A 72,089-nucleotide genomic window follows, 5' to 3' on the forward strand; every position below is an offset into this window, starting at 1 on the left:
CTATTCTATCTGTCTTGCTCAAAAGATTACTTTAAAAATGAAAAGTAAAATCACTTTGCAAATTAGCAAATAGCACAGGCTTGTAAGATATTTCTATTACTTTGACAGAGTCAGTGTTCAAGGCAAGCTTAAAGCCTGGTCTCAAGCAGCATTTAAGATGAAACAAGGAGACAAGAAAATTTCAAATGTCAATCTAAAAATGCAAAGTCCAAGGGCAACAAAGTGTGTGATAAGATAACTCCAACAGCATAGAGACCTACTATGTGAACTTGACCTCTCAGGGCTTTGTCTCTGTTTACCTAAAGAGGCCCTTTAGGTTCCTTTGAGGCAGGAATCCAAGCCAGATAAGAAGCCAAGTCAAGCTAGAGAGTGTGGAATTGGGGTTGACACCATGGAGAGCTCCCTTGAGCCTGGGAAACCACCAGACCTGAGTTACTAGAGACCTGGGTTCAAATTCTAACTCTGCCCCAAACACAGTGTTACCTTGAGCTGGCATCTGGGCCTCTCTGAGCCTCAGTGTCTCCTTCTGTACATTTAGTCCCATGGGCTCACTAAGATGAGACCTGCCCCACAATACAAATGAGATCCACAGCACCAATGAGAAGGTGGTGGCTGATTCCCTAAGATCCTCATGTCCCTCTTCCTCCAAGGCTCAGGAGTTGGGGCAAGTCATCCAAGTTCTTGCCCCACCAGGGGGAATTCTCTCACATTCTTGGTTCCCCTAACAGAGCAACTCGATATGATAAATGTTTGGATCCTAGACTCAAACAACTCAGAACGTGAATCCTGCCTCTGGTGCCTACTAGCTGTGTGCTAGAGCAAATAAATCTCTCTCTCTGAGCCTTAGTTTTCTCCTCTGTAATATGAGAATTAAGTAACACCTGCCTCACCGGCTCACATGAGATTTAAATGACAATATATATGCAAAATCTTCAATACATGCCTGCCCCTTAATAAGTACCCAACAAAAGCCAGTTTCTCAGTCATCCCTCCCTTTCTGAATTGTGGTCTCTCTTGCTTTAGGAAACACCTCCTCCTGGAATATATCTGCTTTGGTCACTTAGCACAAGAAACGCAGTGGGCAGGAGGCAAGATGCCATTCAGTTGTATGCTGTTTTTAAAGGGAAGTGGCTTGTATGTGCGCATAAAGCTGGTTGCTGATTAAGGCCTCTCTTGAAAAGTTCTTAGGTTGATCTCCCAAGCCTGGAACCCTGGCTGGTCAGGCAGTAGTACAGAGGCCATAAGAGGGAAGCTAGAACCCAGAGATAAGAACAATCCCCCTTCCTCCAGCCCCTATCCTACTCACCTTTCATTGTTGATCTGGGAGACAGGCAGGGACGGGAGACAGTGTGCTGCCTACAGGGTTTATAAGGATCTACTTTATTTCCAACTTTGCAACCAACTTGTGTAACTTTAGCCAACTCCTTTCCCCTTTCTAGACTTCAGTTTCCATCTCTGAAAAATCAGGGACTTGGAGCTAATGCCCTCAAGGGTTGCTAGGAGTCTACATGCCTCCTCCTTAGGCCTGTGCTGTGGCTGCAATGGAGACTCGGGACACCACTCCTCCTCTCTGTCCCCAGCCCAGCCCATTAGGCGCTTACCTGGACTCATTCTGAATTCTGGGCTGTAACCACCCCCACCCCAGGCATTCAGGCTGCCCCCAAAGCCCTCTTACAGGGCATTAGGAAGATGATTCAGGAGCCTCTGGGGCTGTGTCGCCCAGAGGGCAGGGTCTTGGAGACTTCCCAGAGGAGGAGTATAGCATTTCACCATGGGCTCCACCTGGACCATAGGAAGGTCATCATTTTGATTTCCAGCCTGATTCCTCCAAAGCCCCGGAGAACAAAGCTGTTTCATAGGCATTTGGGGGCGGGGGGAAGTCAGTACATAAGGAGGGAGAAATCCACCAGTCTGGAGCCCAGAGCATGGCTCCTCCACTCAGACTGCTCCCCAGAAGCTCCACCATCCTCCCTGCTGACATAAGAATGGAGAGGGATGGGGGAAACACTCTCAGGGACTCACAGTCCTGGCACCTTCTTTGTGAATAGGACATCCTTATAGAACTGAGTCTTTTTTATAATAAAGGCTTATGATCCTTCTAGAGAGGCTGCGTGGCACAGCGGTCAGGAGCACAGAGATTGGAACCAGGTTGCCGGGGCTACACCAACTCAGTCAAGCTACTCAACCTCTTTGTGTCTCTGTTTTCTCATCCATGACCTGGAAATAATATTGTTGATTTAATAACAAGCACTGTGCCAACCCCAATTTCTATGCGACTCCTGTCTGGTGGTGTACGGTATTATGTTGCTTAGAAAGGAGGCTCTTCATTACGATGCCCTGGGAGAAAGGCACAGGAGGCATTAACGTCCTATTTACACAAATGAGGAAACTTAGGCCCAGAGAACAAAAATGACCAGCCTAAGATCAGGCAGCAGGTCAGGGTCAGAGCCAGGACCAGAACGCAGGTGTCTTAGATCCAAGTTCTCTGCCCTTCCACAGATTACTGTCAAAAATCATACCTACATCTTCACTGAACAGGCACTTTTCCATAAACCATCTAATCTAATGCCAATGGTAAATACCTAGTTTAGGCATTATTATTCCTACTTTTCAAAATAAAAAACTGGGTCTAAGAGAGGAGTGTCATAGTACCTCGCTCGGGAGTAAGTTGGCTCCAGCCCTGCCCTCCCAAAAGGCAGCGAGATCTTGGGCTCTTTCCCCTTACAGGTTTAACTGGAGCTCTAAGCTCCAAGCATTTTTATTTCCATCCCCCAGATGTGTGTGGGACCTTGACCTCTGAGAGCCAGACTTTGACAGGAACCCCTCAGATCTTAAGTCCACCCCAGTCCCAGGTCGCGAAGGATCAACAAGCAGACTTCCCTGCTCAGAGCTTTTTACCAGCGAGTTCTCCCTCAAAGAGCCCTGGGTGATATGGCTCTGCTGCTCTGGCAAGAATTTTTCTTTTTCTAATGAAAAAAATTATTTTGACAAAGTATTCTTCTAAGTCATGGGTGTCAGCCTGACTCTGTAGAAAAGTGTTAGCATGGAATTGACATAAGACTGGGTGTTCTAATTATAGCAATACCCTCTCACTCTGTCCCCAGTGCCAGCCCCACCCACCCCACTCTCATTGTGGGGAGAGGACTGTGTGACCTGGAGCTCTCTCCCCAGGGATCCAGGCCAGCCTTTCACCCTCAGGATCAGTTGGGTCCTCTCTGGCCCCACATTGAATTTCCAAGGTCAAGATCCCAAGACCTCAATAGAGTATAACATTCATGAAAGTCAGAGATGGGCAACAACTCAGATATCATCATATCCAACCCACTCATATATAGATGGGAAAACCTAGGAACTTCCAAGTTATACTACATGCATCAGGCCTCTTTTGCCTTATTTTATGACCAATCCTGCAAAGAAGAGATGTGACAGTCACCCTGCCTGGGGAGGTGAGTGTGGAAAGACCCAGACAGATTATGGGGAAAAAAGGAGCTGGTGGGCACTAAACACCTATTACATGCCCAGCATCCGGTTCATCACTTTTGCAGATGACATCACTTGGGTATCCCCAGTTTATAGATGCAAAAACTGAGGATTAAAAGTGATTAAACGACTTACCCAGGGCCATACAGCCAGGATATGGACCCAGGTCTTCTAGACCCCAGATCTTGGGCTTTTCCCATTGAAGGGGGCAAGAGTGGGCTCCTCTGTTAAGCAGTGAAAAGTCCGAAGTCAAACCCACTTTGCTCCCTCCTCTTCCTGACTTGTTCCCTGGGCTCAAGCACTAAGTTGCCCTGTGTTGTCTAACTGAAGGCAAGAGGCCTCCTGGGCCCAACCTGCCCTCTGCTGTCTTAGAGGTCTCACCTTTCCCAGAGGCAACAAGTACACTTTCTGCCATTTGGGGTTTCTTATGATCTACTCATGTAAAACGACCCAATCAATATCTTTACTTTCAAGATGTCAAGTCAACCCGAGGTATACCCCAAAGTGTTTCAAGACACATGGGCCAGGCACTAGAGGGAGATGAAATTATTAGGTGAGACCCTAAAAGCAAACATCTTCAAACTGGGGGTGTAGGTGGCACTGGCGGGCTTGATCCTCCTGCCCCAGCTTGTAAAGAACTTGCCACTTGTCCTAGCCATTGTGGTGATGGAGCGTTGAGAAACACTGCAGGGGGAGAAGAGTTTTTTGACTTACAGAAGCCTGAATCTAAACTTTAACTTTTGGGGGGTGGTGGGGAGGCAATTAGGTTTATTTATTTACTTATATGTTTTAAACGGGGGTCGTGGGGATTGAACCCAGGACCACGTGCATGCCAAACATGCACTCTACCACTGAGCTATACCCTCCCCACTAAATTTTGGATTCTTAAGAAATTCCTCCACATTAGCTGTGGAACACCCCTGGCCGGACTCCAAGATGCCGGCAGCAGCTTGGTGTCAATCAAGTTTATACAGATGCCATGAGCTGAATCAGTCTCTTACACTTCATTGCTTCGGGATTCCAAATCCTCAGTTAGCAAAGGTGGGGGAGCAGCAGGTGGTCATTGCACCTTCAATTATGCTTCCTGTTGTGTGGGACCACCTCCCCTCAAGCTAAAATATCCCCCACCAGGCCACGCAGAGTGCTTGAAATTCTGTACAGGTAAATGGCTACTGTTAGGGCTGGGCTGAATTATGCCCCACTACTCTTACGTTGATGTCCTAATCACCCAGTAACTCAGAGTGTGGCTGTGCTTAGAGACAGGGTCTTTAAATGGGTAATTCAGTTAAAATAAAATCATTAGGGTGGACCCTAATCCCATATGACTGGTGTCCTTATAAAAGGAAGTTTGGTCACACACAGAAGGAAGGCCAAGTGGGGACACAGCAAGAAGGCGGCCATCTGCAAGCCAAGGAGAGAGGCGTCAGAAGGAACCCACCGTGACCTTGGACTTCTAGCCTCCAGAAAATAAATTTCTGCTGTTGAAGCCACCCAATCCCAGTCTGTGGTATTCGTTAAGACAGCCCCAGCAAATAAATACAGCTGCCAATTCATTTTCTTCTCTCCGACACACCTAGCTGTCTCCTTCCTCCTTCCCCATCCCTCCTCCCCCTGGGTTATTTACTGGCATTAAATAGTGCATTATGGGATGAAGAGGTTGGAGGTTGCCTTTTGATATTTTTAGAGCTGAGTTTGGGAAGACTGAGGACAGAAAAGCCTTTTTTTCCCCCTCCAAACAGCCCAATTGTCTGATGCCAAAGGCATTTTGAATTTACAAGAAGTCAAATTGATAAGCAACGTCCACCCTAGTCGGTAAGCCGGGTTGCTGGGACCCAGCCTGCATTTTCCATAGAAACACTATTCGTAAAGACTGGGTCCCAGGCTGGCCCACAAAAGCCTGTTCCGCCAACTGCAGAACTCTGATACTCTGTCTCTGTCCGCCCTGGGGAATATAGGGTGCAGTACTGCCTCAAAACCAATCTTTGAACCTTACAGGAGAACAGTGCTGTCCACCAGGAAGTGAGGGAGGGAGGCAGAGCTCGCTGGATGGCAAAGCCTGGAAGAAAGCTGATTGGTGGAGGCCAATGATGCCAATGGAGCCCGAGGTGGCCATTCTGAAGGGGACTGCTGGGATTTCTCGAGGGCTTTTGAGGCTAAGCACTCTTGTTCTTTATTATGTCTAATTTCACTCTAGAACGCAGCCCCCCTTTGTATCCTTACAAGACAGCTCAGCTGATCGGCCGTGATTGGGGCCATTCGTTGGGGAAGAGAGAGCAGGAGGGGGGGGGTGTGATTGTGGACGAGATCGCAGCAGGAAAAGGGCTGGGATGGGGGTGGAATTATTGGGAGAGAGGGACTGGTTGATGGGTCAGAGCTTGGCTTGTGAGCTCAGTCTTTCTTCTGCATCCTAGCCAGGGCCCTGAGCACAGGGCAGAGCTCCAGAGTCACGTGTTCTGGCTTGAATCCTGGTTCTAGCATTCATTAGCTGTGTGACTTTGAGAGAGTGGCATAACCTCTCTGTGCCTCAGTCACCTCCTCTGTAAAATGGAATTGTAATTGTAGCCAGCTCACTAGGTTCTCATGAAGATTCAATATTCATGCAAAGTTCTTAGAAAATTCCTGGTCTCAAGCACTCAATAAGGGTTAGTTGTGATAATGGCTGTTAGGACTCATGTCCCAATTTTAGCATCAGTTTTGGAACAAGAGGGATGAGTAGAAAGGCAGAGGGGAGGGGAATGGAAAAGATAGACTGGGCCAGGAGAGATGCCTCTGTGTCTGGCGGAAAGGGCCCCCGAGCACCTGTGCCTCTTGCTACCATATAGTGTACCCCGTCGCCCCTGACCCCACAACTGGCCTCCTCTCCCACTTGACCTGCTGGTGGCCACTCAGTAAGGAGCCCTCAATGCCATAGCTTTTTCTAAAGGAAGACAGGGCCAGGGATGTCTCTGTGCAGCTGAAATGCTGAAATCACTTGCTGGGAGCCTGGAGGGGCAGCAGCGGGGGAGGGCAGGGGGGCGGGGCCTGGAGGAAGATAATTGTGAATTCTCCAAGAGAGGCGGCTCAGAGCCAGAGCTGGTGTTTTCATTCCAATTAATTATCCTTTTAGAGCAGTTCGGGCTGCTGGAGAGCAAGGAGAGATTCATTTATATTAAAATCAGCCTCAACACATCTCGCCAAGATTCTAGCCCACATGTGGTTGCAGTGGGTGTAAACTGGGGAAGATGCAGGGGACAAGGCTGGGGGGCTTGCTGCCCAGAATCCCCAAACAGGAAGACCCTCAAGGATGCGCAGAACCCTGTCCACTTCTAACTGTGAAGTCCTCCCTGCAAATGTTGATGAATTAAGTGCTGCTGACAGAGACCTGGGCCCCAGCTTAACAGGCTTGGCAAACATGATTTCTTCATGGAAAAGCTACTCAGAGAGGCTGGTGGCTTGTTCCCACTTTGCCACCTCACAGAGCTCGGGTCCAACCTTAGCCTGCCTTCTGCCCCCTGCCCCCAAACCCCCTGATCCCCCCGCCAAAATCACACTAGATTTCACATGCACTTTCTGAGTCTCTTTCCAGCCCAGCCCAGTGCTTGATGATCAGGGAAGACTTCCAGGAGGAAGTGACAAGCCAAATCTTAGAGTTTGGGTTAGAGAAGACCAGTGAGGAGGTCCCTGCAATAATCCAGGTGATTCTTCATCAATGGAGGTGGGGAGAAGTGGTCAGATGCGAGGTCTGTGTAGAGCCACAAAGATTTCCTGATGGATTTAGACGTGGACTACGGAACAAAGAGCAGAGTCAAGGGGACGCCCAGGTTTCTGCCTTCAGCAACTGGAAGAGGAGACTTGCCATCACCTGAGATGGGGACCACTATGGGAAAAACAGGTTTGGAGTGGGGGGATAACTGGGAGTTTATCTGGGGACATGTCAGGTTTCAGATGCCCCATTAGGGGTCCCTGGAACCCTCACCTCCAAGCTCAGGTGCCAGGTCAGCCACTCATTTCTGCTCATTTCCTGAGCTCTTCAGAGTGTTGGATGTCAAGAGAGCCAGGGATCACACAGCAGAATCAAATTCTCTGACTCCTAGTCTAATGTTCCTCCTCTTCTTCCCCACCTGGCTTCTCCAAAGAGCCAGATGTGAGGTGGGAGCCAGAGGTGGTCTTCAGTGCCCTTTCCTTCTGGACACCATACTCTCATTCTCTCTCCATCATCCCTTCCCAAATCTGCACTCATGACTAATCTATTGGCAAATGTGCTGTCACATAATTCATACTAAAGTGAAAATGGCTGAAAAGAAGGGAACAGCCTCAAGAGGCCACAAAGTAATAGGGGGCAATCAATAATGACGGTAATAATAATAATAAAACAATAACAATAGTACCTAATCTTAATATATCACTTACTATGTGCCAGGTACTATAAAAAAGCACTATGTATGTATTATGTTACTTAATTCTGCTCGTAACTCTTTGAGGAAATTGTTGTTGTTTTTTTTTTTACAAATGAGGAAACTGAGGCAAATACCCAGGGTTACACAGCTAGGGTATGACAGAGTCAAGATTGAAACACAAGAGGGGATGGTATAGCTCAAGTGGTAGAGTGCATGCTTAGCATGCATGAGGCCCTGGGTTCAATCCCCAGTACCTCCAGTGAAAAAAAAAATTGAGTAAATAAACCTAATTACCTCCACCCCCCCAAAAAAATTTTTAAAAATAAAGAACAAACTCAATCAGGCTTAAAAAAATAAAAAGGATTGGAACACAAATAGTCTGGCTCTGGAGCTCACAGTCTGAGCCACCGACATCTAGCGCCTGTCTATACAATCTTGTCAGTTCCCACAAATGTGTCAGGGTGTCAGTTTATCCCCGCTGTACAAGAGAGAACACAGATCAGAGAGGAAAGGCCTTCTGCCCAAGGTCACACACCTGGTGCTAGTGGGGCCCAGATAAGACTGCCAGAGAAAATACAGGATGCCCAGTTAAATTTTAATTTCAGATAAAGAATTTCTTTAGTATGTCTCATTCAATGTTGGAGATCTATTTATACTTTTAAAGTATTTGTTCTTTATCTCAAAGGCAAATTGAACTGGACATTCTATATGTGTATTTGCTGCATCCGTCCACCATAGCCCCAGGAGAGGATCTGCCCCAGCCAGGACCAGCTTTCCCGGGCTCCCGGATAAGCCTCCCTCCCCAAACCTCAGAGTCAAGAAGGATGAAGGACCTGAGGTGTCCTCTGGCTGCTCTCAGCCATGGCATCCCATCTCCCAGCAAGCCACAGAGCGTCCTGGTGCGACAGCCACCGCCAGGAAATCCCAGGGATTATTCAACCCTCTCTCCCAGAGCCTTTGGGTGAGGCGCGGGACCCTGCTGAGCTGGCAGCGATGAAGCCCTAACACCAGGCTTAGGAACCTCCAGCCCGCAGCCTCCCAGCGAGCGCGCCCATTTATCACAGGCATAGAGAAATCGAAACTCGTTTCTCAAGCCCATGCACTGGCTGGATCGATCGCCTGATTTGGGCGAAGTTGCACTGTGCGTTGGGCATTTTGTCAGCCGGGCGCCCATGCTGAGACAGACTCTGCGCATGCGCTGAAACAGAACCTTCCCAAATTCCCACCTCAGGGTAAAATACAGCCAAGTTCTCAGCTGTTGCCCTCAAGGCTGTAAAATCCCAGCCCCTGGGGCAATAACCAGCTGTTTTTTAGAGCACCTACTATATGCACGGCCTGTGCCAAGCTGTGGGCCGTAGAGACAAAACTAATAACTGCTATTTTAACCAAAAGAATCATTGCTACCGTGTTTAGAGTGGGCACTTTCTACCTCCCTGGCAAAGATAAGAACTTCCCATGCATTAGCTCATTTGGCCAAACTGTGAGGTAAAGAATGTTATCCCAATTATATAGGTGAGAAAACTGAGGCAAAGACAGTGTTAATGACATATTTAAGGTCACGCAGCTTGAAATTGCTGTCCAGGGACTGAAACCAAGGCCCCTGACTCCAGGTTCAGGATCTCTCCCTCCCCCCTTGGCCTATATTACAAAACTCTATCTGAGATACAGGCTCCGAGTCTCCAGCTGTGCTATCCAATCAGCACCAGGGGGTCATTAGGTCCAGCCCCTGCTTCTAGCATGAAACGCTGCAGCTAAAGGAGCTGGGCAGACGGAGGGAAGTTAGAAGTCTCCACCTCATGGGAAGGTCTCGGGGAGGGCAAAACTTGATTTCTACTTTGGGAGGGAAGGGGGTTCTGCTGAGTGATCCTACTGCCTCTACCTGAGGCAGTCCAGTGCTGTATATAATAAGTGCCCTGGAGAGACCTGGGTTCTCTTCTCAGATTCGCTGTTGCCTCGCCTCCCTCTGTAACCCCAGGAAAGACTGATCCCTTCTCCGAGCCTCAGTTTCCCCTGTGTAACAGATCTTGGACTTGCTCCATCAACCCTGGCTTTCAGGTGTAGCCCCTTCACAGCTGTGGTCAGCCCTCCATCCTAACCTCAGGGTTCCCCCATCTCGGGCTTCTCCAGAGCAGACGGGGAGCCTGGTGTAATTAAAAAGATAAGAGTAAGGCCCAGGGCTGCCTGAAGCAAACTCTCTCCTTGGGGGTCATTTCTAAGACTCAGTCATGTCTGAAACCTCTACCTACCCCCGGGTGCAGCCCACATCAATAACCAGCATCCGAAATGGATTAGCTGGGCTACGTGGTAGGTTTCTCAGAGGAGCTCCCAGTCTCTTAAAGGATCTCCAAATGTACTTCTCCCCTGACTTAAGAGAAGTCAGAGATCTCTGCAGGCCTTGTCAGAACCTGCAGAGTGCACCTGCATGACCAGCTGTGTGAGCACCTGCGGGGGTGTTCCATGTGTCCCTGGGCATGTGCACCTGGGTGCATGTGTCCATGGTGTGCACACAGGCAGGGGACTATATGCCATGGATGAATTTGAAAATAGCCCATCCATCTTGTCTCTACTCCCCTCCACTCAAGTCAGTCAGTGACCCTGGACTACCCCAGAGATACATCTAGGAACCTGACTCTCCATTCTGATGGCTTGAGGACTTCTTGAACCCATGCACATACAAGCACAGACACATCCATCCACACACACATTTTCCTTCACTCCCTGTGCTGTTTGTTTAAATAATGCCTGTCATCCTGTATGGATTATATGCTTCTGGAGAGCAAAGCCCCAGCCAATCCATCTCCAAACTCTCCACCCCTGAGTCCTGCCAGCACTTAGCACAGGCATCTGAACAAGGGGCATGCTCAATTCTGTTAAATGTTCTTAAATTTTGCATATGCATTAGGGGCATGGTTATGCCTATTCTCCCTGTGTGTGCTGTTCTGTTCCCACATATTCACGGGTTCAAACGCATATCAACTCGAGTGACTGGAACACACCTGTGTGCCCCTGTCTCTGTGTACCTTCTTTGAGTGCTGGTATCCATGGGTATGTATAGGAGCCTAATGTATGCTTGGGGACGGAGGCTGGTGCTTCCCCACACACGTGCCCACAGGTGGGTGTGCGTGTGAGTTGTGCTAACATAAATGCACATGGCAACATGTGTGTATGCCTTACACAGAGCGGATTGGCATCCTCCCCTGACCTGGTTAGGGAGAAAGAGAGCCCTGTCTCCTTGCCCCACTTAACGCCTGGACCAGCTCACCTGTTGGGGAGAGAGGATACTAGGCACCATGTAACCTCACAGTCCCCCCCAACCAGCCTGGACTTTGCCCCATCTGAGAACCACGGGTCACCTGAGGGGACTTCTCCATGCCTCTTTGGCTGAGGGGCAGGCCTGAGAGATAAACAAGCCTCATGGTGACCTCCTGGGCTCTTGAGGAAAATGCAGGCAAGGACAGAGCCATTACCCTCTCCTTTGTACTCTGACATCACCATGGCACCCAGGTGGCATCAGGAGAGGTCGTTGGCAAAGATGTCATTCCTCTAGCAAGCTTGATCATGTAGAGGAAGGGCAGGGAGCAGACAGGGGACAGGCCAGAGTCCCCCCAGGCCAGCTGGACCTAGCCTGTCTCCAGACCCTGGCTTAGGACAGACCTGGGTGGCAGCAAAAAAAGAAGACAGGATATGAGAAGCCTGGCCTCTAACTTTGGCCATGGCCATGACCCTGCCTTGCTTTACAGCCTCAGTAGAGCCCCTGCCCACTCTGAGCTGAGTGAGGCAAAAGGCAGAGATGACTTAGAAGGCTGACTTTCAAGACATCCCCCTGGATGACTCACCCTACTCCAGGATTTTGTCCACAAGGGGTGGGGTGAGGCTGAGTCCAGGCTCTGATGGACACAAACACCCAGGAGGAACAAGAAACTAGGTCAGAGGGTTCTTGCAGGAGACTCAGGCATCTTTCCCAGGGCCTGGCCCAAACGCAAAGGGTGGCCAGGCCTTTGCTCCTGCCAATGTCCCCTCTCCACCTACTGCTGCATCTGACAATTTTCCCGATTAAAAACATCCACACTTCATAGTCAGTGGAGAACATAGAATATAAACTCTTAGCATCAGTAAGATCTTGATTTTGTGTCTGATTCCAGCCCCAACCACACCCTACCCCTCTTCTCACAGCACCATACCCAGAAAGTCTGCCCCAAGTCAGTTTTCCCGCTAAATGTCAGATCCAAGAGAGTAGGGACACGGCCGTCTTGTTCTCACACTGTTCCCAGAGCCCAGAACGAGGGTCTGGCTGACAGGAGGCATCCAATCAACAGCGCTGAGCCAATAAATGAAACACACTGACCTGCCAACAGTGGTTATTCAGGGTAGGGAAATTTGAGATCATTTTTATTTACTTCTTTAAAGTCATTTTCATGTTTTCTAAAATGAACATGCATTGATTTCATAACCAGAAGCTTCCTTCCCCACCCCACCCCCACCCCCAAATGCTCCTGAAAACAGAAAATGTAAAACTTCTCTTGTCTCAAGGCCCTGCTCCCCAGACTTGGCAAGAGGCTGTCCTTCCCTGGGCTTCCTCGGCACCTGGCTAGGTGAGAAACCCAGGTCACCCAGTAAGTTAGGGATCCAGCACCAGCTCTCCCGACACCAGCCCAGAGCACCCACCATGGCTCCACCATCATCTCTGTTCTCAGCTGCTTCCATTTTCTTTTGCCTTCAATGTTCCAGTCTCCTGGCACCATGCCTAGCCCAGGGTAAGCACTTTGTAAGGTGCTTGTTTATTTTAGATTTTTTTATTAAGCCCGTCTCACAAGCCAGGCTAAGCCACCTACTGATATTATTACACCTAGTCCTCACAACAACGCTCTCGGCTCAGACTTGAGTTTGTACCCATTTTACAGATGAGGAACTGGAGGCCCAGACAACCAAGTCTGAGTTAGTGGAGAACACTGAATATATATATGCTGTATGACTTTACCCAAAGTCATACAGCAAGGAAGCCACAGAGATAGGATTTGACCCTTGGTCTGTCTGGCTCCTAACCTGTTGCTCCTAAAGTTTAAAATTCTGATGAACCGTCTATGAAGAGAAGTTGGGCATATCTGGGACAAGGCTCTGTGCCCAGGAAGGGGACTGGCAAGAGGGAAGTCTGAGCCTTTCCCCACCCATGGCTTTACCAGTTTGGGAAGTGAAGGAAAGAAGGAATGGGAGTGGCACACATGAAAGGGAGCAAGGTAAAGGAGGTTCTGATGTGAGCAGGCACGTCTTAGGCTTTTGCAAATCACCTCCAGCCCCAGGTTCCTTGTTCTCACCTGGGAGGTGTGTGGGGCAGGAATCTTTACCCACTTTGGCAGATGGAGAAACTGAGGCTCAGCCATTAGGTACATTCATGTGAAGATGGAGACTTCCTCCCAGACCAAGAGGAGATATTGCTTATGAGTCATTGACTGAGATCCTGGCTTTCTCAGGGAAGGTCCAGGAGAACTCAGGGGCCCATCCCAGGCTAGGGGTTGCAGAGAGCAGAGGCTTGGAGTCTTCCTGGCTTGTCCATTTTGGGAGGCTCCATGGTGCCCAGGGATGGCTGGAACACAGCCCTTGGTCCACAGGGACAAGAGGGAGCCTTGGATCCAGTCTACATCCCCCATGCTCATCACAGCAAGGCTACAGCAAGAATAGTGCCTTGGCCTAAATGTCACCTCCTCAGGGAGGCCAGCCATGCTCTTCCTACCTAAACTGCACCCCTGTTGTGAATTCCCCTAGCTCGCTGTGCTTCTTCGTGCACTTTTCACAGTTTGTAATAATATATTTATTTGTGTGGTGATTGGGTTAACAACTGTCTCTCCCACTGGACAGCAAATTCCAAGACCAGAGTCTCAATGTTTGCTCTACCAGACTTTCATCACCAGGCACACATATTTGTTGAATGAATCATGAATGGACGCATGGACAGGTGGCATCCACCGGGAGCCTTGGCAAACACCCGCAGGGGGCAGGGAGAGGCAAGAAAAGGGAAACGGGGGGCTGCCTGCTGTGAGAGAAAGTGATTCCAAAGGGTCCCCAGCAGAAAAGAGGTGACCGGTCAGCAGGAGCTCATGATAACACTGCACAGTTGAGAAGTGCTTTATGGTTTACAAACTGCTTTCATTGGCGTGATCTTATTTAGCCCTCAGCACAGCCTTATGATATCAACTTTATTATCTCCAAATTACAGATGACGGCATTAAAGGATCAGAGAAGAAAAGTGTAAGATCACACAGTTCATAAATCTTGGAGCTGGATTTATTTTTCTTTTTAAAAAAAATTTTTTGTTGTTTTTGGGTTTTTTGTGGGAGGAGGTTTATTTACTTACTTAATGGAGGTACGAGGGATTGAACCCAGGACCTTGTGCATGCCAGGCATGCATTCTACCACTGAGCTACACCCTCCCTCCTTGGAACTGGAATTTAATCCCAGTTCTATCTGGCTTCATATAACGATTGCTATCATTTAGCCAGCAGGGACTAGTTGAGTATTTACTACCACCTACATATATTATCTCTAATTCTCTCAACATCCCTTTGTTGTAGGCATCTATAATTTTCCATTCAAACCTGCAAAACAGAGGCTTAGAGATGCCATGTCACCTTCACAAAGCCACCAGAAGATAAGCAGCCCAGCTCCCCTCACCCAGCGCCTCTCCTCCCCGACCCAACCCCACTGCCCCATCAGCCACTAAGGCCCCATCCAGCCCAGACAGTCTGAGTGTCTGAGACCCACACGGAGGGGACAAAGCCCAGACTAGGAGGCAGCAGGGCTGCAGTTAAGAGAGAAGAGTCTGAAGTCAGACTGCCTGGGTTCACATGCCAGCTCCACCAAGTTCTAGCTGCATGGTCTACCTGTCTGTCTCCATTTCCTGCTCTGCTAAATGATGGTGATAATGGTACCACTTCTCCAGCTATTGTCAGGAAAGATTTTTGGATAAAGCAGGTAAATGTGATTAGTGTTAGCAGGAGTTCTGCGATGGCTTGGGGCCGAGGCCATGCTGAGGTCAGCCGCCCAGGGATTTGGGGACCAGACAGCGACAAGATTCTGCGTCAGTCCAGGAGCCCTCTGTCTCCGGGGAACTCTGATACTTGCCTGTCCTTGGCTGACTAGAGGGGAGGCGCCTGGGCAGTGTTGAGAGAGGAATCTTGACAGCTGAGACCCAGCGTGGGAAGGGGAGGGTCAGTGTGGACCTTCCTACTCACAGAGCTCAGTGTTGTTCAGAAGCCAGAAAAGACTGAGCCCCTCCCAGCCCCAGGGAGTGAATCACAATTGGTCTAAGCCAGACAGTGCTTTGTTGGGGGACCGGAGGGCATGTGGGGCAATTCTGGCCAGGAAACAAGAGAGGCATTCTTTTGGGGGTGGGGGTGGTCTGGGAAAGGTCTCCTTGCTCTTAAGAAGAAAGGAGCAATAGGAAGCAGGTCATTTTCTGCCTCTGGTTGCAGCCATGTGAGGCTGTGATGCTTGGAGCAGTTGCATCTACTTCATGACCATGAGGGAATGGCCCATTCTGAGGATGGCCGAGGAAGAAAAGGAAAAGAATTGTGGCCATAGGTGACTCATGGCCTTGGGTGCCCTCACCTTCACATCCAAGGAGCTTCAGCCAGGGCGCCCAGGGCATGGCACTAATCCTGTCCGTAGCAGGTTGGCCGGCTCTGAGTCTGCCTCCCCCATCAGTCTGAGAACATCTGAAAGGCAAGGAGGGTGGTTGCTCCCACTGAAGCCCCAGGGCTTGGCCCAGAGCGGTGCTCCAAGTTGGCAGTTTGGCCCCAGGTTAGGAGGCCACCTGTGAAGCAGATGACCCAAGTGAGCATCCCAGCTGGGCTGCCTGTCATCTGCAGGCTGATCTTCACAAGGGGCTGAAGCTCTCTGAGCAGGTTTCCTTGCAGGGTCAGGATTCACCCACCACTTTCTCCACAGGGGAGTCGAGGAGATGAAATGAGGTAGAGGAGGCATGGGCAGTGCTGAGACACTTCCAGGCTCCAGCATACAGTAGGTGCTCATCGAGGTGCCAGATCCACTTTGGTTAGACAGTTAACGAGCTTAAGGCAGATGTCTGGTGAATCACCCACTGCCAGGTTTGTACACACACACACACACACACACACACACACACAATCACACTGGTCCTCCTTAAGAGTCAGCCCCTTCTGAGGCCTGGCCATCCCCCCTCCCCAGTACTTCCCCTACCACCACCCCAGCCTGAAACTCAACTCTTACCAACTCCTGCTGCTTCCAGATCCCAAGGACTATGCTCACCCCACGATAACATCTGAAACAGTCTACAAAAGTTGCCCCCTGGGGAGTGGGGTTGGGGGACTTGAGCAGCCCCCTCCCCGGCTTCCTGGCTGTTGGGGAGAGTGCTCAGAACTCCCTGGCTTCCCTGGGTGTCTCTCGGCTGAAGCTCGGAACCCACCCCCCCCCATCACTGAAGGCTCTCCAGCTGCTGCAGCCCTCCTCTCTTCCCCCACCTCTCCTCTTCGCCTTTTCCTCTGTCCACCCTTGTTCCTATCTCCTCTTCCTCCCTCATTTCATTTAGCCCTTCAGAATCCACTCAGCCCACCTCTCACATTGCAGGTGAGGAAACTGCAGTGTGGGGAAAGGATTAACTATAGTACCTGCCTCAACCAATAGCTGTGCGACTCTGAGGGATGATGGACACAGAGAGTCCTGGTCTAGCACCTGGAGGCGGGGTTCTCAGCTCCTGTCCCTTTCCTTCCTGCCACCCTTCTCTCCTTCTTTGCTCCCCTCACTGCAGTCTGTTCCCCCTTCTCCCACCTCTCCACCCTTCGGAGCTCCAAGAAGCCCTTCTCCCGAATTCCCCCACTCCCTTCACTGTGGCAGGAGTGCCCTGGGCACAGCAGGAGAGTCCCTCCAGGGAACCTGGACTCCCCATCACCACAGCTCATGCCTGGTGGTGAGCAGGGGGCAGCCGGCAATAGACGATGTCGGTGCCGGGCAGGGAGGGCCAGGGCGCAGGCAGCAAGCAGAGGAGCACACAGCGGGAAGCTGACAGCCCGCCCCTCCCAGCCTCCAACCTCTGCTCCTGGCCCCTAGGCCTGTCACTTGGCCACAGTACCTCCCATATGAATAACAGCCCTTTAATTAGGATATTACAGGAAGTGGGGCCGGTGACGGCTTCTTGCTAGAAATGCCAGCAGCAATTCCGAAGCCGCATGAAGATGGATAGATCGTGTATTACACCCTGCACCACCTTCTCCCCCTACAGAGCGAGACTCCAAATGAGATTTCTTTCTCCCTAAAGAAAATAATTTGGTCTCACTTTTTTTTTCTTTCTTTCTTCTTTTTTTAACCCTCCCCTGATTGTCAGGACTGAAAACACTTACTGGGGCTGGTTCATTGTTTTCAGATTCAATTGAACCCAGGGATGCGGCTAGCTGGCGGGACTTTTCCCTAGCTTCACCCTCTGCCATGATGGTGATGTTGACAATTGCTAGCATTTCTCAAACATTCACAGGTATTAGCTCATTGAATCCTCACACAACCCTGCAAGTAGATATATTCGGACCCTCTCACGAAGATAAGGAAACTGAGGCCCTGAGAGGCTGGTAATATTCCAAAGGTCACACAGCGGATGATGGGAAGCCAGGATAAAATCCAGGGAGTTTGAGATTATTCATCTATTACTCAACATTATTGGGGTTCCCAGAAAGCAGTCAGTGCATTTTGAACAAAGACAAGGCCCTGGACCTCAGTTTCCTTGTCTTTAAAACGGGAATAATACCTGGCGATTATGCGCATTCCCAAGAGAGAAAGAAAAGGAAAATGCTCTGTAAAGTTCCCAAGCCAGGGGCATGGGGCCTGATGGGTAATCAGAGGGACCCTCAAATGTCCCTGCCTGTGTCTGGAGACTAAATCATGCTCTGCACATTGGTAAGCTGCGCTTTTTTTCCTCCAAGTGTTGGAGATGCAATTAGGACATGTGAATACAAATTTCTTTTTAAATGTGGCTGAATTCCTCGAAGCTTTAGTCACCAAATATTTTCTTCATCAATGAGTTTCAGGTTACGACTACTGTCCTAAGTCCAGGGAGGAAAGAAGGTCCTCTTAAGGGATGTGAGTGCCTATGACGGTTGTGAACCTCTGGCCTCACTGAGTCCCAGGCCTTCTATATGAGGTGGGGGGTGTGGCCTGGGGTGATTTTTTCCAACACTCCGCAGAATGGGTGGACTTGCTCCACAAGCAGCAGTCAATTAATTTAAGGAGGAAATACACCATTAAGCTGAGCCCTCCCAGAGCAATTGGGCGGGAGGCGGCAGGGGGAGGGGGCCCAAGAGCTCAGTTACATCTCCAGGTGCTAATTCAAGCTGTCCCTTTACATGCTGTTTTGTCCCCATCAGCTCCTTCCGAGAGGCTCCTGATGCAAAGGCCATCTCCTTCCTAACAGGAAGAGACAACGTGGAGGGAGTCAGGGAAGGTAGCACTAGCCAGGGGCTGGAAATTCTAGATTCTCACCACTGACTGGCCAGGAGACCTTGGCCAGCACTGCTCCTCTCCAGGCTTCAGTTTCCTCATCTGTAAATTGGAGTCTGTGGGGCTCATGATATCCCTCCTGGGATTCAGATTCTCAATGCAGCCTCCATCCCTGGGCTTGTCTCAGAAACTGTAAACAGACCCTCAGAGGGCTGGAAATGGAGATCTTGTTTCCCTCTGTGGAGTGAGGTTATCAAAGAGGCAAAGAGACCGGTAGTTATGGTGGAAGGAGCCCTGGTTCCAGTCCTGGCTCTGCCTTTGACTTGCTGTGTGACCTCAGGCAAATCTCTCACCCTCTCTGGCCCTCAGCCCTCTAGTTATAACATGAAAGACCTTTATGGTTTTTTCCTGCTCTAAAATTCTAAGATCCTGGGCTTCTGACTCCAACCTCTACTTAGCTAGAGTGGGAGGCTGGAGGCAGACATAGAAAACTGAGAGGAGAGGTCTAGAATCTCCTCCCCAAATCCCCTCCAGACTTCTGACCCAGCTCATCCAAAGATCAGTGTCGGCTAGTCCCAAACCAGGGCTGCTGGGTTTGGGGAACAGCAGCCTCATCTCAGGTCTCAAAACAGTGGCCCATCCCTGGGAGCCAGACAGCACACAAACTCATTATCCTTGTGGCTCTGAAGCAACAGTGACATGGGCTTTGAAATGAAAGAAACACAGCAGAGACCACCCCCATGCCTCACCTTGGCACCAGGATTTATCGCTTTCATTTTAATAGGTTAATTACTTAGACAGGTAGGTGTTCGAGAGGCTTCCTTCTCAGCACAGGGTGACCAGGCATCCCCCAGTAACCTCCTCGTGAGCACAGGAAGGTTGGGGGGGGGTGCCAAGCCAGCTTTAATTACCCAGGGTGGGCAGTAATTTCTCAGCTATGCTCCTCTCAGAGCAGAGGGCTTTGCTGCAGCTGTGAAAATACAGATCCTCGCTGGGCAGCCAGAGAGATTTATAGCACACAAACTGCACTCATCTCTCCTGCTCCATTAGCTCTTTCTACCTTGTTATTTACCAATGGGGTACATCTCCTAAGGACAAGGACTCCTGGAAGGCAGGGCAGTGCTGATGCCAGGCCCACTCCCATTCATTCATTCAACCAGCATTTACTGAACACCTACCATATGGCAGGCACTGTGCTAGGCACTAAGGATAGAGCAGCAAACAGAACAGATCAAAATCCCTGCCCTCCTGGAGCTTACATCCCAGCAGGGGAGACAGATGATAAACAAAAGAAACGAGTAGTTGTTGTATGAGGGTTTTTGTTGTTGTTGTTGTTATGGTTCTTTTTTTAATTACTTATTTATTTATTTATTTATTTTTAAATGGAGGTACTGCGGGGATTGAACCCAGGACCTCATGCATGCTAAGCACACACTCTGCCACTGAGCTATACCTCCCCTCCATATTGTATTAGTTTTCTATTGCTGTATAACAAATTACCACACATTTGGTGGCTGGAAGCAAGACGCACGAATGATCTGACAATTTCCCTGGGCTTGAGTGCTGGCCCAGGTTAGCTGGGTTCTCTGCTCAGAGTCTCATGTGGCTGAAAGTCAAGTTGGTAGCCGGGCTGCCTTCCCCTCCGGAGCCCAGGGTCCTCCTTCCAGTTCACATGGATGTTGAAGGAATTGAGTTCCTCACTGGCTGCCAGTGGGGGTTACTCTTAGCTCTTAGAGGTGGCTCTCAGGTCCTAGCCACGTGGTCTCTCCATCTTCAAAGCCAGCAATGGAGAACTTCTCGCACATGTAAAAGCTCAAGCTTTGAATCTCTCTCGCCAGGGGAAGCCCAGTCCCTTTGAAGGGTTCACCTAATCAGGTTAGGCTCCGGAGGATAATCTCCCCTTTTTAAAGTCATCTAATGATTTAGGACCTTAATTCCATCTGCAAAATCCCTTCACAGTGGCATCTAGATCCATGTTTGATTGAATAACCAGGACAAGGTGTGTGGACATCAGGGGGCTGGAGTCTGCGGGCATCTGGAACTCTGCCCAGCACAGTATGTTAGAAGGTGCAGGGTGGTATGAAGAGAAATTGAGCAGGAAAGGAAGGCACAGAGTGATCGGGGTGTAACTTTCAGTAAGTGGGAGAGAAAGCACCACTGAGATGCAGCACTGGAGCAAAGACTTTACAATGTGGGAGTTAGCCATATGGCTCCCTGGGGAGTGGGCACCAGGCTGAGGAACAGTAAGTGCACAGGCCCTGAGGCAGCTTATTGGACTGGGGAGAGTCACAGGGGTTGAGGTCAGTCAGTGTAGGGCCTTGTAGACCCTGGTGAGGACACAGGCTGTCCCCTAAGTGAAATGGAGGGTCATCCCAGGATTTTGAGCAGATGAGTGACATCATTTGACTTGCGTTTTTAAAGAAATCTCTTGGGCTGTGGGGTTGAGAGTACACTGCAGGGTAGAGCAGGGAGATCAGTTAGGAGGCCTTTGCAATTAGCCAAGGAAAGAGCTGCGGTGCCTCAGCCCTGGATGTGTTTTGAAGGTAAAGAAGAGCCACGGTCCCACCCGAAGGCTCCGTGAATGGCAACAATCCAGGCACCAACAAGAAGCATCTCTGGACAGCTGTACAAAAGTCAAGAGGTACTTTCTAGATTGTCTTTTCACAAGAGAAGACAGAAGGCCTCCGCTAGGGGAAATTGATCCAACCTTTCAACAATACCCCAGTGTCCTAATTAAATTCTCCTATTCGCAGACCCCAGAGTCAGCGACCCACTAGCAACCCTGTCAGCAGCCGGAGACTTAATAGGGGTGAGAGGTCCAGATTTCAGGCTTCTAACCCCTGCATGGCAGCCCCCGACACATTCACACTGCTGAGGAACGGCTGCCCCAAAACACAAGTTACAGTATGTCCCTCGCTTCTTCAAAATCATCTTCCATGGGATCATTATTTCTGCAAATCCTGGTCATGTGGCCTCAATTCTAAGATGTTGTCAGTTGTAAGAAACTTAATTGATCAAATTACCAGCTTTCAGGGACACTAAAGAAACTCTATGTTACATGTGCATATCAATCTCATAAATATGGAAATATTCATCTTACAATTGTAACAGTTGTAATTGTAACAACTGTAAGTGTTGTCAACACTTAACCTAAAATTCTGCCACTGCAGGACTTGTCAGAGCTTTGGAATGATCACTTGTACTGTACCTCCCCCAGAGGGTCTTAGAGAATCCATCTGCTTTCAGGCTTCTTTAACCTCTGATCCGCTTGGTCTTTTCCTTCAGCAGAGCATCTTGCAGGACTTTGAAAATTACTGGCTTATAGACTGAATAGCAAACATCTCAGGTACTCAAGGCCCTCGTGATCTGGCCCTAGCCAACTTGTTCAATCTAGCCTCTGCTCTAGGGGTCTTATGATTCTTTGACTACATGCTGCCTGTTCACACACTGAAATTCTGCTCCTGTTATAATCTGAGGCAGGATCGTCCAACCCAATCCTCAACTTTTCTTCACTCTGCCAGTCAAATAGTATTTGTTGAGCCTCTAGAATGTACCAGGAACTCTTCCAGGCATAAGAGATAGCATGATGAAAAAGACAGGCATGGCTTCTGGCCTGATGGAGTGAACAAACATTCACCTACACACACACACACACACACACACACACACACATACACACCTAACTGCTGGTTGGGTTAGCATTATGAAGAATGAAAGGAGATGCTATGAGAAAGTGTCATGGTGACTAACCACATTTAGAGCAGGCCTCTTTGAGCTGAGATCTGAAGGGTGAGTAGAAACCAATCAGGTGACAAGCTAGGACGGAGAGTTCCAGGAGGAGAAATAATGATCCCATGGAAGATGATTTTGAAGAAGCGAGGGACATACTGTAGCTTGTGTTTTGGGGCAGCCGTTCCTCAGAGATGCTGTCTAGGTTGTCTTTTCACATGGTGTATGGGGAGGCTCTGAGCTGGAAAAAAGCTGGCATGTTTGAAACACTGAGAATTCAGCGTGGCTGGATTGTAATGAATGAGACTGAGAAAGAAGCTGAATCCAAATCGTGCTGGGCTTCACGGGCTATGTTAAGGATTTGGGGATTTTATCCTTAGGGCAATGGACAGTGGCTAAAGGGTTTTACAGTGTGAAAAACATTGCAGTGGTGTGGGAGCAGGAGAGAGTGTGGGGGAAAACTACATTATTTTTTTGATTGCTAATGTCAGGAAATCCAACCCAAAACAGTTCAAGTAAAAATCGAATGTATTAATAAGTGTAGCTGAAAGCCCAAATATGGGGAAGAAATTCAGGTAAGGCTTGATCAAGGTTCAGACAATGTTGCCATGATCCAGTTTCTTTCCCTCTATCTCTTGTCCCTTCTTCCCCTAGGTGGCTCCATTTTCCCCAAGGATCATGCTGCATGGGGGCAAGATGGCTGGCAAAGCTCCAGTCCTATATCTGTTCTTGTCCAGGCACAGCCAGGAAAGAATTGAGTCTGCTTCCCTAAGAACACAATCAAGTCCTGGAATGCAGTCTCATTGGCTCTGATTGGTCTGACCTAAGTCTTGTGCCCATCCCTGGACCAATTGCCAGCCAGAGGAATGAAAGGAGCCGTTTTCCTGGCCTGGATCATATGCTCTAACCCTAGAGCCAGGGATGGAGCCAGCTTCCTTGGAATTATGTGCCTAGAAGGTGAAGAGGTACATCTCCCTGATGAGAACGAGGATATGTTATGGAAAATACAGTGAGAGGAGGCTGGGTGGCCCTACACGACAAATGTCTAGTAGCGAAGATACTGCAGCATCCAGGCAAGAAAGCAGTGGCAGTGGCAGTGGAGAGAATGGGACAGAACTGACATATATTTTGATGGTAGATCAATAGGACTTGGTGACGGGTGGGATGTGGGTGATGATTCTCTTGGGTTTCTGGCCTAAACACCCCAGGTGGCAGAGCCACTGAGTTAAGATGAGGAAGATGGAAGGTGAGGCAAGTTTGCAGCCCCAGAGGGACATCAGTTAAAACCTTTTCATCCTTCAAGGCCTTGCTCATATATCATGTCCTCTGTGATACCCTCCCAGATGCTCCCCTGGCAGAATCCATCCCTCTTTCCTCTAACCGCCACCACCTCGTGTGACTTTCTCTGTCCTCTGCTTTGCCCAACATTATCATTCATTGTTCCCCAGCTCACCTCCCCGCTCCAGACTGTGAGCTCTACAGGGACAGGATGGTGCACTATTCATCTCAGTACCCACCCCCTGCAGGCCTGGCACCTAGTAAATGTCCACCCTGTCTGGGCTAGCAGGTTTGGCTAACCCAACAGACAACTGCTGAACTAAATCAAAATAAACCCTCAAGGGGGGGGGGGGGGTATAGCTCAGTAACAGAGTACCTGCTTAGCATGCACTGCCGCTAAAAAAAAAAAAAAAAAAAAAAAGATTAAATAAGTAAATAAACTTAATTCCCGCCCCCTCCCCTCAAAAGAAACAAAAACAAACAAGAAAAGAAAGACATTCTGGAGGAAGAGGTTTAAAATAAAATCCTCAAAGGGAGGGGACCCCCAGCCAGAGACCCCCTGAGTTCCCAGATCTAGAAGAATTTCTCAGTAACACTCTCCCGATGACCTGTGTGGTCCAGCAGGTTAACCAGGCATCGGTTTTCCCCATCAGAAAGGGAGGCCACGCCTTCTCAGAGAGCGCCGTGTTGACATGTAAGGACCTAGCTGGCCTTCTGCAGTTCTGCTTTACTAGCTTCTCTGCTTTATCAGACTCCGCAGTTGTTTAAAGAATGACACCAAGGCCCGCAGTAAAATCTATATTGTATTTCCAAACTATAAAGCAGTGATAGAATTTGTTGGGCCTCCTAATGTCTCCAGGAGTGGAAATCATTCTAACCTTCCAATAAAAAGCCAATGCCCTAATTAAACTCTCCAAGGCTGAGGTCTCCCGGCCCAGCCTCCCTCCTCAGAGTAGCCACTTTCCCCGGTTGGGGCTGGAAGGTCTGAGATGAACCAGCATTAAGCCACGGACCCTGAGGATCCTGGAGAGGAGAAGGTTCCAAGAGGAACCTCCCCATCCTGGGTCCAGTTTGGTCTCCACGTGGAGCCTACAGGAGCGCTCTGGGGGCCCCTTTTGGCCTTCCTGTCTCCTGGCCCCACTCTTCCAGGAGGTTTTAACCTAAGGCTAATTCTGGTTTTTTATCTATTTATTTTTTCCACAACTGCTCATGCCCTCAAGTTTATGAAGAAGGGGCTGGTGTCGGAGACAGTGGGGAATTTCCTAAGGAATTCAGCCCAGAGTGGAAAAGACTCAGCCCTTCCTTCCCCTTCAAAGGAGCAAACATCAGAGTGAGATTCAAGTGAGGTTTTTCATAAACTGAAAATGTCAGAGTGAAAATAGAAGTGTTTCCAGTCTCACCTCCTGCCTCTGCTTCGTGGCGCCTGTGCTCAGGCCCGGATGGATGACTGTGGGAAGAAAAGGAGGCTGGGTCCTTCAGGGTGGCCCAGCAAGGAGGACTGGATGGGGCAAGGAGGGTGGGGAGGGGAGAGTGGTGTGGAGGCAGGGGCTTCTGGAAGGATGACTGTCAGCTCGACTCCAGAGAGGTCCCAAGTGGTTAGCCACAGGGCTAAGCTGTCCACCCTATCTGGGCTAACAGATTTGGATAACCCAGCACACAATGGCAACAGAGTATGATTGCGGGAAGAAGAGCTGCAGTGGGCAAAAATGTGGCTCAGGAGGAAGGAACATCAGAGGGCTTTTATTCAACATTAAGTATAAATTGAATCAATGGGAATGTGCAACCACTAAAAAGCCTATGTGTCCTTAGGTTGCATTAACAGGAGTATGAGTTTTAAAAGAGGGAAGGGGATTATGTCCTCCTGTTCCCATCAGAATAAACTCCGCAGAGGGGGTCCAGGTCTGACCCCTGCTGCTTTCCCTATCACAAAAGGAATACCAGTCTATCTATAACCCATCAGTCAGTCAAATACAGGCCCATGAAGATGCACGCACACACTGGTAGAGGATCTGATGAATGTTCGAACTGTCCATTCTCTAACTTAAACCCTAATCATTACCACTCTTTCCCAGCCTCTTCTTGGAGGCTTTCCTGTAGTTTGTGAGCTACTCAACCACATGCTGGGGGTGGGGGGAAAGCAGGGGACTGCAGGGAGGAGTTCTAAGTCCTGAGGGGCAGTAGGGGAGGAGAAAGGGAGGGGTAGATTTTATCTGTGTGGCTCTGCTCCTTTAAAAGTCAGCAGAGATTTCCTGACTGTCATCCTGCTAAAAAAGCATTCACTTCCTTTTCTGCCTTGAGCTCAGTGTTGTTCTAGCTTCGAGATGTACCAGCCCAGGAAGAAGATCCGATCCACCCCAGCCTGGAGCTCTTCAGATGAGAGTGACAGGTGGGCAAGGGGCACAAACCTTGTCAAGTGGAGACAGAAGGGCCTGAGTCTGCTCTGTACAGACACCGACAGAGGACAGGGAGCGAGGGGTGTGGTAACTGTCTGCGGGCAGCTGCTAGTCTGCGGGGATAATCCCTGTGGACTCAGGAGATGATACCAACTCCGCGAAGGAGAGACAAAAGGACAATTGTGGGTCAACAGAAGGAAGAGTTTTTATAAGAGTCCAAGCTATTCCAAGAAGAGGCTACCCAGGAAATAATCCCCACCACGAGAGGGGTTCAAGACACAGAATGAATGACCCCGGTGGGGTCAAAAGTGGGAAGTGAGGGACACGGAGAAGATGGCGGAGTAGAAGGACGCTCGCAGGTCACCCTCTCCCACAAATACACTAAGACCCACATCTACAGACCCACTCAGCCAACCAGAGCACCTGTGGAACTCCGACAGAACATCGCCCTCTTCAAAAGATAAAGACGCCAAAAATCTGGTAGGAGAAAAGGAAAAAAGAAAGAACAAAAGGCAAAGCAGCGCGGGACGGGTCCCGCGGGGAGGGAGCAGCAAAGGAGGACTGGCGCTCGCTCGCTGGGTCTCCCCTCTCCAACTGAGAGGCCAGCGGGACGGAGGGGGAGCCTCCGAGGCTCGGATCTGTACAGAGCAGCCCTTGACTGACAGAACTAAGTTAAACGGGCACAGAGCGTTCCCCCGACACCCAGCCTGAGACGCGGGCCGGCAGCCGCGGGCAGGGCCAGGCTGCCCAAGCCGGGCGGAGGACGGAAGTGGCTGCACGGAGGCAGCCCCGGGGGAACGCAAGGGGCTGCGCGCCGTGGCTGTGGGTGCACAGGGCAGAACAACCTGGGCCCTCCATAAAACAGCAAGGTTGATGTGCTCTCGGGGGAAGGGTGCACACCCCCATCTCTGAAAACCCGCGGAAAGTTTTCGGGGGAAGAGAGGCTGGGCTCAGGCACAGCCGCCATATCCTCCGCGCTGAGCACTCAGGCGGGGGCGGGGGCGAAACCCGCATCCGCACCTGAAGGGCTTAGCAGCCTCAAAGGCCAGACTGAGACTGGCCTGCAGCCCAGGGCAGATAGGATCCTTCCATCCTGGTCCCTCAGAGAACTTGCTCCACAAAGACAAACAAGGAGCTGGGTTTTGGCTTGGAGCAGGGTCAGGGCTGTCCCTCGGTTTTCCCGGAGCCCACCCGCGCGGAGCGCCGACCAGGGCGGAGCGCGCAGCAGCACAGAGAGCGGAACTACCAGCGGCGCAGGTAGAGGGAGAGCGCCCCACCCCCCCCACCCCCACCCCACCCCACCCCACCCCGCCTGTCGGGCAGGAACACAGCCCCTGACCGAGGTGCTGGGAGGGGGCACGTACCCGCCCTCCTACCTGGCCAGTCTGCAACATCTGACTGCGGCATCCGGAGGGGCAGCGACCCGCCCGCCCACAGCAGAGCAGCTGCACCTGACCCAGTGTTAGGAGGAGGCGCGATCTGCTTGCCGACAGGTGCTGGGAGCAGCACAGAAGAGGGCGCCAACGGAGGGCCTCTGAAAACAGCAAGCTGAGCTTCCAAAACAGGACGAAGACAGAAAGACTTCACATTAAAAGCACGCAGACTCCAGGAGAACACCGACAACCTCCCCCCCTTTTTTTTTTAAATCGGTTTTTACCTGTTCTATTTTCTATTACTCTCTTAATCTTTACTTCTTAATTCATTTCTATTTCTCTTGGGTTTTGATGTCCTGCTATTGATTAGACACAGGTTTCAAATACATCTATTCATCTCCCCCCCTTTTTTGTAAAGGTTTTAAAAGGACGTCTCAACCCGATTAATACTCTGCTTCAACTCACTCTTCTATTATTCATTATACACTGTTTTCAAACCCTCTTTCTCCCTTCTTTTAAAATTCTTTCTCTCTCTCTTATTTTTTTTTTCTTTTTTTCCTAAGTTCTATTCCTAAATAGGCATCAGATAGATAAAATCCTTAAGGACCAAAATAAACAACTGATACTCCATAAACCACAGTGCCAAAGAGGTATGAGCAAGATGAAGAAGCAGAAAAACCTTTCTCAATTAAAAGAACAAGAGAAATCCCCTGAAAGAAAGATCAATGAAATAGACATCGATAGCCTACTAGATCAAGATTTCAAAAAAGGAGTGATCGAATTGCTGAAGGAATTAAAAGAGATAGTGTTTAGAGATATAAAATATGTCAAAAATGAAATTGAAGCTATAAAGAAGAGCCAGGTAGAATGGGTAAACTCATTGACAGAGATGAGGAATGATCTAATAGCTGTGCAAAGCCGACTAGATAATGCAGACGAACGAATTAGTGATCTAGGAGACAGGGCAATAAAAAGCACCCATTCAGAAGAACTACAAGAGAAGCAAATAAAAAATAATGAAAATAGCATAAGGGACCTATGGGATAATATAAAGCATCCCAATCTTCGCATAATAGGGGTCCCAGAAGGAGAAGAAAGATCAAAGGGGATCGAAAAGGTTTTTGAAGCAATCTTGACTGAAAACTTCCCAAACTTAAAGAAGGAATCAGATATCCAAGTACAGGAGGCTCAGAGGGTCCCAAACAGGAAGAACCCAAATAGACCCACACCAAGACATATCATAATCAAGATGGCCAGAGTCAAGGATAAAGAAATGATTCTAAAGGCAGCAAGAGAAAAGCAAAGAGTAAGTTACAAGGGAACCCCCATAAGGCTCTCAGCTGATTTCTCTACACAAACACTACAGGCCAGAAGGGAGTGACAAGATACATTCAAAGCCCTGAATGAAAAAAAGATGCAGCCTAGGATCCTTTATCCAGCAAGGCTATCCTTGAGGATAGAAGGAGAAATAAAGAGTTTCACAGACAAAAAAAAAGCTGCAGGAGTTTAGCAACACTAAACCCATGCTAAAAGAAATATTGAAAGGGCTATTCTAAATAGAAAAGCAGCAGGATGCTACAGAAATGAGAAACACACAACTGGAAAGGTGATAACTCATGAATTACAAATAAAGTAAAAATGAAATTATAAAAGAAGACATACAAATCACTGAGAGTGGGAGAGGGAGGCAGGGAAATACAGAATATTTTTTTCTTTCTTTTTTAAAATTTTTTAACAGTAGGATGGGTTTGAGATCATGTTACTATCAGTTTAATAAAAACAGTTATAGTAATGGGTTGACAGATTTACAAAAAAGGGTAACCACAAGCCAAAAATTTACAAAGGAGTCACAAAAATTAAATAAAATCCATGATAATACAAAGGAAAATTACCAAACCACAAAAGGAAGAAGAAAGGAACAAAGAAGATATACCAATTCAACTGCAAAGATAAGTTCAAAATGGCAATAAACACACATCTATCATTAATTACTGTAAATGTTAATGGACTAAATGCTCCAGTCAAAAGACACAGAGTGGCAGACTGGATAATAAAGCAAGAACCTTCAATATGCTGCATACAAGAGACCCACTTTAGGGAGAAGGACACATATAGATTGAGAGTGAAAGGATGGAAAAGGATATTCCATGCAAATGGAAAAGCCAAAAAAGCAGGTGTTGCAGTACTGATTTCAGACAAAATAGACTTTAAAACAAAGGCCATAAAGAAAGATAAAGAAGGACATTTTATAATGATTAAAGGAGTGATACAAGATGAGGATATTACACTCGTTAATATATATGCACCCGATATAGGAGCACCTAAGTACATACAAGAATTACTAACAGAGATAAAGGGGGATATTGATGGGAATACAATCATAGTTGGAGATTTTAACACTGCATTAACATCACTAGACAGATCTTCCAGACAGAAAATAAACAAGGCAATAGAGAAATTAAATACTACAATAGAAAAACTAGATTTGGTGGATATTTTCAGAGCATTACACCCCCAAAAAATAGGATATACATTCTTTTCAAGTGCACATGGAACATTTTCCAGGATCGATCATGTACTTGGGCACAAAAGAAACCTCAACAATTTTAAGAAGATAGAAATCATCTCAAGCATCTTTACTGACCACAATGCCATGAAACTGGAAATCAACAACAGAGAAACAAAGGAGAAAAAAAGGAAAGCATGGAGATTAAACAATATGTTATTGAAAAAACAATGGATCAATGAGGAAATCAAAGCTGAAATTAAAAAATACCTTGAGACAAATGATAATGAAAGCACAACCACTCAAAACCTATGGGACACAGCAAAGGCAGTGCCAAGAGGGAAGTTTATAGCGATACAGGCCTTCCTCAAAAAAGAAGAACAATCTCAAATAAACAATTTAACCCACCACCTGAATGAATTAGAAAAAGAAGAACAAAAAGCCCCAAAAAGCAGCAGAAGGAAGGAAATAATAAAGATCAGAGAGGAATTAAATACAATAGAGATTAACAAGACCATAGAAAAAATCAACCAAACCAAAAGCTGGTTTTTTGAAAAAGTAAATAAAATCGACAAACCTCTGGCCAAACTCACAAAGAAGAAAAAAGAGAGAGCACAAATTAGCAAAATAAGAAAGGAAAATGGAGAAATTACAACAAACAAAATAGAAATACAGAATATCATACGAGAATATTATGAAAAACTATATGGAACCAAACTGGATAACCTAGAGGAGATGGACAAGTTTCTGGAAACATACTGTCCACCAAAACTGAATCAAGAAGAATCTGAACACTTGAACAATCCGATCACTAGAAAGGAAATAGAAATAGCAATTAAAAACCTCCCTACAAATAAAAGTCCAGGACCGGACGGCTTCACCAGGGAATTCTACCAAACATACAAAGAAGAACTCATACCAGTCCTTCTCAAACTCTTCCAGATGATTGAAAAGGAGAGAATACTCCCAAACTCATTCTATGAAGCCACCATCACCCTGATACCAAAACCAGGCAAAGACACTACAAAAAAAGAGAATTATAGGCCAGTATCACTGATGAACATAGACGCCAAAATCCTCACCAAAATTTTAGCAAATAGAATCCAACAACACATAAAAAAGATTATACATCATGACCAAGTGGGGTTCATCCCAGGGACACAAGGCTGGTTCAACATACGCAAATCAATCAGTGTAATACATTACATCAACAAGAGAAAGGACAAAAACCACATGATCATCTCAATCGATGCAGAAAAAGCATTTGATAAAATTCAACACCCATTTATGATAAAAACTCTCGCCAAAGTGGGTATAGAGGGAACATATCTCAACATAATAAAAGCTATATATGACAAACCTACAGCCAGCATAGTACTCAACGGTGAAAAACTCAAAAGCTTCCCACTAAAATCTGGGACAAGACAAGGATGCCCACTATCACCACTCCTATTCAACATAGTCCTGGAAGTCCTAGCCACAGCAGTCAGGCAAGAGAAAGAAATAAAAGGGATCCAAATTGGAAAAGAAGAGGTAAAAGTGTCATTATATGCTGATGACATGTTACTATATATAGAAAACCCTAAAAGGTCCACACAAAAGCTACTAGAGCTGATTGAAGAATTCAGCAAGGTAGCAGGTTACAAAATTAACGTTCAAAAATCAGTTGCATTTCTTTACACTAACGATAAATCAACAGAAGAAGAAAGTAAAGAAACAATCCCCTTTAAAATAGCACCCAAAGTAATAAAATATCTGGGAATAAATCTAACCAAGGAGGTGAAAGAATTATACACAGAAAACTATAAACCATTGATGAAGGAAATTAAAGAAGACTTTAAAAAATGGAAAGATATTCCATGCTCTTGGATTGGAAGAATCAATATTGTTAAAATGGTCACACTGCCCAAGGCAATCTACAGATTTAATGCAATCCCTATCCAATTACCCAGGACATATTTCACAGAACTAGAAAAAAATGATAATAAAATTCATATGGAACCATCAAAGACCTAGAATTGCCAAAGCATTACTGAAGAGAAAGAAAGAGGCTGGAGGAATAACTCTCCCAGACTTCAGACAATACTATAGAGCTACAGTCATCAAGACAGCATGGTATTGGTACCAAAACAGACATATAGACCAATGGAACAGAATAGAGAGCCCAGAAATGAACCCACAAACTTTTGGTCAACTCATCTTTGACAAAGGAGGCAAGAATATACATTGGAATAAAGACAGTCTCTTCAGCAAATGGTGTTGGGAAAACTGGACAGTAGCATGTAAAACAGTGAAGCTAGAACACTCCCTTACACCATATACAAAAATCAACTCAAAATGGATTAAAGACTTAAACATAAGACAAGATACAATAAACCTCCTAGAGGAAAACATAGGCAAAACATTATCTGACATACATCTCAAAAATTTTCTCCTAGAAGAAATAAAAGCAAGAATAAACAAATGGGACCTAATGAAACTTACAAGCTTCTGCACAGCAAAGGAAACCAGAAGTAAAACAAGAAGAAAACCTACGGAATGGGAGAAAATTTTTGCAAGTGAAACCAACAAAGGCTTGATCTCCAGAATATATAAGCAGCTCATACGACTCAATAAGAAAAAAATAAACAACCCAATCCAAAAATGGGCAGAAGACCTAAACAAGCAATTCTCCAAGGAAGACATACAAATGATCAAAAAGCACATGAAAAAATGCTCAATATCACTAATTATCAGAGAAATGCAAATCAAAACTACAATGAGGTGTCACCTCACACCAGTCAGAATGGCCGTCATTCAAAAATCCACAAATGACAAATGCTGGAGAGGCTGTGGAGAAAGGGGAACCCTCCTACACTGCTGGTGGGAATGCAGTTTGGTGCAGCCACTATGGAAAACAGTGTGGAGATTCCTCAAAAGACTAGGAATAGACTTACCATATGACCCAGGAATCCCACTCCTGGGCTTGTATCCAGAAGGGAATCTACATCAGGATGACACCTGCACCCCAATGTTCATAGCAGCACTATTTACAATAGCCAAAACATGGAAACAGCCTAAATGTCCATCAACAGGTGACTGGATAAAGAAGATGTGGTATATTTATACAATGGAATACTACTCAGCCATAAAAACCGACAACATAATGCCATTTGCAGCAACATGGATGCTCCTGGAGAATGTCATGCTAAGTGAAGTAAGCCAGAAAGAGAAAGAAAAATACCATATGAGATCGCTCATATGTGGAATCTAAAAAACAAAAACAAAAACAAACAAACAAACAAAAACAAAGCGTAAATAAAGGACAGAAATAGACTCACAGACAGAGAATACAGACTTGTGGTTACCAGGGGGGTGGAGGGTGGGAAGGGATAGACTGGGATTTCAAAATTGTAGAATAGACTACACTGTATAGCACAGGGAAATATACACAAAGTGTTATGATAACTCACAGAGAAAAAAATGTGACAATGAGTGTGTATATGTCCATGAATAACTGAAAAATTGTGCTGAACACTGGAATTTGACACAACATTGTAAAATGATTATAAATCAATAAAAAATGTTAAAAAAAAAAAAAAAAAAAAAAAAAGAAGAGAGGGAAGCTTCCAGGAACAGTTCTGAAAAAAAAAAAAGATCATTAATGTCCTCTGAATCTGTGCCTCCCCAGGTACTAGATGTATTTTCTTCATTGTTAAAAAACCAGTGTGGGGAGGGTATAGCGCAAAGTGGTAGAGCTCATGCTTAGCACGCATGAGGTCCTGGGTTCAATCCCCAGTACCTCCCCTAAAAAATCAATCAATCAATCAAATTAGTTCCCTCCCCCCAAAACAAACAAACAAAAAAGCCAATGTGTCCCACTCAGCAATTATAACTTGATTTTTTTAGTCATCCCCTAGACTTACTCAGATCTTTTGTCTGGAAGGGTTGTATGCAAAAGGGTCAGAGGCATTTTCACAGAAAACATTTTTATGTAACTTAATTTATTAAAAAATTTGTATTGAAAAAAAAAAAGTGGGAAGTGAGGACTGTGTCTCATTCCAAACAGATTCTAGGATGTGTTCATTAAGCCCTTAGCTCACCGTGACCTTGGGCAAGCACCCTGCCCATCAAGGCCAGTTTCCCAAGTAGCGCAAGGAAGAGGTCACTTCCACCTCTAAGCGCGTGAGTCGTCCTGCCCGGAGGCTGCCCAGAGGGCTTCTCTGGAGGATTCCCCAGGCATCTGCCCTACAGGCTCAGTGCTGAGCCCAGTGCTGGAGCAGTGTGTGCACACAGGGATGAGCGCGCAGACTCAGGCTGCCTGTGCCTGGCCCGGCTGTGTGACATGGGATGGGTCACTTCACTTCTCTGGGCCTCAGCATCCACCACCTACAAAACAGAGTTACCAATGACGGTGACCTCACAGAGGGGTTTGAAGCCTCAGTGAGGGGATCATGGGAAGTACTGAGGACAGTGCTGAGCACTCAGGACATGCTCTGTAAGTGTGAGCTATTATAATTACACAAGCATCCAACCTGCCCCACCGCAACTGCCATGGAGATAACTCCGTACCTGATGCTCCCTGGAGCCCGAGAGAACCCTGGGAGGCAGACTAGGGGCCCTGCTTCACCAGGAGGAAACTGAGGCTCAGGGAGATGGAGTGACTCAGCTACAAGAAGGTCCCCTCAGGTGGTCACCCTGCTGTTTCCAGAGCCACAGACCAGCACAGGGAGGCCTCAGGGACCTGAAGCAGACTAGGTACCCTCCATCCTGAGCTGGGCATTAAAGGTGGGTGGGCCACCTCCAGGGAGTCTGCCTGGGTCTGTGGGGTTACTGAGAGGAGGAAGAGGCAGGCAGAGCACGGCCAGAGTTCTCCATAAGCCTCTGGGACCTCTACCACCACTCCACCCAGAGGCTCTGGTGACTTGGTCAAAGCCAAGTCCTTACAAACTGCCTCAGTGTCCCTGCCACAGCATCTGGTCACACTGAACTGCCCGGTGCCTTTTCTACAGGCTCCAGTTTCCTTTTCCAGGACTTTGCTAAAGCTGTTCCCTCACCTGGAATGCCTTCCCTGTCCAAGCATTTCCAAATCTTACACATCCTGGCTGGCATAGCCACACCGACCTCTGTGTTCTCTCTGGATCTCTCCTCATCTGTAAAAAGGGAGAATTGGACTTGCTGATCTCTAAGTTCTCTTTTGAGGCTTGATTGCAAAGCCACCTCCTCCAGGAAGCCCAGGCTCACCCAACAGATGGAAGCAGTCCTCGTCCTCTGAAACTCCACAGTGCTCCGTGTGAACCTTCTGGCACAGTGACTTACAGTCACGTGGGTTCACATTTGCTCTCCCCGCTAGATGCTACGTTTCTTGAGGGCAGGTGGGTTCCATGTTGTATTCATTTCTGCTTCCCTTCAGTGGGTAGGGGAGGGACAGGTAGGTGGACTGACAGGCAAGCAGAAATGACCAGCCTTCTGGGGGCATCTGTCTTTTCAAACAAATCCCTGGTGCCCAGAAGAAGACTGACCCCCAAGGAAGAGAGTGCTGATGTTGGCCTGCGGCATCTGTGGGCCAAGGGTGAGATACTGGGACAAAGGAGAAAGAGAAGATCAAAGTCAAATGACCCAGATGGGGTCTTCCTCGGCCTCCGCCCATTTCCCAGGGACCCTGGGGCCGTCCTTCCCCAGGCCCCACTGCCACTTCACCTCCCAGCAAGGCCCCTCTGCCCTGACACCAGGTACAAGACCCCTGCAGTCACACAGCTCGGCCCTGCCGGTGAGCCCACCAGACCCAGGACTTCCGGTGCCCATCTCAGCTCTCTCAACTGCCCATTACTGTCCCCCTGGGTCCTCCAGGCTGTCCAAATTCTTGCATCACCAACAATTTGTTTATTCAGAGGTAAGAGTGTCCAGCCAGACATGGAGAGCTAAACTGTCCCCTCACCCCTGACCTTCACCAAAGTCCCCCCCCTTCCCTCCCCCTCTCCCCGCCAGCTCTGGGTTTTCCACCTGGAGCCCCGAGGGAGAGGTCTGCTGTGACTTTGCTGTTTCAGTTCTCCTGCCCTGCGTCCAGTCCCCAGCACGCCTTTCCCAAGCAAAGCCTCTAAATCACTTTTATAGGATTCAAGGTTCTTTTTACCCAGTGAGTTTCCTGCCAATACAGAATGTCTTCCAGGATCTAGGGAAGACAGTTTGGCTTGAATGGCTGTTCATTAGAGGAAGATTAATGGGGCCACTGATCCCATTAATGTGTTATTGACCCTTCCCTTAATATAACCGGCCAACAGCTCAACCTCCGGCTCAAGGCAGAGTTTACTCAGAACTCAGGTCTCATTCATAGGGAGCTCCATTGGCTCGGCACCTCCTGCACTGCCTGGAGGGTACCAGATGAGCCCCTCTCCAATCTCGGAGGGTGGGAACCCTCCCACAGGCCAAAAATAGAACAGCTAACATTGACAGAGTGCTTCCCATATGCTAGGCACTTGGCCAAGCACTTTGCAGGCACAATTTCATTTAAACCCATTGGTCCCATTTTACAGGGAGGAAAACTGAGATTTAGAGAAGTTGAATAACCTTCACAAGATCAAACAGGAGGTTGTAAGCCCAGCACTTGAACCCAGCAATTAAAATAAAAAGAGCAAACGTGGACTTCGCACCTACAAAATGCGTAGCATTGCTCTAGATCAGCACTGAGCAAGAAAAATAGAACGCAATCCACATTGGTAACCTTGGATTTTCTAGTAGCCACATTAAAGAAAGTGAAAAGAAACAGGTGAATTAATTTTAATAATATGTTTGATGTAACCCAATATATCCAAAATATTATCATTTCAACATTTAATCAATGTAAAAACATTTTAGAGCGATACGTCGCTGTGTTTTTGGCACCTAGCCTTCTAAACCTAGTGGTTATTCTCTCACAGCACATCTCAGCTTGGCTTAGTCACAGTTCAAGGACTCAGTAGCCACATGTACCAAGCGGTTGCCTTGGATGCTTTATGTCCATTCCTTTATTTCGTCTTTGCTAATATTCCATAGGGGCGCTTATGGCACAGATGGCTTACCACCCCAACTCACAGTCATGTGGGTTCACATCTGCTCCCCTTTCTTAAATGCTGAGTTTCTTGAGGGCAGGTGGGTTCCATGTTGTATTCATTTCTGTTTCCCTTCAGTGGGTGGGGGAAGGACAGATAGATGGACTGATAGACAAGCAGACATGAGCAGCCTCCCAGGAGCATCTGTCCCTTTGAACAGATCCCTGCAGTAATTATTGTTATCATCAGCCCCCTCTTAAACATGAAATACCTGTGACTCAGAGAGGTGAGGTGACTGGCCTAAGGTCACACAACAAGTAAGTGACAGGATTGGAACCCAGCAGGCTGGCTGCAGAGCCCGCGCTCTCACGCCCCATGCAGCGCTGTAACATCCTAGCAGGCGGGCGCGGGTTCCTGCCCCACACTGGAGCCTGCGGGGCTCCAACTCCTGAGGCATCTCCCTGCTCAAGGATGCCAGGCCCTGGGGGCCTTTAAGACACAAGGGCTGTAGCTGCTGTCTCTGCATAGTCCCCAGAAAGAGCCCCCAAGATGAAGTTGTGCCTCCCTTAGTAGAATTATGTGGACAGTAACTGCCACCACTTACTGGCACTCACAACGCTTAGGGCCAAAGTCAGACATTTCACGCTGGTTATGTCATTGACTCCTCATGGCAGCCCTGTGAGGGGGCTTGGTTATCCCCATCATACCAAAGACACTGAGGTTCAGAGAGGTTAAGTAACTTATCCAAAGTCATAAAGACAGTGGCAGAGTTACGAGAACCCATGGATGTGAGACTCAGCTGGGCTCAGCCCCTTTAATAGTTAAGCAGCCCCCAGACTAACGGGAGCGCATCGCTCCCAGACCCCAGCCCCACTCTCCTGGGCTCAGATCACAGCTTTTTGCCTGGACAGTGATACTCTGTGCACCTCCCAGCACCTTCTGCAGAGACCATATTCATCTCCAGCACCTTCTGTCAGGGTCCTCACGTCAATGTCCTGCCTGCATGGCCTTGCTTCCCCTCCCTCCATGTCCCTCTGTCTCCTGATGCCTGAAATTCTTCACTTTGTCCATTTCCAAAAGTCCCATCATTAGCCCTTGGGTTAAGAATTCCCGTTTCTTAAATAAAACAAAACAAACACCCCTGAAAGAAGCTATCCGTCAAACACATCTCCATGAGAATCACTTTGTCCACTCTCTGTCCCTCCCAGAGACCTACTTGCAGGAATTGGAAGTTTAATATGGAAGGAAACAAAGAATTAGCTTCAGTCAGAGTTGAATGAGCCCACAGAGGTCGTCTAGTCCAGCCCCTTCACTTCACACTCAGAGAATCTGAGACAGCAAGCAGTGCATAAGCCGCGACCACACGTGGTTGGAGGATGCACGCTGGGGTCTGTGACTCTGCCAGCAGCTGTCCTCCTCACCTGGTGCCACGCTTCCTCCTAGGACTGGCCAAGTTGTCACCTTGGAAGAGGGATCTGTTCACCCCAACCTCACACTCTCCCTCTTGCTAAAGGCCTCAGGACCCAAAGGTCTTGGCAAAGAAGGTGTTCTCAAGCTTGGAGTCCAAGGGCAGATGAGATAAACCCAGGAAGGCCAGTGACTCAGCCCACCTTCCCCTCCAGGTCTCAAGGGCTCCCCTAACCAGCCTCATCCCCTCTCCCGAGGGGCAGCAGAGGGTACAGGTGTGGTGCCCACAGAAACGCAGCAGTCTTCACCTCCCAACAATGCCAGCAGGTAGGGTTGATGACCATCCCCATTTTAGAGATGAGGCAACTGAGGCCCAGAAAGACCAACAGCCACACAGCTGAGCTATCCCTAACCCTAAACCCCGAGTTCCTGCCACTGCCCCAGATTAAGGACTAAGGGCTCTCAGCCCAGTGCTCCCAAGACAACCCCATGCTGCTTTGATAAGGCTGACTTCCCACCACCTCAACATAAACACTTTTATTGGTACCAGCTGCTGCTTCGGCCCCCGCTGAGCAAAGCCAGGCAGCGCAGCCAGCCTACTCCATGTAATTTGGTGCCAATTAGGAATGAGTGGGAACCTTGTGTGCATTTAATTCCCAACCTAGAAAACAGGCTCTGAGAAGCCAAGCTTCAACTGGCTGAGTTGCTGCCTCCAAAGCTGCCCCGGCCACCCCTTTTTCTCACCACTGAGCCCCCCACCACTGAAAGGAACCATCCACCACCCATTTCCAGAACCCCTCCCAGGGATCCAGGGGCTCCGGATCAGAATTTGATGTGGCCTTACCCTTGAGTGGCTCCCTGGAAATGAAGCACTGAGGTAGCTACCAAATCCCTTGTTGCCAAAGACTCAGTTTCCCCAACAGTAGTATGGGGATAAGAATACTCAACATTTCTTAGGGTTCTTATAAGGGGTCATTTCTTAATTTATCCCACAAACTCTTTGATCTCCTACTCAGGGCCGGCCATGGCTCTAGATACTGAGGACACAGGAAAGTCAAGTCCTTCCCTCACGGAGCCTTCACTCTGATGGGAGAGATGAACAACAGACAGACAAAGCCATAAATAAAAAATACTATTTTGCAATAAAAGCTAGAGAGGATGTGTAGAACAGGGGACCCTCCTACACTGCTGGCGGGAATGTCGTTTGGTGCAGCCATTATGGAAAACAGTATGGAGATTCCTTAAAAATCTAAAAGTAGATTTACCATCTGATCCATCAATCCCAGTCCTGGGCTATTCCAGAGGGAATTCTAAATCTAAAACATACAAGCTCTCCAATGTTCATAGCATCACTATTTACAATAGCCAAGACATGGAAGCAACCTGAATGTCCATTGACACATGACTGGATAAAGAAGTTACGGTATACACACACACACACACACACACACACACACACACACACACACACACACACATACATACACACACAATGGAATACTGCTCATCCATAAAAATAGTGCCATTTACAACAACATGGATGAAACTGGAGATCATCATTCTAAGTGAAATAAGCCAAAAAGAGAAAGAAAAATACCATATGATATCACTTATATGTGGAATCTTTAAAAAAAAAAAGACACAAATGAACTTATTTACAAAACAGAAACAGCTTCATAGACATAGAAAACAAATTTACGGCTACCAAAGGGGAAAGGGGGTGGGAGGGATAAATTGGGAGTTCAAGATTTGCAGACACTAACTACTATATACAAAATAGATAAACAAGTTTCTACTGTAGAGCACAGGAAACTATATTCAGTATCTTGTAGTAAAGTATAATGAAAATACTATTTTGGATATTATGAAAATAAAGCAGTATAATGAGATACAGAGGGACTGGAGGGGATGGTCAGTCAGTGGAAGTCCTTATTGTTTTCATTACTCACATATTACTTGTTCATCTGGGTCTTGAAAGCCCAATGGGAGTTTGATAGGCAAATAAGCACAGGGAAGAGAATTCCAGGAGGAGGAGACAGCATATGCAAAGGCCTGAAGGGGCTTGATGAGTTCCTGCTGCCAGTGGTTTAGGGCCTGGAAAGGTGTATGCTACACAGGGGCCCAGTGAGGCTGGAGAGATGGGGATTCTGGCCTCAAAGGGCTTCAGATGCTCAGGAACAGAAACTTATCCCATGGGCAGCAGGGAGCCATCAAAGGGACCTCAGTGAGGGAGTCAAATGCCAAGACTGACTCTTTCGAAGGCTGGTTCTGGCTGCAACCCAGAGGGTTGGGAGGAAGACTGCCCACAGAGGCTGTCAGCACTCAGAGGCTGTGCACAATCCCATGGAGAGGCTGGGGCCCGGGACCGGGGGTGGCTGTGGGCAGGGAGAGAGAGGAACAGCGAGGGGAGATGTTCAGCAGGCAGATGAGATCAGGGCTCAGAGACTGATGGGATGTGGGAGGCGAACGATGGCTTGAGGGCTCTGAAAAACAGTGTCTTCTCACAGACTGTGTGGGGTGCAGCCCAGTCCCCTGAAGGAAAGCAGCTTTAGAAGCCTTTGGGAAGACTGACATTTTCCCTTTACTTTGGAAATACTTAAAAGTCCCGTGGCTCCCCTGCAGTACTCAGTGTTTCCCACGTCTCCAACAAGCCATAGCTAAGATCCATGTCTTTGTGTACAAAGACTCCAGGTCTGCGTGTTCCTTTTGGACTGGTCCCAGTTCAATAATGTCTCCTCTGGGAAGCCTTCCCTGAATCCCTTGCAGAGTTACTTACACCCTTCTCTGGGTATGATCAGCACACATTCACAAATGTGTTAGTCCTTCACCCAGGTGGGGTCTTTGTCCCTTTCTTAGTTTGTCCCCCTAATAGTCTACAAACTGCTAGAAGGCAGGAGTCCTTGCCCCTTGTTAGGTTATATGATGCCTATTACAGCGCCTGGCACTCAGAGGGCACTATGTACACATTTGCTGAATGAATGGGTGAAAGAGAGTGGGGCCACACACCAAGACATGGAATCCAGGGGGAGAAGGTGGTGAGTCCCTCTGGGCTCTGCTGGGCTTGAGGTGCCTGAGATGCATCCATGTGGATGCACAAGGCAGCTGGACATAAGGATCAGAAGCTCGGGGGAGTGATCTGCCAGGTCATCTGACTCCCTCCCCCAGCCCTGCCTGGCCCCACCCCCATCCCACCCTGAGAGCCTGGAGGTCTCTTCTGCAGCAATGACCCATGAACTGCTCTGGACAGAGAGGAAGAGTGCTGGAATCCGGCACTGTCCATCTCCCCATTTGGAGAAGCTTCTCTGGGGGCCATTTGGGATTTAGTTTCCATAAATAAATTCAGTTTGGGGTTAACTGCACTTTTGTTTGCATATGAAGGGACGTGGAGTGAATCCGTCCTTCCTCCCTGCTCATCCTCGCCAGGAAAAGGAGAGCAGACCCATTACCAGCAACCCACCCGCCACCACTCTTGGGGGAAGAAGAAATGACATTTTCCCTTTACATTGGAAATACTTAAAAGTCTCAAGAATAGATTTATAGGAATATTTTAACCTTTTCTTTGATCCTTGAAATGTCATTGTTCTGTAGGCTGAATCGCCAAATGTGACCTTTTCCAGGAGCTATGGGGCGGAGGAACCCCGCTGGCTCTTTGAGAGGAGCTTCAGCTGTTCTCCCTGCAGCTTCCCCAGCACCCCACCCCCACCCTGGAGCTCTGAGCCAGCGGAGGAACTGGAGAGCGGGAGAGGCAAGTGGGGGCTAGTGGAGGAGGGCCTGGCAGCTCTCTCCTTAATTTATCAAGAAAAATGAGGTAAGTGTGGGTCCATAACTAGTTAACTCACTCTGTGGTCTCAAGTTAGGCATTTTCTCCCTTTTGGCCTCAGTTTTCTGTAAAATGGGAAAAATTGTGATAAATACTTCAAAGAGTTGTTGCAAAGACTAAGACAATGCATGTTGTATTAGTCAATTCTCACAGAACAATGCTGAAAAACAAACAATGCCAAAATTCAGTCGCTGACAAGAGTCATTATTTATTCTTGAACGCACAGGTCTGCCGAGTCACCAAGGTGGTGAGCCAGATTGAGTTTGGCTGGATGGCCCTGCTTCAGGCTGTGGGCTGGGCTTGGATCTACTCTATGTGCTGGGGCCCAGTCTAAAGTGCCCTGCTCTTCTCCTGGTGGGTCCACTGCACTGCAAGGGAACAAATGGATCCCACAATGCCCCTTAATGCTTGGCTTTGAACTAGCCCACCATCACTTCCAACCACCTTCCAGTGGCCAAAGCAAATCACGTGACCAAACCTGCCAACCAAGGAGAGGCACTTCCTCAAGGGAGAGGGACGTGGATATTTGCTGAACAATAATCCGATCTATCACAGCACGTAAAGCCCCTGGCACTGTGCCTGGCATGTGATAGAAACTCAGAATATTAATTCCCTTTCATAACACATTACATCATTATTATATTTTACAGCTCAGATTAATTCATTATAAGTCATTATAATAACATGAGTCTTTTGGGCTAAAAGTACATACCTCATTGTCCAACATAAGTGGGCAATGAAGTATTACATACAAGTGAATTCTCCAGACATCAAAAACCTACAAGCTTTTTAATTTAAATTATTTTGATGGAAATGTCACTAGAGGACATTTCATACCTTCCCACTTTCTTAAACAGAGACTAACAAACACCACTTAATCCCTACGATTGGTGCACTGGGGACCACTGTGATGAGCACCAGCACAGCTTGATGCTGATCTCCAGGGCCATTGAGACATTTGGTCTGTTTGCCCCTATGTTGAGTGGCCCACAAGGAACATTCATCTCTTCCTACCATCTTCAACAGTGGCCCCCAGACACCAGCCCTCCATGAGTCAACTTCTCATCATCAGAAATGAAGCATCACAGATTCAGGCTAAATCTGCCATCATTGAAATCTTTGCTATTGGCAGTACTGGGGAAAACATCACTGTAATAGAGTGTTACAATGGTTCTAATCAGAGTAGAGGTTCTGAAGCTTTAAGCATAATAAGAAGTTGAAGAACTTTGGGGAGTGGTTAATCTCCTCATTACATTTAAGAGGGAATCCTACCAAGCAGCCTGGGGTCAATGCAAAACTCGGAAGGTAGATGAGAAATGTAATAATACTCCAGAGACTATAGAACCTCCTTCCATCCATTTGTTCCATGTTCTCATCTCACTTTCTCTGTACCTTTCAACTTCCTCTCCCTCTATGTGCTTCTCACTCCTTCTCCGCAGACCTGCTGTTTTTCCCCTTTGACTCTCATCCTGCCTCCTTCCATCTTCCCCTCCTCCTTCCGCTACTGGCTATGATGTGGAGGACAAGAGGGGTGAATGACCATTGCTCAAGCATATTCCAAAAATCATTTCATCTCTTCAAGTGTTATTATGCTTCTCCTTCTTAATCTTAAAACTTTTCATTTTCTAAAATCCCAATGGCCACAAAAATTATACAAAATCAAGTCACATCATGCTTCTGTGAACACTTGGATTCTTTTTTTTTTTTTTCCCCAGAAAATCAGTGACTTTCCATTTAAAAACGACTGCCTGGCCCCTGGGGACCAGGCTTCTGATTATAAAGTTCTGTAGTTTCCAAGCTCCAGTGGATAAGTAGCTGCCCTCTGTGGAACTGTCCCGAGTGCTGAAATGGTGTCTGGTTCAGCCTGTGTCTTGGGTTCCCTGTTCCTTTACTTGGAAGCTCTGCTCCAGAACTGCACATTTGTTTTTCTCTGTCCGTGTGTTCTGAGCCATCTATAAGTGGGATGTCTGATGAGTGAGTCCCACAGCCTTCTTGTTATAGCCAATGACAAATGCCCATCTGCTCAGCTGGCTGGGATTTTTTGGAAAAGTGTTTAGGCCAAGAATATATCATAACAGTTGTCTGTGAAAATAACCTCCAGGCTATGACAATGAACCTTTTCATGCTTGATCCCTGACTGGCCACACCAGAGCTGCTAACTGCTAACTGTGAACCCACCCCTTCCAGGACCTGGCTTCAAACCGAGGTATCTGGGTTCTAGCCCATGCTAACCACTTGTGGGTTATGGGAAATTGGGCAGCTACCTCCTTCTTTCTGGGCCTCAGTTTTCTCATCTGTGTCATACAATCTCTAAAATTTCAACTAACTCTGACATTCTGGGACTTCATGTTTGTATGGCCCAGGAGGTTGTAAAGTGGAGTGGAGGAGAAAGAACCCTCAGTAAGTAGTCAGGAGTCCTGATTCCCAGCTCTGCCACCATAAACTGTGTCACCCTAGGCCAGACCCTTGACCTCTCTGTATCTCATCTATAAAACTAGGATGATACCACTTTCCCATCTCCTGGTGCCATGGGGAACCTCAGGTGAGATGGGGAAGCACCTGGTAAGGAAGGGAAAACTAAAATCTACATGATGCTGGGGATGGTTTATTACAGGAGAGCATCAAACAGCTTTACCCTTTAGAGGAAACTTGGGTTTCAGCACACCCCTGGAGGCAAAGGACACAGTCTCTTTCCCTCTCTCATGCAAGGTTTCCTAGCCTGAAGGAGTCAGTGAGCCAGGGTGATAGCTCCACTACTGACCAAACACCCCAAATGCCAGATCTATTAATTCCTTTATTCAACAGGTAATTCCTGAAACCCTTCTATTAGCTGATTGGGAAACCAGACGCAGACACAGTCCCTTCCTTAAAGGACTGGAGGGGGAGATTTGTGAAACACCTACACTAGTGCTGGGCCCAAGGTAAGGGTTCATTAATACAACGTGACTGGTAATGCTGGAGGATGCCTTGGTTACTGAGGGAGTACACAGGAGGGGGACATGGGCACCAGAGGGTGATATCAGAGATAATTAGGAGTGAGCCAGGAGACTGGTGGGAGAGTGTTCCAGGCAAAGAGGGCAGCATGAGCCACTGACCAGGGCAGGTGGCAAGGATGAAGGAGGACACCTCACCCCAAGTAATTCCTGCCTCTCTGTCATCCCAACACCTGCAAATTAGAATCTGGGGCCCAGTCTTGTGTCTCAGCAGGAACCTAGGCTAGGGGGCAGAGGTAGGGTAGGATAGCTTCCTGCTGTACCTCTTTCCTGTTGTCCAAGGCTTCTGGGCAACAGGGGGCAGGAAGGAGGTTAACCCAGGCCTTACAAAGGGAGGGATTTAACCCCATATTGTTCAAATCTATCTTCAGCAGCAGCACCACCACCACTATTACTATTTATTGAGCACTTAACACAGACCAGGAGCTTTGCATTCTATCCCTACAATGTTTACATCTGTGAGGTGGGTATGTTTAGACCCATTTTACAGACGAGGAAACTGAGGCTCAGAGGGCTTACATGGTTTGCTCAAGAATACACAGCAGCCAGTGGTAGGCCTAGAGTCAGATTATTGTTATACTGCCATGATAGCTGACCTTTCCTGCGCACCAACTACATGCCAGGCACCCTGCAAAGCACTTTAGATGCATTCACCCACTTAATCATCCCATAGCCCTATAAGGTAGGGACTTTCATTAATCCCACTTTGCAGTTGAAGAAGCTGAGTCCAAAGAAGGTAAGTAATTTAGCCAAGGTCACACAGCCAGGCAGTCCCAGTGTGAGGATTCTCATCCAGTTCTGCCCAACCCCTCCCTATTCTGGTAACTATTACACTATCAGCCCCCTTTCCTTGAACAAAGCCCAGGAAATGGAAGCAGGTGCTGCCTCCCCCTCCCCCTCAGCACTGGCCTCTGCTCAGTCCAGCTCCGCAGTGGCAGGCAGCCCCAGGGCACCAGGATGGCACAGAGGCACACCTGGGGCAGGGTGAAGAGCCATGGCCAGGATGACCTTGGAATCCCAGTGCTCCACCAGACAGTAAATATCCCCTGTGCTTAGTGTTTGAGCTTTTCCTGCATGGAGGTGGCTTCCGTGTCTCGGACTAGAAAAGTGCCACTGGGCAGATTTATTCCTCCAAGAGGTCAGACAGCCACTGTATTTCACCATCGGGCCAACAAGAGCCCTCATTCTCTGGAATTATGTTTCTATCAAATATTCATTTGTCTGGTTTATGGGCTACTAAAGACCTGGGCACACCGAATCCTGCCAACCACATGCTTGCCTGGTTGTGCCAACACCAATCTTCTACTCTTTGCCAACAGCCCACTGTGTGGCTGGATGCCACCCTTAACTTAAGAAAAGGCCCTTGGGTCAAACCAGTGCATGAGATTGGAAACCACAGCAGTGGGGGAAAATTGCTACTATTTCCCCAAAACACAGGGGCCTGTAGCATATGACACTGATGCCCCACCCAGAGGGGGTGGCTGTCACACCTGCACCCTTCTCTGAAGGACTGTCCTGGGCTCACAGAAACTGCTTCACTCAGAGGTGGCCGGAAGCTCACCTGCCCTCATCCCAGGGGCAGCCCAGAGCCAACAAATGTCTGATGTGGGATTTATAACAGGGAAGCCTTCTTGCCATGGGGTGGGACAAACTCTGAGACAATTCCTACCCCAAAGCTCCCAGCGGGATCAGGCTACCAGATTTCTCCTGAAACCTCATCTTTGTCTTCCTATGCCCTCATCCTGCTTCTCTCCTTTCCTTACAGGTTTCTCCCAGGTGCCATCCTTCAACAAAATACTGTGTAGGAATCCTTATCTCAAGCTCTAGTTCTAGTGAGCCCACCCAAGAAAGGGCCTTATGCCCAATGGCTCTTTACATTACAGCTTAGAACTGATCTCCTACAAACCTTCCAGCTGCAAGAAAAATGGGAGGACGTGCACCAGTTAGACCCTGGGGAGACTCTTGCCCTCAAATCTGCCAGAGGCAGCAAGACAGACAGCCTCCTGCCTCTCTGCCTATTTTACAGACAAGGAAATAAAGATGGAGGGACTTGTCCAAGGTCATGGAACCAGTCTGGGGGAGCCAAGGATCAAGCCCAGGTCTGTCCCTGGAAGAGGGCCCTAAGCATTCTGAAGGAATGCCCTGAGCCACATGCTTTGCCCATCTCATCTTTCAAGGTGCTATTGAGATGCCACCTCATCCAGGTAGCCTTCCCTGCTTACCTGTCAGAATTGACCAGACTTTCTTCTGGGCATGTCACATGTATTTTGGTCTAGCCCCTAATTCATCCCACTCTCAGTGAGATTTAGAGGTTTCTCCACTTTCTCTCCAACTACTATGGGACTCCCTTGAGCCCAAAACCACAAACATTTTCCTTACTAAAGACAAAGCCATGGCTTCTAGACCCAGGAACTTCCCTGGAGGAAATTCTCCCCATGGAGGCAAACCCCACCTCAGACTTTGCCCACATTACACCTTTCCTCTGAGGCCTCTGTCTGGTCACTGTTGCCATCACCATCCTGACCTCAATGGGCACTCATGTATCTTAACACTTTGGCCCAATCAATCATGGATAAATGCCCCTCCCAATACCCCTGGCACCTAAGAGCTGGGACTCTCATTTATTTATTTAGCTTTTTTTTTTAAGTTGAGTTTTTTTGTTTTTTGCTTTTTGTTTTAGTTGAAGTATAGTCAGTTTACAATGTTGTGTCAATTTCTGGTGTATAGCATAATGTTTCAGTCATACGTATACATATATATATTCCTTTTCATATTCTTTTCCATGTTCATTGTAGGTTACTACAAGATATTGACTATAGTTCCCTGTGCTATACAGTATGAATTTGTTGTTTATCTACGTTTTTATATAGTAGTTAGTATCTGCAAATCTCAAACTCCCAATTTATCCCTTCCCACCCCCTTTCCCCCCTGGTCATCATAAGTTTGTTTTCTATGTCTGTGAAGCTGTTTCTGTTTTGTAAATAAGTTCATTTGTGTCTTTTTTTAGATTCCACATTTAAGTGGTATCATATGGCATTTTTCTTTTTTTTTCTGGTTTACTTCACTTAAAATGATGATCTCCAGGTCCATCCATGTTGCTGCAAATGGCATTATTTTATTCTTTTTAATGGCTGAGGAGTGTTCCATTGAATAAATATTCCACAACTTCTTTATTCAGTCATGTGCCGATGGACATTTAGGTAGCTGCCGTGTCTTGGCTATTGTAAACAGTGCTGCTATGAACGTTGGGGTGCATGTATCTTTTCGAATTGAAGTTCCCTCCAGATATGTAAGAGCTGGGACTTCTAGACTTGAGGTCAGGAATGGCACCTGGGAACTAAACATGAAGATAATGTTAATCCTGATCATTTTCCAGTCTTCAGTCATTGGGCACCACCACCCTTAGAATTGTGTTGCGTCTGCATAGCCCACATAGTTGTTTACTTACTATGTGTCTTTACGCTGACTCTCTTTCTTTAGTGCTGTCCTGACGGGAAGCTTCTCCCTCTCCTGCATGGGAAAGCCAGCATCACTGTCCACAAATGCAACATAACTGTAAAAATAAATACACTAACGGCAAGGCAATGACATTAGAGCCCCCAAGCCTGGGACATCTGGGAGGCTGAGCGCTGCTCTCTTTGTTAAAATGGGACAGTGACAAGGCCTAGCGTATTAAAGACTCACCAGCCTCCACCAGAGACTTTCTCCTGTTAGGATCAGGATTGAAAATGATTACAAGAGAGTAATCTTCTCACTCACAATTCAGTGAGACTTCATGCCGGGTCTGTGAGCATCTGAAAGCATTCAGGGAACCCACACTTTGAGAAACGCTGGTCCTAAGGATCTGGTTTGCAGGGTCCGGGTCTAGCTTACTCATCTTCAGCCTGCAGCCTGCTGAGGAGGTCAATTCTCTCTCCTAGAGGCAGCCGTGTGCCTCATTCATCCCTGATCTCATGTCTGGCCTAGAGTAGGCACTCAGGAAGGCTGGTATGCAGTAGGCACTCAGGAATGCTTGTAGAATGCGAGTGAGGCTGAGAGGAATGCAGAGGAAGGGAAGGGAGGCGGTTATCCTACAGTCTGGCATCCGACTCGAATCTGTGAATTTCTGGTACAACAAAGGCTGATTTTTATTTCTTTCCTTCTTTTACAAAGTAAAGTGGATTTTCTTTGTGTTTGAATAGAAAACACATACCCTCAGCACCCTATTGTGGAAAAAAAATCAGGCTTTATTGTAAAAACAATTGTGCCAAATTTAAAGCGGGGATTAAAATGGAAGCATGTTAAGTGTGGTCGTTAATACATCAGGCTTTTCCTTCCCGTCATGGAAGGAAGCTATTCTGGTCTGCCCTCTGCTTGCCTTCCCCGGGCTGAGGCAGCAGAGGGAGCGGGAAGAGGGGTGCTCATCGAGGCAGATAGGGGTCTCTGACTCCCAGGACCCAGAGCATACTGGGCATGGCAACATGAAAAACACGGGAACCTGACTTGCAAACAGAAAAAGAAGACATATGATTTGATGGAGGACATTTTCATGCTTATCTGTAAACATGTTTAGAGGCAAAGGCTCACATGTTTATATACTTTTAATCGCTTATAGTTATGGATTTAGCAAATCCCTTCTATTTAATATGAATGCATAAAATTGGGGTTTTTCTGGAATCAGACCTGACCAGCATAGACCCCACCCTCCCCCTGAATTTGTCCAGTGTTCCATCTTCAACCAGCTGTGGAGGCTGCAGCGGTCACAGCCGTATTTCTCAAGCATCTATTGTCTCTTGTAATCCTCACACTGGCCCTCTGAGGTTGAGCTCATCATCCGCATTTGACAGGGGGCACAGAGAGGGTAGGTCAGGTGCCCAAACTGACAGAGCAAGGAAGCAATGGAGACAGGATTTGAACCCAGGTGCGATTAGCCCTTATTCCTAAAGTGGACAGTCCCCTGCCTCCCAGGAAGTTGCTCTGGGAGAGGAGACCAGACCTTCAGTGATCCAGGAATGGAGGAGGGAAGGGGACTGAGAGGAAAAAGGAACTGAGAAAATTCATGGTTTTGAGTACAGGCTGACCTCGCTTTATTGGGCTTTGCTTTATTGCACTTCACGGGTATTGAGGTTTTTTGTTTGTTTTTTTTTTTTTACAAATTGAAGGTTTGTGGCAACCCTGCATTGAGCAAGGCTATCCGCGCTATTTTTCCAACAGAATTTTGCTCACTTCGTGTCTCCGTGCCACATTTTGGCAATTCTCACAGTATTTCAAGGTTTTTCTTTTTTTTTTTTTTTAATTGTATGATCGGTTTACAATGTTGTGTTAGTTTCTGGTGCACAGCATAATGATTCAGTTATATATATCCTTTCCATATTCTTTTTCATTATAGACTATTACAAGATATTGACTATAGTTCCCTGTGCTAGACAGATTTTCTTCATTAGTATCTTTGTTATGGTGATCTGTGGTCAGTGATCTCTGGTTTTACTACTACCACTCACTGAAGGCACAGATGATAGCATTTTTTAGCAGTAAAGTATTTTTAAATTAAGGTATGTGCATTTTTTAGACATAATGCTACTGCACACTTAAGAGATTACAGTATAGGGCAAACATAACTTTTCTATGCACTGGGAAACCAAAAAAATTCACGTGACTCACTTTATTGTGATATTCACTTTATTACAATGGGATGGAACCGAACTCACAATATCTCCAAGACTTGCCTCCATGTCTGATGTCCTTGGCCAGAACGAAGTGCTGGCAGGTTTGAAGTCAAATGTGATCCTTGTCCCCCAGAAACCCTCAGGCCATATTCAGAATGGGTGGGACTGATTTCTAAGCCCATGTGAGGCCATAAGTTATATTCAGACTGGGGGACCCACCCTCAGAAGGAAGGAAAGAAAGAAAAGAGGAAGGAAGGAAAGAAAGAAAACAGGAAGAAAGAAAAGGGACATTTCAGGCGGATAGGAGTTAATCTACAAAGAGCTCCCCAGGGCCCAAGTTGGAATAAGTTGAGCAAAAAAGATAAATCACAGTAGTACTGAATTTTAACCTAAAGAATAAAATACATATCCATGAGTCCATACAGATATACATAAATAGGGGGAAAGATACAACTCTTCCTTACAGAAGAATTCCAAGTAATAAACATAGCAGAGACGAGGGAAATGGAACACCACAGCAATAATTGCCACAGACAAGATTCATCGATGGACGCTAAAATAAGTGGACGGAAGTTTAAGCAGAAACAGGATATGTGCATTGCCTCAAAGTATCGCCCCCCAAATAATGAGTAATTATAAAGGGAAAAATAGTAAGTGTATAGGGAAGAATCCTGGCGGACGCCGCCTAAACCAAGGTTAGGGTTCACATCTCTAGTCATGTGTCGCTAACACAGTCAACATCATGTAACCCCCCCATATGATGCCCTGATGAAACACATCCTTCCATGGAATCCATCTTGAGAAGGTATAATCTCAATATAATCATGAGAAAAAAACCAGACAAACCCAAATTAAAGAATATCCCACAAAAAGTCAGTCTAGCACCCTTCAGCAGTGTCATGGTCATAAGAGACCATGAGAGACTGAGGCAATGTCACAGATTGGTCAAGGCTAAAGAGATCTAACAGCTAAATGCAATGTGGTGTCCTGGACCAGATCCTGACCCAGAAAAAGGTCATTAGTGGAAAAATTGGTCAAATCCAAATAAGTTCTGAAGTCTAGCTAATAATATTGTAACAAGATGAATCTTTCAATTTTGATAAACGTTATGTTATTATATAAGATATATATAATCATAAGGGGAAGGGGGCATGGGGACTCTGCAATAGTTTTAGAACTCTTCTGTAAGACTAAAATTATCTCAAAACAAGTTTTTTTAAATGATGTGGCAGGCTGGATAATGTTCCCCCACAAAGATATCCAGATCCTAATCCCTAGAACCTGTGAATATTGCCTTATATGGACCAAAAAAAGGACTTTGTAAATATGATGAATTATCTTGCCTTAGGGAGATTATCCTAGATAATCCCAGGTGGGCTCTCAGTGCAATCACAGGTGTCCTTATGTGATGGAGACAGAGGGGGGTTTGACCCAGACAAGAGAGAGGGAGGCCATGTGACCACGAAGGCAGAGACTGGAGTGATGCGGCTGCAAGCCAAGGAGAGTGGGAGGGGCTGGGACCAGATTCTCCCCTTTAGAGTCTCCAGAGGGAGTACCACCCTGAAGATACCTTGGTTTCTGCCAATGATACTGATTTTGGACCACTGGCCTTCAAAACTGTGAGAGAATAAATTTGTACTGGTATAAGACATCAAGTTTGTGGTAATTTGTTATTGCAGCAATTTAAAAAAAAACCCTAATAAAAATGGTATGAAAAAATGTGATGGGGTTGGCCTGGACAGCCTCTAAGGGTCCTGCCAGCTGTGGCATTCCTGATGCTTCCATTCTGCATGGGGGACTGCATGACCCTTGACCCCTGTGTACCTGCCCCAGTGCCTGCTGGGAGTTGCTGGTCTGATGCAGCTCTCTATGGAGGCTGTGTTTCTCTTTCTCAGCTGCCAGGCTCAATAATGCCTCAAAATCTCCTCCCTAACATCCTTGGGATCTGTCCAGTCTGAGGTCAAAGGGCAGAGCAGCCATGCTCCAACTACTCTCCCAAAAATGGAACAGCTCAGCCCTCTACCAGCTGAGGACCCCACGAGGCCAGCCCCAAAATAACCGTAACAATAATTGTAGTTCTCTTTTACTGGGGCCTTATTATGCAGCAGGCTCACTGCTAAGCATTTTACATGCATCAGCTCACTTAGTCCCCAGAACCACCTCATGGGTGGCTCAGAGAGGTTATGGGGCTTGCTCAAGGTCACACAGCTATCCAGCAGCTGACTCAGAGTTCCTACCCAGGTGTTTATGATTCAGAAATACCATGTCCCCAACAATCAAGTCACACTGCCCATCACCCCTCTGTTACCCCCACCTCCTCAGCTGTGCACTGTCCCCAGCAGACCTCAGCTACAGAGGGAAACCCAAAGTTGTCCTTCCTGGTACCCCTGATTGCAAAATACCCAGGCTTCAGCTGCCTTTGAGAACAGAAAGATTTGTAGGTGAGAAAAAATCTTCACCCTTGAAACCAACTGAGGGTGTTTAGAGAACTTCTCACTTCTCACAGGTATATTATTAGCCCCGTTCTTTATCCCTAGGCATTTGGAGCTGGTTCACAACTTCCAGTGTCACTGCTGCAGCCTGTGGAGAAGGGGGGTCGGGGAGAGCAGAGAAAGGCTCCAGGACTGCAGAGGCTGGCACATGACCATGGCCACCAGTCAGCCAACAGCCAACAGCCTTCTCCTTACAGAAGGGGGTCCAGCTACTTTGCCAAAGTGGATCTTGGAATTAAGAGACACAGCTCCCTTACTGGGAGTGACAGAGGGGGCACCCCACCACTCTTTGGCCAACCCAGGAACCTTAGGCCCCAGGATAATACAGCTTCCCAGGGCCCAGACTCTCAGGGCAATTTCTAGAGCCTTTAGGGCAAATGGTCCAGCCTTCTCCTGAGCTTGAATCCCCACCAAAAAGTTAATGTTCTATCTGGCTGGGGTCACAAACGCAGATGCCTGAGGGTATTAGGCAGGTAGGTTCAAAGTGTGACCAGAGCCTGGTATGGTACAATAAGGAATGGTGAGGACTGTGGCAAGGAAAAAACCACATGCTCCCCTTAAAGGTTTTCACATATTTTATTTAAACACTAAGCCAACAAAAGCAATCATGGCCATCTGGTTCGTGGCCTCTGAGGGCTCAGGGTGTCTCCCAGCCCTACTCCTTTATCCACTCTCTCTCCAGCTTCCAGACTCTTTCTAGGCCTTGGTCCCTACTGTGCCCACAACCTGGGTCACTTTTCCATTTCCCTCTCCATATGCTACCCCTCCTCAGAAATTCAGCTCAAGTCCTGCCTCCTCCAGGGAGCCCTCCTGGACTGCCCCAACCCTAAGGGACCTCCCCTCCTGTGTCTCCTGCCACCCTCCTGGCATGGAACCCACACTTGTCCATCATTAAAGGCTGTGTTAGGGTGCACTTGACCTATCACAGACTTGTCTTCATAGCTCAAGCCTCTGGAAGGTGAGGTCTGGGCCTCAGGTCATGGGATTTCAGATTTAGAAAGACACACTTCAGACTGTCTACCACAACTCCGTGATTTCACAGATTTTGATCACCTTTCATATAGGATTTAGAGTTCCTCATCCACACTAAGGTTGCCTTAGTGGCTGATGAGTTTAGGATTGGAGCCATATAGGGCCCCCTCCAAGAGCCCACTGAATGCCCTGCCTTTACAACAAGCAGCCACGGAGCTCATGAAGGCCTGTGCATGCCCAAACAGAGCCAGGAACCTTCATACACATCGGCTTATTCCCTGCAATACAGCACTGAGGCTCAGTTGAAGAGACTTAAAACTGGGAGCAACCCTGGAATTCTCCCCAAATAAATAAATAGTAACAGTTATAGTTACATATTGCTTTCTATGTGTTAAGCACCATTTCATCCTCATATCAACCTAGGAGGAAGGGATTATTATGATTCCTGTTTTACAGATGGGCTGTGGCACAAAAAAGACAAGAGACTTGACCAAGGTCATGCAGCTATTAAGTGCTGGAAAGTAATTCCCTCAAGTTCTGAGCAGAGCTGGGAATGACCCCCCAACTCCCACCTCTGTGTTCCCACCTACATGTTTCCTAGATTCTGCTCACCTGTTCCCAGATGTTGCTCAGGCCTGTCTTCTTTAGCTACCCCTTTCCAGGGGCCAAAGCACCTGGGGCTTCCCTCTCCATAGCTCCTCCCACCCCCCAACCACCCAGAAAGCCTCGGAAGGAGGAAGAAGTCATGGTCACACGTGTACCCCAGCACCCAGTTCAGTGCCAAGCAAATGGGAAGCACTGGGTGATGATTTTGTTGAATAAATGAATATCCAAGTGACTGGAATAAGGAATTGATGATAAATGCCCCTTTCTGGGAGGAGAGACCTCCTTGCTCTCGCCACCCCAATGACTCCATTTCACTCCTTAACAGGATGCCCAGCTCAGCCTGCTCCACACCTGGCCTAGGGATTGGATCCCCTAGACATTCCTCCTCGGGACTGCCTCTGCAGTGGGGATTGCAAAGTCATATTGGATTAAGACCTGCTTCAGCTGTCACCCGTGGTGGAAAGCTCGCCTATGAGGCAGGCCAGAAGAGCCTCGGTATCTAATGGAGATTTGCTAATAAGATCTGAGTTGGTGAGCTTTGCATCCTATTAACACAGGGGAGTGCAGGCTTGTCTGCTGGAAAATTGCAAACACAATAGAAAAGTCGCTTATGAATATTAATGGGACTGGAAACAATGCCGAGAGAAATTGTTGATGTGATTGGGAAGCTGGGACGGGGGCTGCGGGGCGGGGGGCAGCTTCTCTTCTCTCCTGCCAGTGCCTGTCCCTCCAGAGCTGCCTGGGAGCAATTAGGTCTGTGTGGCTGTCTCAGCTAGATGGAGAGTGAACAGCACAATGACCCCAGGAAGGAGCCTTGAGCCTGATTTCAGGGGCCAGACTTCCTGCCCCAGATTCAGGCAGGCCAGCCAATGTCAATTTGTTGGGGGGACATGATGAAGTGTTTGAGAAGGAACTTGGGCTCCCCCATTTCTACTCCTGGACTTCTCAGGTGAGACAAGCATCCCACTGAGACTCCATCCTGAAACCAAGACTTGTCTAGATCAGCTTCCAATATGGAAGGCTCTGGAATTCACAGGCAGACCCGTAGGCACAATCATTGCACAGCAAGCACTGGTTGATACCAGGAGAACTCTCGGCACGACCTAGAGAATGGTCAAGTCCAAAGGACCCTTAGTGAGCACTCATACCCGCCCCTCCGCAGTTCTAAAACTGTGTTCTGGGGAGCCCTGGGGTTCAGGAGATGTGCCTCAGTGCCCCATGGGACAGCGGTGAGGCTAGGAAGGCTGGGCATTAGTTTACAGATTCAAGCCTAGAATTCAGATCTCCTGACCACACCCTCCGACTCCTCCCCAATCCAAAGCTGAGATAGAACCTGAGGACCCAAAGGTGGGTGAGACATAATTCCTGCCCTGCTAGGAACTCAGTCAGATGGGGAAGGCAAATGTCTACACACTTCTCATGACAGACCCCCTATGGCCCTGTATTTTTTATCCTTACTAGTCAACAAAGAAAGGGTACGGACCCCAGCAGAAAAACAGATAATGGCCATGAGCAGACGGTGTGCAGGATCGGCATGAGCACAGAGGGATACAGCCCAGCGCACAGGCTGGCTGCGCACACTGAAGCCAGAGGCCCTTCTATTCAATGCCAGCTACAAAGCATGATCTTTTCTCCACCAGCTGGGCAATCTCACAAGAGTGACAAACTCCTCTGAGCTGCAGTTTCCCTATCTGTAACCTGGCTGTAGAATGCCTACATGGCAGGGTTAAGATAATGTGCATTCAGTGTACAGACCACTTTAGTATACAGGAGGCACCCAATATGTCTCTAGTTCCTCCTTTTCTTCTCTTCCTGTGTGGAGTGAAGTCCTCCCAGCATCCATTCACCCCTCTTCTCTGAGTGGGTCCTCCCCAGCTATCTTGGGTGGGACTGACCCTGCCCCCTGGGGGTGGGCCTGTGTAATCACCTGGCTACAGTGATTGGTTCAGGGATAGTAGTGTGCCCTGACTGAGCCAATCAGAGGCAAGGGGACTCAACTTCAGGACTTTTGGAAGGATCTTGCTCCTTCTGCAGAGCCTGCTGGGTGAGGCCGTTATATGCCTGTTGCTGCGGAAGCCAACTTGTCCCCAGGAGGACAGTGTCATCTGGGAAAGAAACCCTCATAGAGGAAAGCTGAGCCAGAAAATGGGTAAAAATAAGACTTCTGGATTGTTTTGTTACATCACCCAAAATTTCAGGTTTCTGTCCCTGGCAACTGAAAAAGCTTTGGGGAGGGTGTAATTAGGCTTGTTTGTTTGTTTGTTTTGATTGAGGTACCAGGGATTGAACCCAGGACGTGGTGCATGCTAAGTACTGCACTCTACCACTGAGCTATATCCTCCACTCGCCCTGCCCCCAATGAGTTTTAACTAACACATTCAGCCATGTGAGGCTGGGGCCTCTGCCCAACCTGAACTTGAAACTAACAGACAACCCATTTCCCTCCTTCCTCACTGCTACCACCTACCCAACTCTAGGATTCAGTTGCTTTAAAAGGCTCAGGATTTGGGAAGCCTCAGACTCTGTTTCCAAGATCATTCATCATTTGTCCCCCCAGTTCCAGGTTCCATCTGCTTCTCAGCCCACAGATGGGATGCAAGGCACAGACCCTCTCAGGCTCTGGGGAGGGAGGTCCCAGCACATCCCTCAATATGAATGCAGCCTGGGAGAGTGTGGAACCCATCCAGTCCTCCTCTGGCTACCAAAGCTTAGCATTGTATGTGGGAGGGCCATGGTGGGGAGAGGGGCAAATTCATGAGTTAGATTAGATTCTCAAACTGATGGCCTACAGCCAAACCCAACTTGCAGCATATTTAATTTGCCCAGCCTGGGTTTAAATTTTTTTTTCCAAATGTTTTTAGGTGAGCCAGGCATCTTCCAGCTTACCAAAGACCCACAGTTCTGTTTTTTCCACACCCACGAAGCTCCATGCATTTATATCACATGGCTGGCCTCCAAAGGCATTTGAGTCTAGAACCCCTGCTTGAGACCCTCCAGCTGCCTTTCCTGCAGGGCCAATGCAAGGGACTGGATGATGTGGTCAGTGGTTTCTGGTTTGCTGAGTTAGATGGCAGAAGCTGGGGAAAGGCCAGTAATTATCACAAACATTAAAAATCCCCCAGCAGATGCATTACCTCTGTTGCCCCTTCCTGCTCGAACATTCTGCAGATCCAGGCTGTAGGCCGGCCTCTGTCGGTCTGCTTGGTATGGGTCTTTGTATGAATTCCAGGAGTTCTCTCTCCTTACACTCACCTGTTCTCCCACAGGTGTGGGGCCATCCCACCCTGCCCAGGGCCCAGGGAGGAACCGCTCCTGGCAGCAGGGGGTGAGGGGAGGGGCCCTGCGAGCCCATCTGCTAGTTCGCATTGTATTTGTGGGATAATTACTAATGGCACAGATCATTTTTATTAGCTGAGCTGTCTATATTAAAATGATAGATTTTTTTTTATTAAAAACATCTAAGGGAGCTGCCATCGCGGTAGGAGAAGGATAATTTTCCGTTTAGTTTAAGAGCAGATGGTTACCGAAATGTTCGATGGAAATAAATTGAGACTCAGCCTAAGCATTGGGTAAACATATCGGCAATTTCCAGAACTGCTTCGAGCCTCCTGCCCTCTCAGGCTCTCCCAGCCCCTCCTTCAGGCCTGAAGCTAGCCCCACCCTACCAGGGAAGGGAATTCTCCCCCACTTGGGAAAATCCAAGCCTCCAGGTGTGGTGGGCTGTCAGATGAGCAGTGTTCTGCTAGGAGCCACCCCAGAACTCAGGGCGCTGCTGGTGTTGTTACAGAGGCAGCCATGCAGGAGGTCAAGAAGCAAAATGGACACAGGTGAGGAGTTTAATCCCAGCACAGAGCAACGGTCTGGGAGGGAGTCAGCTACGTGGACACCAGGCCTTGGGAAAGTGCCTCCACTCTCAGGACCTCAGCTTTCCACTGAACAGTGAGGGCCTTGGATCAACCACAGCCCCCTAAATGGATTAAGAGGAGGAAATTTCATTTCCCCAACAAGACTGAGTCCCAGCTGCCCACAGCAGTAACGCCCTATTACCAGATCCTTTGCCAGCTTCCCTCCTTCCCCGTTTTACCTTCCTCGCTCTCTCACAGTACCTTCTGAGATCACCTCCCAAATAAATATTTGCACCGAATTCCTTGTCTGAGGCTCTACTTTTGGGGAAACCCACACTCAGACAGCCCCTATGCTCGTAGGTCTTACAGTCTGTGGCAGAAGCAGCAAGAAACAAACACTTGAGTAAACAAATACCTGATCACAAAGTGTAATGAGAGACCTGAAGTGAAAACAGTGATGCAGCCCAGCTTGAGGTGGGGAGCTAGCTTGGGTTCAACTGATGCCCCCTCTGGCCCAGCCCCTAGGGATTTAAGACTCAGGAACTCAGCTTGAGAAGGTGGCAGACACTCAAATTCTAATGCACTGTGAAAGAAACAGTAATAGACAGAGGAGGGACCAACCTTCTAGGACATGGCACAGTCTGCTGTGTGAGACTTCATCTTACCACAATGAAGATCTGTTCTAATGACTTCATTCACACTAAAGTGTAAAAGACTAATATCCTCTGGGATGTTTAACTTTCTACAGGTTGATGAGCGGCTTTCTCTGTATTGGCCCTGGGGGAGGGCTGGACTTTTCCTCCTGTAGTTATCTTTCAAGTGCCTTTGAAGTTACTTTATGTTGGCAGTAGCTCACTTCCCCGATGCGATGTCCTAGTCCCACCAACTCCCCATCCTGGGATGGATTATGGTGTTAGAAGGAGCTGCCCCTCTTAGCCTGAGATTTCAGGACCATGACTCTGCAGAAAGTAAAAGGGATAAGCTCTATCTGCCCGTGCTCTGGAACCCTGACAGTGGCTTTGATGGGAACTGAAGAGGAAATCAAGAATGGTTTTCCCATCTGTAATTGGGTCTCTCTCTTTAGAATATTGGAAGGGGAAGAGGATCAAAGGCAGGACTAGGGTCCAAATTAAAAGGTGGGCTTGCAGACAGAAACACTGAGAGACAAAAAGGAAGACAGAGAAAGGAGTGGCTCTCACTGTCATATCCGATATTGCTGAACTCGACTGGGATTACTTGGATCTTAGTGATTTTCTTAGTGATTTTCAAGTTGTCTTCATTGAGCATGTTCCAGTGTTCTTTCTAAACAAATGTACTAGTTCAGACAGACCAAACTGACCTGGCACAGTAGCACTCAATAAATGCTGATCTTTTTCTTTGAAGACAGAGGCCATGATGAGCCCAGACTCTCAGCTACCATGCAGGCCAGTGGGTTCTGGAGGCTCAGAGGTGGGGCAGGTGGGAGGAGTCTGTGAGGTCACCTGTCCCCAGGGCTACCATGCTTTTTCAGATGCAGCGACTTTTCTTCAAACCAGAACTTCCTCAGAAGCCTGGAGAAGGAGAGAGTAGGTCTGGGCAAAGTTGGGGGTTGGGGGGGAAGTTGGGGTTCCCCAGGCTCTGAGACACCACCTTGGAGTCCACAGACCTCACTGTGAAAGCTACAGTCTTGTCCCCTAACCCATCCCTCGAAAGCACACATTTTTCAAATTTTAACATAAAAGGCTCATATTTGAAACAGTGGGCCCAAGATCACACAGTAAGTTGGTAGCTAAACTAGATTCCAGCCAAAACTTGCCCCAACATGGCATCTCCTTGGCCTTGACTGATCTGACTGTCCATCACAAACATGGCCCTGGGGAGGGGATACACCAGCTATCTGAAACCCATCAGGGCCCATCCTTAAGCTGGGGGGTCAGTGAGTCTCTTCAAATCACATGTATCAGAATATCAGGGTGCTGTTGGTTATAAAGGGGTTCCCATTACTAGAGGGAAAGGCGTTAGAACTAGGACAGAAATCCCATTAGTTCTATTGGAGCAATGCCCCTGCATCTCCATGGCTGTGTCTATAGTATGGAAATGATCTATTTCTCTTCTTGAAGCAGACCACCTCTCACGGCGCCTCCCACCCCGGGGTCAGCAGGGGGCAGTAGAAAGCCATGAGATCAGGCTCTGCCACTGATTAGTTGTGTGCCTTTGGCAAGTCACTCTGTCTCCCTGGGCCTCAGTTGGCAGGATCTGAGGAAGTAAGACTCAATCAGGGATGGCAAAGAGGTTTACTCACCTGTTCACCATGATCAGTTGGTAGAGACTGCCTGGAGAACTGCTGAAAAGGATACTGAGGCTACGTCTGAACTCAGAGGGAAAGTGGATATGCCTATCCCCACAGCAAGGAGTCCAATCTGGTATCATGACCCTACACAGTAGTCCTGGTAGGAATCAGTGGAGCCTGGTCTGGGGATTCTTATGAACCCTCTGGAATTCTAGGATATCCGTCTTCCCTATAGTTTGTCTCCCTACTCTGCTTGACCCAGATTTTAGGTCATGCAATCAGAGTATGAGGCTAATGGACCCTTGAATAAAGGGGCTTCAGACAGTTACCCCAGAACAATCCTCCAAAGCTGCCCAGCCCCCTGCACTGAGATACAGGGGAGAATCTGGAAGGGAGGATGTTACAGGTTGACCTTACTCTGTACTCTGTGTGTGTTCCTGAGAAAATTGCACTCAAATTGAATTTTTATAAATGGAATCCTATTTCAGCAATGATTTACAACACAATTTCTGAGATACTTTATCTTCATTTTGAAGTAATGTTCTTAACATTTTAGCTTTTGAACTCCTCTTCCTTTTATAAGCACTAAGAATGTTCCAGGTAGATGATGCCACAAAAACCACCAAGTCCTACCCTTTCAATTTCTGAGAAATTAAGGCCCAGAGAGGGAAGGAGACTAGCATTTGTCAAGTACCTGCAAGGTCTTAGCTCCATTTTAGCTCTTTATGTGCATCATGTTGCTAATTTCCAACAACTCCATGAGCTGGGATTGTTGTCATCTCCACTGGACCAATGGATACAGTGAGATTCAGACAGATTAAATAACTGGCATGGGGACACCCAGTTCACAGTGGCCACTTCAGATCCTCCAAGGACTTCCATTGTTCACCCTATTAATGACCTAAGAGGGTCTGCATGTCCAGGCCCCTCACTCACACCCCTCCAACCTCACTGACTACCTTTCCAGTCCTCAAACCAGACACCCCAGGGCCTTTGCACTTGCTGTTCCTTCTGCTCAAATGTTCTCACTCACCTTATTTGGCTGGATTCTCCTTCATTCAGGTATCACAACTCATAACTCACATCTCCAATTACCCACATGCTTTCTATTATATTATTTATTGTATTCTATTCATAACTATATGAGATTACTTACTTAGTTTGTTCATTTATTTGTTTATTGTCTCCCCTACTAGAATATAAACTCCATGAAGATAGTTTCCCACTGTTACTCCAATCCCTACAGGACCTGGGATACTCAGTAAATCTTGTAAAACAAATGAACGCAGTAGCAGAACTGGGATTTAAATCCAGGTCTGCACAACGCTGAAGCCCAGAGATCTCACCATTGCACCAGAAATGTGCTTCTTCCCATTTAAAAATCACTATTATAGACATATAATTCCTCAACAGAAAAGTCCTCTGAACTTGTCTTTGAAATGTAATATTTAGAGGATTGTTTCTTAAGGCATATCTGGGCCATCACAGATGAGAAACTCTAGTTCAAATAAACTAAAATTGAAAATTCAAATCCAGAGATAACTGTTGCTCTTGAAGACCAAGAAGACCCCATATTCCTTGGAAGGACATCAGAGGAAGCAAATGACTTATCCCCAAAGTTTTCCCGGGACCAGCTCCTCACAAGCCCAGCCCACACTGCCAGAAATTGGCTGGATCATAACTCACAAGCCTGCGTTCCCAGTAGCTATGGAAGAACATCTTTATCAAGTCAATAATAAAGTTGACAGCCCTTTGTTATGTGCTGGCATGAATAATTATCAAGCAGCCTAGGGTGAGAGGCCTGGTAAAGAGATAGGCACTGTGCACTGGAGAGAGGGAATACCACATCTGGGCTCTTTCACACCAGTAAGAATCATGGCAACCACGCAATTACATCTGATGTTGTGACCCATTTTGTAGAAGAGGAAACTGAGGCTCAGAGAGGCTAATTGACTGGCTCTACATCATCCAGCAGCAGAGTTGAAAATCAAACCTTTATCAGTATAAAAGTTCCCTCTTTTATCCCTGGTAATAATTTTTGTTCTGACTTTGAGCAAATATCTACCTTGTCTGATATTAATATAGCTACCCCAACATTCATGTAGTTAGTGTTTACATGGTATATCTTTTTCCATCCTTTTACTTTTAACCTATCTGTGTTTTTATGTTTAAAATAAGTAGACAGTATATATTTTGGTCTTACTTTTTTTTATCCAGTCTGACAATCTCTACCTTTTAACTGAATGTTTAGGCCATTTACATTTAATTGTAATCATCCGTATGTTTGGTTTAAATTTATCACCTTGATATTTGTTTTCCATTTGTCTAATCTGTCCTTTGTTCCTTTTTCTTTTGTAACTACCTTCTTTTGGATTAGTTGAGTATTTTTTAGTATTTCATTTTACCTTCATTGGCTTATTAGCTATACCTCTTTGTTTTATTTTTAGGTTGTTCTAAGGTTTAAAATATGCAACTTTAACTTGTTTAAGAAAGCTTAAAACACTATATTTCCATTTCTCCCTCCTGTTCTTCATAGGACGATTGCAAACATTTTACTTCTATTCATTCTATTCATATTATGAACATCACAATTCAAATTATCCTTTAAATAAATTTTAAATGAGGAAAAAGCCTTATATTTACCCATATTTTTATTTCTTTGGCACTCTTTATTCCCTTTATGTAGATCTAAATTTTCCATCTAGTATTATTTTTATTCTACTTGAAGAACTTCCTGTAACATTTCTTATTGCGTAGGTCTTCCATGGACAAATTCTCTCAGCTTTTGAATTTCTGAAAAAGATTTTATTTTGTCTTAACATTTGAAGAATATTATCGATGGACGTAGAATTCTTAGTTGATAATTTCCATTATCTTCTAACTTACATAGTTTCTGACAGATGGTCTGTGATCATTTTATCCTCTTTCTCTGTTTTGGTTCTCTGGATGCATTCCAAGATTTTTCTCTCTATCACCTGTCTTTAGAAGTTTGATTATAACATATCCTGTGGCTTCCGTGTATGTGTGTGTATCCTGTTTGAGATTCATTGTACTGCTTGGATGTGTGGATATATAGTTTTCATCACATTTGGAAAGTTTGGGGCCATTATTTCTTCAAAAAACTTTTTTTCTGTTCCTTCCCATCCCCTGGAATTCAAATGACAATGACAGGTGAAGGTCCTCAGACACCCCCAACTCACCCCTCCCACCAACACTTCCTACCAATGGAGGTGTGGGTTCCATTGGCAAGTGGCAACCTGGGCACTAAAGGACCCTCCACAAAGACCTTCCACATAGCAGCAGCACCTGCCTTTGCAGCCTGACGAGAGCTCCATCCCTTTGCAGACACCAGGGCAGGAAGGCTGATCAGTGACACCAATCGGGAATTTATCCTTCAAGTCAGACTTCAAAGCTCAGGACACAGATCTGAATGGAGGTTTTCATGTAGGGCTTTATGTAGCTGTTTTCACAAAAGAACCCTTTCTTCCCCCCTTACAAAAAGAAAACACCATTTATGATATGCTAACACTGTGCTAGGCACAGAAATCTATTTAACACATTTAATTATCACAAGAACTCTAACATAGGTTATTAACTACAGGTAATAGGGGAGGAAACTGGGGCTCAGAAAGGTTAAGTATCTCTCCTAAGGTCACACAGCAGATAAACAGTGAAGCCTGGTCTCAAACGCAGAGCTATCTGATTCCAACCCCGTGGTCTCTATTACTTGGCTCTTGGAAGGAGGGTTGGGTGAAGGCTCTGCTCTCAGACTTGCCATCTATGCTGGTCCCTTCCCTGACTTAGGGGTGATTTTACGGAGGACAAAATAGAAGCAGTCCAAGGTGGAGGTGAGGAGGAATATTTTGTTAGCTTTTATTCTGATCCTAGAAGTAGACAGATTTATTTTAGATGATGGAGAATGTACAGAATAACACAAAGAAGAAAGAGTCACTCCAAACCCCTCTCTGTGAGATGATACCAGGAGTGCAGGGATGGCCCTGTGCCCCCAAACACCTCTGCCACTGCAACTGCACCTTCCCCTGAATGGTCGTCTCTCCACCATGAAGCCTTTTTGGCCTCTCTTAAACACAAGTGCCTCACAGCCTAGTCCAAGGACCAGTGATGAGGGCCTTTTTCAGATTCACAAGGGTCAAAAGAGGAATGGGAAAGGTCACAGGTGGGGCTCAGGGAGAAGAGGTGTGGGAAGCAAGAGCCATCTCAGGATGCGGTAGAATCAGCCTTCTTCCTGGCTCCTTGGAGACAGAAGGACGTCTTGTGATGGTGTCAGGACAAGCGGGACTGGGGGTAGGAGTGCAAGGGGGAAATACATCTCTTGAAAGAAAATGAACCTCAGAATGGCCCTCTGGAGGTGAAAGGCAGGAGCATTTGGGGGACAGAGTTGGGGATGGTCAGAGTGCATACAGGCCTGGGGAAGGAAGGAGAGAAGCCAGGAGGGCAGAGCCAGCCAGCTCCGAGGAGGCCACATGAGAGAGGAGGAGCACAGACACCCAGCACTGCCTCCTCGGGGCCAGGGCAGCTAGCGTGTCAGGGACCAGGTGCAGCATGAGCCTGGATTCAGGGAGGAAGCCGCTGGTCCTGCAGCCATGTGGTGCCCCCCACCCCTGCCAAGGACTCCCCGGGCCTGTCTGCGATGCTTCTCCAAGTGGCCAGAAGGAAATGGTAGGTGTCCTTGCCAGCAGGACCCTACGGCAGTCCAAGGGGAGAGGCAGAAGAGATGGGAAACCAAGGCTTTCCCTCTCTCGAGGACTCTCAGGGATGAATCCCTTTCCTCCAAGAGCTGGGAAGTTGCCTTTTCTTCTCTCACTCTGTGTCTCTTGCTGCAGATACGATCCCTGACTCTGTCAGCCTGCTTCTGACCTGGGTGGGAAGTTCACAGTTTATTGATTCCCTCCCCCAAGTGTCACCCATGCAGGCAAACGCTGTCACAGACACACGCTGTCACAGACATATAAACCCAGACCACATCATTTTGCACCCTGCTTTTTCACATATAACTCATGACCTCAAACATTTTGCAATGTTTCTGCATAGTCTTTAATATGGTCTTCTGGGCTCCTTTTTTCCTTTAACAAAAGTCTTTTTAATCACTGCACAATTCTCCATGGAGAAGGCAGACCCAATTGCTGACCCAATTCCCAAAGGTACGATGCTTAAATGATTTCCAGTTCTTCACTAATGCAGGGGACCCAGCTGCCTAAGGTTGTGTTTTGTGTTTTTCTCTAAAGCTTGATGCACTAACACCCTTAGGGCAGCAACTTCCCAGCCTCTCCTCCAGCCCCCAGGGGTGCCAGGCTCTGCCAGGTCACCACCTCCCCGAGGAGAGATGGCACTGGACAGGAAGGGGGCCTTCTTCATTCATTCATTCATTCATTCCGCAACTATTGTCAAGCAACTCCTACGCACACAGACCCAAGCCCCGCACAGGGGATGCAGCATCCCAGAGGAAAAAGACAAGTAAATGGGATGTTCTAACCTAGGAGGATATCGGTTCAGGTGAGAGATCAGTGCTCTGGGAGCAAAGAGAGGCTCTTAGTCCTGCAGAGAGCTTCCCAGAAGATGTGCCATTGAGGCTGAGAAAAAGAGAATGCGTGGAAGGCAGCCAGGTAAGCAGACAAAAGGGTCTAGGAAGAAGGAAACAGCACAGGCCATGGCCCAGAGGTGAGAGACCGTGCACTCTTCCCAGGGGGTGGGAAATGGCAGGAAAGGAAAGCAGGAGGCAGAGGGAGCAGGTGCAAGGAGCCTGTAAGCTATGCTGGAGCGTTAGCCATTATCTTGAGGGCACTAGGGAGCCATTGAAGGTTTTTAAATGGAGGATAGACCTGATCAAATTTGAATTTTAGTAAACCCATCCTGCCTTCTCTCATTCTTTCCCTGGCAGCATCTTGGGCACAAAGTAGTTCAGGAGATCCTTGGGGGCATCCTGAGTCAGAGTTGCTATAGAGGACACAGGGAAATCATTGTGGAGTCTTAAAAGAGAGCAGGAATCCTGGGTGAAGGACAGGTGGCAGCCAGGCTCCTGGTGAGAGACTCTGTGAAGAGCAAGAGCCAGACACATCCTCAGCAGTTGTGAGGACAGAGGCGCCAGGTCTTAGGAAGGCTGGGCAGTCCCTGAGCATCGTCCCCCCCAGCCCCACCCTCACTGGGGATCCTAACTGTGCAGCAAACCAGAGGGCAGCGCTGCCTTGGAAACTCAGGCTTCGCATCCCTACATCAGGCCCGCCCTGCTCCTCCCAGCACACGGTTGCCATGGTAACCATTAGAGGCACCAATTTTCATTCTCGCTGAAGCTGCAGAATGGCGTTAATCCTGCCTGAGTGGAGGGTGGGAGGAAGTGGAATGTATCCTGGTATTGCCATGGATAGAGTCCCTGGCTCTTCTTACTTTTCAGGACATAAGAACAAGGGGCCACAAGATTGTTAGAAGTGTGATGGGCTGTTGAGTTCACAGCCCTGCCCCTTCTCTAGGTCCCAGGCTGACCCCCTAACCATGGCCATTTGCTAAGAGGAGTGGGACTCACTGGGACCCTTCTCAAGTGCCTGAAACACAAACATCTCAATAGCCCTCCTTCTACAGATAGTCTTAGAGTGATGAAAATGCTTCGTGCACACAATCTCATCCATCCCTTGCTGCAAAGACAAGAAATACATGCTTCCTGATCCACATTGTTTAGAAGTGTTAATCAAGGCTTCAAAAGGGCAAGTCATTACCCCAGGTCATGCTATCTGCAAATGGAGCATTCAGGGAAGGCCCTACTCAGTGTAAGCATCTTCTTTAAGAGTTACTGATGATTATCCAATAGCTACAACTAGATCCTTCTTCAGACAAGGGAGCTCATTACGTGAAAGAGCCTTCTGCATCGTGGGGAAGCCAAGAGACAGAAGGTCCTTCCTGACCATGAGCAGAAGCCAACATCCCTAAGCATGCCTCCCCTGGACCCAAATGTGTCACCTAGGAATTTGTAGAGCCTGGTGGCTGTGCCTGCCAAGCAGCAGTCCCCAAGGTAATGCTTTCATCCCCCACCATCTGGGAACAGCGTTGGGCAGCTTTAGAAGTTCTTCCATATAGAGCTGTCAGATTGTTGATTAACTGATTGATTGGTGTTTGGGGCTCATTCTGCAGCCAGTCACAAGGCCCAATTTGTGATCAGAGTCAAGGCTCAATCAATGGCAGGGGCCAGGGGCTGTGTACCTGGCCAAGGTCAAGTTTACGGTCTGTCCCTGGGTCAGAGATCTGTGAACAGAGTTTCTGCGTGTAAAGCTTCCAGGGCCTTCCAGGGGTCATGCAGCAACCTTGGCCTGATTAGCACATGACTCTCACCAACCAGCTGGGCCCATCTGGTTTCTTATTAATCCAAAAGTGAGATGGAGGAAGCAGCCTTCTGGGGAGCAAGCAGCCTTGGATAAAACAGCCTGCCAAGCATGCCAATGCCTCCTCTTCCCTGCAGTCAGGAAAACATCTTGCCCTTCTCTCGGCTGTAGCTTCCAGAGGTTTCTTCCATGGCCAGACCACAAAGCTTTGACTAGTGATTAAACCACGCTTCCTGTAGGGACCGAGGGGAGGCAGGTGGGAGGAAGAGCTGGGAGGGGCATGGCGGGGAGCAGAGGAAGTGGATGCCATGAGGTCATCCAAAGTCCAGCTGCACCCAGCTGTCACACCTGCCTCTTCGCTTTGAGTAGATAATTCTCATTTTGCATTCTCCATGCCTTTGCACAAGCAATTCTTATTACATAAAGAGCCATTTTTGTCCCAATTCCCTATAACCACATTCAATTTCCCATCCCCCATCCTTCATGGCCCATCTCAGTTGCTGCCTCCCCCATGAAGCACACCCTGTTCCCCTCAGCCTGAAAAGACCACTCCCCATTCCAACTTTCTTGGTGGAGCTATTGGTGGACAGGTCTAATCACTTCTATTATTCTGTGAGCTCCTTGAGGGCAAAGCTCATGCCTGATTCATGTATATACATTCTTTATAATGCCCAAATCTTGTACAGATAGCAAGTTTAAGGTAATTGTTTGTTTATTGGATGGAAGGGTACATGGATGGAGGAATGTGTTTATGAATGAAAGGATACTATCAGAGTCATAGGTTGAGTTCCCTGGGAAGCAAATCCTGAGGCACAGTTTAGTGTGCAGGATGTTTATAAAGAGAGTACTTGGGATCAACACCTGCAGAAGAAAGGGGAAGGAAGCAGGATTGGCAGAAGTCAAGCTGCAATACAGGTCCAACAAAAGCAGCCTTGGCCAACATTATGCGGAGCTCTGAAGCAAGAATAGACCTTCAGAGTTGCCCTTTTGAGCCAAGATGCTCAGGCTTTTATGCCCACACATCCATCAGTCATTGGATGTGGGCTGCCCTGGGAAGAGGCATGATCCTAAGCAAGGCAGCTATCTGCAGCTGAGATAACCCTTGAAAGAACAGACTTCTAAAGGCTCCTTGACACCAGTACTCCTAGCAATTGGAACAAGTCCTTCATTGCAAAGGGATCTGGACAGCACATCACAGTATCTATCAGAGAAGGACATGATGAATCGTGGATAAAGGCAGAGTTGAATAGATGGATAGAGAATGGATTCACAGATGACATGTGGATGGAAGATTGGATGAATGGACACCTGGATAATGGGGGGATGAATGGATGGTTGGTTGGATGAATGGTTAGATAGTTAGGCAAATGGGTATCTGGATGATGGATAGATGAGTAAGTAAATGTGTGGGTGCATAGATTCATGGATGATGGATGGATAGATTCATAGATAGATGAGTTTTTGGTTGATGAATGTTGGGTAGGTGATTGGCAATGGATGTATGAATAGATGATGTCTTCTCAACATTTCATGTCATTTAAGTAACTAGGCTCTCCCAGTGACTCATCTGTTTCTTTCTTTTCCCTCAGGCAGATTCAAAGAGGGAGCCCAAATAGTAATCTTAGCAAGTAAAATGATCTAAAGAGTGAAGAAAGACTCTCCAGCATCACCACATAACATGTAGGGGCTCTTGGGGACTGTCACCTGAATGTACAGCCAATGCCTAGAACTTATTAAGACATATGTGGCTGGTGAGATCAGCAGATGAGCAGTCAGCAGCAACACAGACACCACAGGTCCACTGCAGATGCCAAGAGCCCTAGCACTGTCAAGAGCAAGGGCAAGACTGACTTACTCAGGGTGGGGTGTGGTCTTCCTCCTTCTACTAAAGACCAAGCCCAAGTAGCCCCTCAGGCCAGGTCAACCTTTCACCTGGAGGGACAGGACTGGCTGTCAATGGCAGCACAAAATCCTTCTTTATATGATGAGTTTTGGCAACTAATCCCCACCCACTGCCCTTATTTAATGGCCCAGCCAGTGGGGGACACCCTCAGGGTAGGCTTAGGCCTCATAACAGCATTTGGGGGCCACAGAGATCAGGGGTGTCTGTCAAGGGTTGGGACATTGGCCAAGGAAATTTTACTCCATGTCTAGGGGGAGACGGGGTGGAGAGCAGCTTCCACTCACAGCTGAACGGAGCCCATAGAATAATTTGGACCAGGGGAGAGGCCCATGCCTGGATAGGGGAGCCCCAGGGATGGTTAGTCAATCCCTTTTTCCCTGGGCCATGCTCCTCCCAGCTAAAGATTTTTCCCCTCTCTGTAGGATACACTTTCAAAGCTAGAGGTCTTCCCTTGCAAGGTGTGATGCTGGATCTTCTCTGTTCACAGGATGAGCCTTGAGATAATGGAATATGAGGACTGGAGGGAAGCCTTGATGTCACCTTACCTAATTCCCCATACATTACATGAACCCACCACAAAACCTCCAGCCTCAGTTCACACACACTCCCAGTGACCAGACCACCATGACTTACCTGGGCAAGCTTTTCCATCCTAGAATTGCTGTAATTGTTTAACAACTCTTCCTTTTACCCCACCTTCCTGTCTCCCATCTCTGGGGCTTATGGGTGGAAAGAACTAGCTGGATCCCTCTTAAAACAGAAGTGGTTCCAGTATCCCCAAGAACTTCGTCTCCAAACCACATACACACCTCATACACCCTCTCTCACACCTCAAAACAATGTTTCCTATTAAGACAATACTCCTGACCACCCTAGGCCCACTTCTTTGAATACAATGCAGTTTATCTCCTTTTTGGCGACCGGTAGAGCCCAGCACTCCCTGAGTGGCAGAACAGATGGGAGTCAAACAGAATTCTCCCCTCCCTACTCTTCTATTAATCCAGGTCCAGAACACAGTAGCATTTTTGCAGCCACATCATACAATTGATTCATTGTGACCCTACTGACAGCTAGAACCCTCGGTCATTTTTATGTTTGCAACTGATGATCTCTCTCCTCCTATTTAGTACTGCCTTGGGTGCTTCTTCAGGGAGGAAATTACAGGACCCTTCATTATTTCTGTTACACTTCATCTTAGGTCAGGTTTGGTCCATCACCCAATCCCATAAAGTTCTGTTAAATATCAGTCAGGTCTTGTCACTCCTCTGCTGAAAGCCCTTTGGAGGCTCCCATCACTCAGAGCAAAAGCCAGTGCCTTCCCACCATCAAAAATTCTCCCAATAATAAATGCTGGAGAGGGTGTGGAGAAAAGGGAACCCTCCTACACTGCTGGTGGGATTGTAAATGGATGCAGCCACTAAGGAGAACAGTATGGAGGTGGTCTTAAAAATAGAATTACCATATGATCCAGCAATCCCACTCTTGGGAGTATATCTGGAAAAGATGAAAATGCTGATTTGAAGAGATACATGCACTCCAGTGTTCATAGCAGTACTATTTACAATAGCCCAGACATGAAAGCAACCTAAATGTCCATCAGCAGATGAAGAGATAAAGAAGATGTGGTTTATATATACAATGGAAAATTACTCAGCCATAAAAAGTAATTAAATAATGCTATTTGCAGCAGCATGGATGGACATCGAGATTATCATATTAAGTGAAGTAAGTCAGAGAAAGACAAATATCATATGATATTACTAGTATGTGGGATCTTAAAAAAAATCATACAAATGAACTTATTTACAAACCAGAAGTAGACTCATAGATGTAGAAGACAAACTATGGTTACCAAAAGGGAAAGGGATTGTGGGGAGGGATAAATTAGGAGTTTGGGATTAATAAATACACACTACTATATATAAAACAGATAAACAACAAGGACCTACTATATATCACAGGGAACTATATTCAATATCTTGCAATAAAAGAATCTGAAAAAGAATATATATATATATATATATATATGTATAACTGAATTGCTTTGCTGTACACCTGAAACTAACACAACATTGTGAATCAACTATACTTCAATTTTTAAAAAAATGTTACATGAGATTAACTCTTTTCCTTTCCAATCCATATCATTTGATCAGCCCTCCCTTGCTGCCTGACCCATCCTAGGCCCACTACAAGAATAGGCCAGACCCTC

General features: G+C 47.3%; 1 long non-coding RNA gene across 1 annotated transcript; it reads right to left on the reverse strand.

Moving 5' to 3' along the window:
- Positions 1-20,400: 20,400 nt before the first annotated feature.
- Positions 20,401-42,054, reverse strand: LOC116666604. The gene is made up of 3 exons (XR_004323545.1): positions 42,045-42,054; positions 40,685-40,689; positions 20,401-20,521 (listed from the first exon to the last, which is right to left on the reverse strand). It is a non-coding gene; the product is annotated as an uncharacterized LOC116666604 (long non-coding RNA).
- Between the last annotated feature and the right edge of the window lie 30,035 nt (positions 42,055-72,089).

The sequence above is a fragment of the Camelus ferus genome, chromosome 10 (assembly GCF_009834535.1).
Source record: "Camelus ferus isolate YT-003-E chromosome 10, BCGSAC_Cfer_1.0, whole genome shotgun sequence".
Classification (NCBI taxonomy): Eukaryota; Metazoa; Chordata; class Mammalia; order Artiodactyla; family Camelidae; genus Camelus; species Camelus ferus.